The sequence below is a fragment of the Peromyscus maniculatus genome, chromosome 22 (genome assembly GCF_049852395.1).
Source record: "Peromyscus maniculatus bairdii isolate BWxNUB_F1_BW_parent chromosome 22, HU_Pman_BW_mat_3.1, whole genome shotgun sequence".
Lineage (NCBI taxonomy): Eukaryota > Metazoa > Chordata > Mammalia > Rodentia > Cricetidae > Peromyscus > Peromyscus maniculatus.
Genome location: NC_134873.1, coordinates 35,180,584 through 35,252,339, shown reverse-complemented (window position 1 = coordinate 35,252,339; position 71,756 = coordinate 35,180,584). Strand labels below are relative to the sequence as shown.

General features: G+C 46.9%; 1 protein-coding gene and 2 long non-coding RNA genes across 3 annotated transcripts in view; 1 reads left to right on the top strand and 2 right to left on the bottom strand.

Annotated features, from left to right (window-relative positions):
• LOC143270073 (uncharacterized) overlaps window positions 1-7,757 on the bottom strand; it is a 15,382-nt gene extending 7,625 nt beyond the window's left edge. The window contains exon 1 of the long non-coding RNA XR_013046969.1: window positions 7,561-7,757. This is a non-coding gene — a long non-coding RNA (uncharacterized LOC143270073). The remainder of the gene's footprint in view (window positions 1-7,560) is intronic.
• Window positions 7,758-31,720: 23,963 nt separating this feature from the next.
• On the bottom strand, window positions 31,721-34,474 carry LOC143270097 (uncharacterized). The gene is made up of 3 exons (XR_013047024.1): window positions 34,093-34,474; window positions 33,505-33,685; window positions 31,721-33,273 (listed from the first exon to the last, which is right to left on the bottom strand). It is a non-coding gene; the product is annotated as an uncharacterized LOC143270097 (long non-coding RNA).
• A 548-nt stretch (window positions 34,475-35,022) lies between these two features.
• Window positions 35,023-42,824, top strand: Sox11 (SRY-box transcription factor 11). The gene has a single exon (XM_006980935.4). It carries the CDS (start codon window positions 35,067-35,069, stop codon window positions 36,252-36,254), a length of 1,188 nt encoding a protein of 395 aa, XP_006980997.1. The 5' UTR covers window positions 35,023-35,066; the 3' UTR covers window positions 36,255-42,824.
• Window positions 42,825-71,756: the final 28,932 nt, after the last annotated feature.

Here is a 71,756-nt window from a genome sequence, read left to right as displayed (position 1 = left end):
CTATACCAAAGTGGCCTTCTCCTAGGATCCTGTATGTCTGAATCTGTGTTCCTCACTGACTGGAGAAAGGTGCAGGGCAGTAAGCCAGCCAAGCATGGCTCCCCAAGGATTGGCTGAGGCTCTCTTTGGGGTACACTTCCTAAGTACAGAGCCAACAAGCCTTATCCTAAGGTCACGGGCATTGGCGCTCAGGTCTGAGCTCAGCTAAAATAAAATCTATTTGGTGTAGGAATGTCTACCTAACATGAAAGAACTTTTGGAAAACAAGGAGTCAATGCTGACATCAGAGGCCCAGCAACAAGAAAATAAATGATCTCATTGAGTGCCAGAGCTACAGGAAACAGCTACCTTTGGACGATTCTAACAAATTTAGCCAGAGTCCTCTCTCAGTGCCCTCAGCACCATCCTCCCAAAGCTCTATTTTCCTGGGATACTAGAAGAGTCAAAACTTTGGAAGAGATTTGAGTCCACACAGTTCAGTAGGTGAGGGCATTGTCACCAAGCCTGATGACCTCACTTGGTGAGAGGAGAGAACCGAAACTTACAAATTTATTTAAAAAAAACAAAAGTGATGCCTCAATCCTGCAAAAGTAAGCTGAATGCAGAGTTCCCTCTGACCTCGGGGAATGGACAAGGGCAGCGAATTCAGGTTTACATTTTAAGGCCTTATAGGGCGATTTGAAAAATTTAGAAACTGAAGTCTGAATCAACATGAGCACATTAAAGATGACTTTCCCTCTGTAAAGCAAGACCCCAGAGGAGCCATAACATCGCAGCCAGGATAGACCAAAAATAAACCCACCACCCCCTCCACCTCCGTTTCTCAGCAGGAAGTTCTCAGTTGGAGCTGAGAGCTGGAGTGTGGGGAGACAGCAGCAGCTGTGGGAATTTACAATCTGAAAAGCTCCAGTTGTAAAATTCACTTGAAGCTGGGCTGCGGTACCCGGGGGGAAACACGTGTGTAATCCTGACCATCCTAAAGAAAGTAAGAGCCCATGGTAATAAAAGGATGGTGATGATAGCCTGAAAGGCCATGTACCAATGCATGAAATCAAATCAGCGAAGGAACGCGAAGTCGGCAAAGTCGAGGTCTCAGATATAGATAATCGGAGAAACATCCTCCAAAACAACCATACTCATTACACACGAAGCCGTAACAAGCTTGAGATGGTCTCAGAAAGTAAAATCTCTCCAAAGAAAAAGATCAACGTGAGTGGAAAGAAAGCAAGGAAATCTCCTAAGATTGGAAACTGCAGTGCAAACAGTTCCCAACTCTGAATACTGCTCTGTTTTGAAACAGCTGAAGTAAAGATCGGTGAATGAGACAGAAGAAGTTATACAGAATGCCCTACAGAGAATAAGAGTTCATAAATACACATGGAGCTTAAGACAAAAATAAAGACTATGGGAAACTTTAGTATGCAGTTGTCTTGCTTTACACACACACACAGAGAGAGAGAGAGAGAGAGAGAGAGAGAGAGAGAGAGAGAGAGAGAGAGAGAGAGAGAGAGAGAGAGAGAAAAAGAAAAGAAGGAAGGAAGGAAGAAAATGGAGAGAGAAGAGGCCCCAAAGGCAGCACTTTTCAGTCATTTCTTACATAGCAGCTGACAGTTTCCTGAATCAGTGGAAAGAGCAGGAATTTCTCACCTCCATAGACAAAGTAAAAGCTTCTTAGCCTAACAACAGGGATTCATCCTAGAAAACACATAGTCCAAATTTGGGCAATATCCCTGTACCTACTGAACATCCTTGTTTAGCTCAGTCCATCTCAAACATGCACAGGACACTTAGCCCATAGTCAAGCAAAGTCACAATGCAGACTGGAATAGATGGCCATTTTACATGAATTAAGATTGTCCTTGTCACACACAGGACACAGAGATGAGCATTCAGTAGGCATGATGGGAGAGACAATGTGGTCCTATTCTGGGATCATGGTCCACGATAGAGCATCCACTGTACAGCTAGCGGGGAGCCTCTGTCCACTGCTGATACTAAAGATCTCAGTGGTGACTAAGCATATGAGCTGATGGTGGCCATTCTTATTCAAACCTCTGCATTGGGAGACGGAGGTCTGCAAATGAGCCAACCGGCCCCTAGGGTGAACACAGAGGAAGTAGCCTCCTGTCTATGTGGTATGAAGAATATTTGGGTAAATAGGTATGTATTTTCAAGTCAAGGCTGGGCCATAGCTGTGCACAATGCCTCCTGAAGCTGGCAGCTGTGTTTAAGGTCTATTTTTCACTCAAAGAAATACGCAAATCTTTAATGGCAGCCAATCATTTCTGGGGAACTTGGGTTCTCAGAGTGAAATGATGAACAATATGGGAAACCTTCCATTTTTGTAAGGCACAGCATGGAAATCCATCCCCATAGTTCAGTTGTAGAAGGGAAGCCAAGTCTCACACTCAGCCAACACTGGCTTGTGTTTGCCCACACCAGCACATGGGTAATTAGTTGAAATCACCCAGTTGTGACCCTTGGGAGAGGAATGGAGGGCCGGGCTACATTCAAGACGTGTACCAAATACTTGAGGGCATTTTTAGCAAGTGGGCAAAATGACTCTTTGAAGTCATCAGGCTTCTGTTACTAACCTTGAAGTTTCTTCACGGAAAGCAGAAATGGATATCTGAAACTGGAAAAAGTCATCCCTCCAGAGTAGACAAGAGTGTGGCCTGGATGTGACTCACAGACGGGACAAGTGGCCTGGCTTCCACTCCCAAAGAGAGAGGAAGCCACAGTGAGAAACCCCAAGTGGGCAGGAGCACGTGGCAGGGTGCTGCTCTCTGGACGGGGGATGCAAGGGGCTGTTTCTCTCCAATCAGGAAAGGAACCATTACAGACTGGCAGCCCCGGAAGAAAGCTGCAGCCCGTGGATCCTCAGGGGATAGCGTCTGCCACAACCCCGTCCCCTGTGCCAGCCTCAGGCTCCTTCCTCCAAGTTGTCTTTCAGTCACAGCTTCAAGACGGTTCAGAAGACACGGTCGAAGCAGAAAAGTCCAGTCTCCTGCGCTAAGCTTCAACCTTGTATCTCTTATTCATGAAACTCTGAGAATTCCGTTCCCTCCCATGACCACATCGGCCTTTGGACACGCGCAGACAAAGGGAGGGATCAACTCAGAACGTAGTCGGCCTCCCGAGTGGACTCGAAATCTAGAAGGTCATAGAATTAGGTAGGCACCCAGAGCCATGCGAGCCTGAACCCACCTACATTTGGGGCCCTTTCCGCTCTACTTCAAACGGGGTAGGGTCCTTGAGTCTATCTAACCTCTCCTCTTCCCAACATGGCCCTACTGTCCATCACATTTGTCTGTCACGTTTAGTGTCCACAGTGCCTTGGGATCCTTCCCCTTGGAGCCCTCACACCTCTGATCCTGTAAGGGGTGCCACCCTTGCCTGGACACCCACCAGCAGGGCTTTCTCCCCAAACCATCCCCAGTTGTTGCTGCCCACTCCTAGCCATGTCCTGCCTCCTTTCCAGACTGAATTCCTGTGTGTGTGTGTTTTACTTCATCATTTCTGCAGCTGCAAGACATCTGGCACCTTCCCTCTCCACCCTTCTGAGATACCCTCATCACTCTAGGCATCCGAGAGTGGATTTACTTCCTAGGAAGGGCTTCCTTCCTATCCATAGGCTTGGGTTTCTGGAGCTCCACCTGAACCTGCTGCCGGGGACAACTTTCAACATTGAAAACTGGGTCCAGAGTTTTCTGTGTCTATTGTAAAGATTATTCAGATTTTCAAAGTCTTAATTTTTGCATCTTATGAGAATAGTGATAGAATAGCAACTTATGAACAACACACTACAACCCATCTATGAAATCGGTGAAGGCTGGACATATTCTGTGTACTGGAACTTGAACACTTACAAGAGAAGCACAGTCCAGAAACTGCAGAGAGCACTCTGACCAAATAAATCTAGACAGGCATATCGAATGCCACCTTTCCTTTTTCTTATGTCTTATTTATTTTCATGCATGTGTATGTGTGTTTGGCTGGGTGAGTTTATGTGCACCACATGAGAGCAGGAGCCCACAGAGGCCAGAAGGGGGACTCAGATTCTCTGAAGCTGAAGTCCCAGGCATTTATGAACTGCCGTGTGGATGCTGGAAACTGAACCTGGGTCCTGTGCAAGAGTCCTCAGTGTTCTTAACCATGGAGTCACCTCTCTAGCCCCGAAACCCTGTTTATATCCTTTTATTTAACACTCAACTGCTAAAAATCTATGCATAGAAAATTATCATATATAAAACACAAGCAGTTAGCCAAAAAATCTGCTTATAGAATTGTCACTTTAAGAAACCGAAGACAATCTTAAGTTTCTATCACTAAGAGATTAAAAATTAATATGCTCTATGTTCAAGCGATGGAATCCATCTAGACATTAAAAATAATTTTGTAGTTAAAGAATAAGAGATAATTACTTTTAATACATTAAATGGGGAAAACTGATACTCAGTCCAGGTACCTGTCTAGCAAGGTTGATTTATGTTTTGGGTTACCTGGAAGATAGAGAAAAAATATAAAAACAAAAGCTTATGAAACTAAACTGTTGACAGTGATTATCATTAGGTCATGGGATTTGGGGCTGCTTAAAATTGTATTGGCTAATGAGAAAATAAATAAAATAAATAATAGGAAATGATTGCCATAATCATAGCAGGAGAAAATGGAGTGTCAATTGAGGAGTATTGACCATAGACAGTTCTCACAACTGCTGTTTCTAAATATTGGGAAGGAATGCAGAGCCTGCAGCTATTTCTGGCTGGGGCCATGCTGTGCTATATCTTACTCTGTGTGGGAGGATGGGTGTGTGAACTCCCAGGAATTTAGGAACCCAGATTTCCTCCATCTGTAACCTCCTCATCAGCACAGCAGCTCAAGTCTACACTGCAACAGGAATTTCAAATATGAATTATTTCTTACTGTTTGTGAATCCAGTTTTCAAAACAGACAGGGACTGAGTCATAAGTAAATGACCTCTTCCACATTATCTCATCCTTAAGAGGCACCCGAAGCTCTCATGCACCGAGAGAAAGTATCACTGTCCACATTTGAGGCACGTGGTTTAAAATACCTTCCAGACAAATTGGGAAACACAGAATCAACGGCCTTTCAAGTGGAAACATAGCTTTATCCACAAGAGAACCTTGTGAAGGTTCAGAGATGTGTCCTCTGGGGTTCCCACAGCTCCCAGAACTACAATCATCTCTGTGCACATCCTATGAACCCCATTCCAACTCCAGCAGCTCACAGACCATTTTACTCTGGGGAAAGCAAACTCCTGAATGAATCCAAGGTCACTGAAACAAGGGTCAGAATTGTATCTGCCCATCTCAAGCTAGATAAAAATTAAGTGAGAGGGCTGGGGAGAGAGCCGGGTAAGTAAAGAGCCCACTGTATAAGAACAAGTTGGATCCCCAAGACCCACATTTCTTTAAAGACCAGCCACGGTGGTGTGAGTTTTTAATCCCAGTCCTAGGGAGGTGGAGACAGGATGATTCCTGGGATGCCAGACAGTCTAATTGTTATGTTCCAGACCAGTGAGAGATCCTGTCTCCAAAGAACAAGGTGGATGGTGTCCCGAGGAATGGCAACCAAAGTTGAGTTATAATCTTCAAGCAAGCCGGGCGGTGGTGGCGCACGCCTTTAATCCCAGCACTCGGGAGGCAGAGCCAGGTGGATCTCTGTGAGTTTGAGGCCAGCCTGGACTACCAAGTGAGTCCCAGGAAAGGCGCAAAGCTACACAGAGAAACCCTGTCTCGAAAAACCAAAAAAAAAAAAAAATTAAAATAATCTTCAAGCACATGTATACTTAAATGCAAACACACACACACACACACACACACACACACACACACACACACACGCGCGCGCACACACACACACACACACGTTAGAGAAGCCATAAGTAAAATGTATAGAGGAATACTAGCCATAATATCAGGCCCCTTCTATCACTGCCCTCTGCACTTGTCTGTCCACAAAACTGATGCAAAAAAAAAAAAAAAAAAGTGATTCCCAAAGGTTACCACAGACACACAGGAATATCACAGCTTCAGAAGATAGACCTGAGGACAAGGCATCCCACTGTGGCCCATGTCACCCTGTAGAACCCATCCTTGGCAGTCACCCAGATCTCTGGTCTCTGCCCCATCCTGCTCCTGTAGACCTTTTCTTACCGTTACATCTACAGGTGTTGTATCCCTTCAAAAACACAGGTGTTCAGCACAAGCAGTCTGCAGAAGCAGAGCCACTGGAGAGGGTGCCTTTGAAAGACATATCCTCCTGGCCCCATCTACTTCCTGGCTGCCTGGAGTTCGGCAGTATTCCTGTACCACGCCCTCAGCCCAGGAACATGGCCAGAACCTCCGAGTTCTTCCTCCTTTGGGTTGTCTCTCTTGGGTATTTGTCTCAGGCTAGAAAGTCTGATTCACTTTCCCTCTCAACTCCTGACCCCATATCCTAACCGACTCCCAACCTGCAACCCTATCCTATCCCTCCCCTACTCCCGGTCCTGACCCCCCACACACATCACACTGTTTCTGTCCTGGGTGCACTGCCAGAGCCTCCTGATTTTGGAGTCCTTCCCAAGCCCTTGTTCATCAGGCAAGCTTGTTCACTCTGTCTCCTTTGCTACATCTCCATAAGGTCCTTGTCACAATGTCAGGTATTTATAGCTTTGATTCAGAAAGGTCACTTAGGTGCCAAACTTAAGTACATAAATTGAGAAATTAAATTCCAGGAACGGAAGGTCCTGTATACATCTCCATTTTTAAAATGCCGTGTGTGCTGAACTCCTATTTGCTTTTTGGAAAATGCCCCAAGCTCCTTTTTCAAAACCACCACGTATGTTCCAGGTCCTCAGCCTTTCTTCATGTTGAAAGGCACAGTGTTGAGTTCTAAATGTCTCTCTACTGCCTGTGGAAGGCCACTGTCTCAAGGCACTGCACAGATCCACAGACATAGTAGGGCAGGATGCATTTCCTGCTCTAATAAAAATAACAGGAATATGAAGTTCGGGGTATGGAGAAGGGCCCACTGGGTAGAATAGTAGAATAGCACAACATGAGGATCTAATTTCCATGCCCAGAACACACATGAAACCTGGGTGTAGTAGCACCCTCCAGTAATCTTATCACTTCGAGCAGTGCCAGGCAGATCCCTGGAGCCTGCTGGCCAATCAGTTTAGCTAAACCAATGAGCATCAGGTTTAGTGTGAGATCTTGTCTCAAAAACTAAGATGGAGACAGAAGAGGACATTCAGCATTGACCTCTGGCTTGCATGCATGCAGGAAAAAGCACACACACCCCTGCATAAACGCACACACACATACACCCCACCACTGCCACCACCACCACCACCACCACCATCTTCCTTAGTTATTGTTTGTATTTGCCATAACCTGGAATAGCTGAGGTGTCACAGCTGTTCACCATATACCCATTTCCGTATCTCCACAGTTTCCTGGCTGTGGAACAGGCAGGGTCCTTTTTGCACATTGTGGGACAGGGATTATATCTTTTTCCCTAGGAGCTAGATGCATGCAAAGCACATACCATCCCCAGCTCTTTTCTGGACTAAGAGAGGAACGAGGAACAGAGCAAAGCCACCTTGGTGGCAGGGCCAGGGTGACAAATTGTCCCCATAGAGGTCCCAGTGAATGATCACCCTCCACCTATAGTCACCCACAGCCAACACACCACAAACGGTCTTCAACAGTCGGTGCTCAAAAGTCTAAGTGAATGAGCTTTCTTCTCCCTCCTACAGCCGGCCCTCTAAATTCTGCAATTATGCCATCATAAATGCTGAAATTCCACTCTGGCTCATAACCACAGCAGCAGACTGCCGTTGTGGAAACTGCCCAGAGCAGGTTCGAATGGCCGATAGAAAAATCTTCTGTTGTGCACCTCCCTGGAAACACAGAGCTGCTCAGTCACAAAGCCGAAGTCTGCAGTTCTGTACAGACGCAGCCCTACACTTGGTAAACCTTGCTGTGAGTGGTGTTTTCTGCCATTTGGGTTTTAGTTTCTTATTGTGATCCAAAGTTTATGCCAGTAAGGAAGGTTTCCTGGGCTTTGTTGTTGTTTTTCTCCCCTGTTCCTGCTCACCCAGATTCTGGACACTGAGCCTAGGGCTCTGAACACACCAGGCAAGTACTCTGCCAGTGAGTGACATTCCACCACCCACCCTGCCAGTGACATCTTACCAAGTCCCTCCCAATGGGAAGAAAGTTCACATGAACACATTCTGACCCAAGTCCTCCTGATTCCAGGATGCCACACCTCCATTTCTCAGATGTCTGTCGTTCTGAAACCTGGAATGCCAACTTGTCAAGGTGTGCCCTTTCATTCCCTGTGAGGGAAATCGCCTGCTTTGGTGAACTTTGACTGTCAATCAACTGAAAGACCACCCCAGTGCCCTCCTATACACCTCTCTCTAACCTCTTTATAGAGCTTGAATTCAACTACTCAATACATGGTTTCAACCAAAGCACATTTCTTCAAAACTCTGTACATTTGACAACTCTAATGTCCTCCAAATATGAAATTTAACTGCCTCAGGGTTTCTATTGCTGCAATGAAACACCATGACCAAAGCAACTTGTAGAAGAAAGAGTTTATTTGGCTTAAATTTTCAAATCATTGTTCATCATTCAAGGAAGTTAGTATAGGAATTCAAGCAGGGTAGGGACCTGGAGGCAGGAACTGATGCAGAGGCCATGGAGGGGTGCTGCTCACTGGCTTGCTCCCCATGGCTTGCTCAGCCTGCTTTCTTTTAGAACCCAGGACCACCCACAATGGGCTGGGCCCTCCACCATCAATTACTAATTAAGAAAATGCCCTAACAGGCTTGCCTACAGCTTGATCTTATAGAGAGTTTTTTCTTAATTGAGGTTTCCTCCCCTCAGATGAATCTATCCTGTGTCAAGTTGAAATAAAACTAGCCAGCACAATTGACCCCTTGTAAACTTGACAGGCAAACATTCCACCATTAAGTCACAACTTTTCCTTTCTCATTCATCTCTAACATCTCACATTAAAAACACAGATAACACTAGGGGGCTGGAGAGGTGGCTCAGTGGATCGATAAGAGCGCTGGCTGACCTTACAGAGGACCCAGGTTCAATTCCCAGCACCCACATGGAAGATCACAACTGTCTGCAACCCCAGTTCCAAGGGATTTGACACCCTCACACAGACATACAGGCGAAACACCAATACACGTGAAATAAAAATAAATACATTAAAGAACATAAATAACTTTAAAAATCCCACAGTCTTTACATTAAAAGTGCAATCCCTTTAAAATATCCCATCTCTTTAAAACTCCAAAATCTCTTTTAAAAGTTCAAAATCTCTCAACTATGGCTCCTATAAAAATCAAAATTAAACTAAACACTTTTTTACCTCAAGAGGGAAGAACCAGGGCATGGTCACAATCTGAACAAAGCAAAACCAAACTCAAAACACTTAAATAATTCAATGTTCAGTTACCTGGGATTCACTCACCATCTTCTGGGCTCCTCCAAGATGCTTGGGTCACTTCTCCGGCTCCGCCCTCTGCAGCACACACGGCTTGTCATCCAGGCTGCAGTTGGCTCCACTCCACTGCTGCTGCTGTTCTTGGTGGTCATCCCATGGCACTAGGATCTCCAAAACTGCTGGGGTCCCTTGCTGCAAGCAGGCTGCACTTTACCAATAGCCTCTCCTGAACTCTCTTCAGGAAATCCCACCTAGACACACAGTGCCAAGCCTTAGGTGTTCTCCATGACCCCTTCATGTCTTTAAAACTGGAACTACCTGGGTGACTCTTACAGTACAAAGTTTGGCTGCCAGTGCAAGGTATAACCTCCGCCTCCTCTGGAACACAGCTTCTGTGCTCAGACCTTGAAGAAATTCAGGCAGCCAGGAAGCAGACGGGGCCTGGAGGATATGTCTTTCAAAGCACTTTCCAGAAGATTTAAGTTCAGCAATGCTGGCTTCTTCTTAATCACCCCTAGTTTCTAAGCTTCAGCTCACCAGCATCAATTATCACAGCAAAGCAAAGGTTTTACTTCAGTGATTCTGGTCTCTTTAGTTTGTTTGGTTTTTCAAGACAGGGTTTCTCTGTGTAGCCCTGGCTGTCCTGGAACCCAATCTGTAGACCAGGCTGGCCTGGAACTCTGATCTGCCTGCCTCTGCCTCCTGAGTGCTGGGATTAAAGGTGTGCACCACCACTGCCCTGCTGAGTGGTTCTGTTCTCTAATTAATTGCAGCTGATTCTTCAGCACCAGCTGATCAGACACCACAGCTTTGCCGCACAAAAGGCTCTGTAGAGTCTTTGCTTCCCTTTGAAACTTCACAAACCAGGCCTCCACCATCTACACTGCTCTCAACATTTTTATCTTCCAGTCTTCTAAATTGCTTTTATAGCCCAAAGTTCCAAAGTCCTTCCACAACCCTCCCCCAAAATGACATGTTCAAGTCTGTCACAGCAACACCTCACTCTCTTGGCACTAACTTGTCTTAGTCAGGGTTCCTATTCTTGTGATGAAACACCATGACCAAAGTAAGCTGGGGAGGAAAGGGTTTATGTGGCTAACACTTCCAAATCACTGTTCATCACTGAAGGAAGTCAGGGCAAGAACTCAAGCAGGGCAGGAACCTGGAGGCAGGAGCTGATGCAGAGGCCATGGAGGGGCGCTGCGTACTAGTTTGTTCCCCATGGCTTGCTCAGACTGCTTTCTTATAGAACCCAGGACCACCAGCGCAGGGATGGCTCCACCTACAATGGGCTGGGCTCTCCACCATCAATCACTAATTTAAAAAAAAAAAAAATGTTCTACAGGCTTGCCTACAGCCCCATCTTATGAAGGCATTTTCTTTCTTTTCTTTTCTTTTTTTCTTTTTCTTTTTTTTTTTTTTTTTGTTCCGTTTTTTTAGACAGGGTTTCTCTGTGTAGCTTTGTGCCTTTCCTGGAACTCGCTTTGGAGACCAGGCTGGCCTCGAACTCACAGAGATCCTCCTGCCTCTGCCTCACAAGTGCTGGGATTAAAGGCGTGCGCCACCACCGCCCGGCTGAAGGCATTTTCTTAATTGATGTCTCCTCTCCTTAGATGATTCTATCCTGTCAAGTTGACCTAAAACTATCCAGCACATTAACAAAAACTTAAAAGATGTATATTATTTCCGGATATTAAAATTCTTCATGGGAATACATACGATTTCATAGACTGTCAGATCTAAATATTTTGGGGAGGTATTACCTAAAGTTCTGTGAAGAATTTTCCTTTAGGATTCTCATCCTCACAGATGGTGAATTTGCCAAGTATCATTTATTTAGTAGCATTACTATAAACATATGAAGCATTATATGTAAATATATATGACATGCAAATTCCCCTAGCATTTCATTCATAGGTGATTGTAGCTATAGTTTCTCTGGTCTCACCCAGTCCCTCCTGGTCCTAGAGCTGCTAATAAAATAATCATTCAGAGGCTTAATATTAATTGCAGATTATATTTGGCTCAGGCTTCTTGCTAGCTAGCTGTTATAACTTAACTCAACCTGTAACTATTAATCTATGCATCACCATGTGTTCCCTGGCTTTACCTGTGTCCCATTACATGTTGATCCTTGAATGGCAATTCAGTGTCTCTCTTGATTCAGCTCCTCTCTCGATTCAACCCTTGTTCTCTCTATATCTCTGCTTGGATTTCCTGCCTGGCCATAAGCTTTCTTGCCATAGGCCAAAACAGCTTTATTTATTATCCAATGGGAACCACACATATTGACAGCATACAGAAAGACATCCCACAGCAGGTGATATATATCAGAATATATATTTTTATTTTGCCTTTTTTCTTTGTGTTTAATCTTTCATTTTTTGTTATATTCTGGCATTGTATCATCTCTTAGATACTCTTATGTTAATAGTCTGACTGCTTTAGCTTCTAAATTGAGTAATACATGTGATTAATTCTGCCTTCTTTATGTTTTATTACATTTTAGTATGTGTGAGTGTGTATGCATGCTAATGAGCCCATGCCACGGTGTGCAAGTGGTTAGCCAGAGAATGACTGGTAGAAGTGAGTTTTCTCACTCCATGTGGGTTCTTGGGTTGAACTTGGGTAGTCAGGCTAGCAGTTAGGTTCCTTCACCTGCTGAGCCCTCTGGTCAACCTGATTCTACCTTATTTCCATGATATTGTATTAGTTTATAGCACTTTAATGTCTTCTCTTTCTCACTTTATGTATGTATTTATTGAACTGTATTATGTACTGTATGCATGTACTGTGGATATTTCAAGAAGCTAGGAGATGAGAATAGCCTCATAGGCTCATATGTTTAAATCCTGGTCCCCAGTCCTTTAGACTGTATAGGAAGAATTAGGAGGTATGGTCCTGTTGGAGAAGGTGCTTCACTGGAGAGGTAGGCTCTGAGGCTTCAAAGGCTTTCCATCAGTTGCAGTATGTTCTCTGCCTCCTGCTGGCAGATCAAGATGTGTGTGTTCCAGCTGCCTGTCACTAAGCCTCCCCTCCTCCATCATGGATTCTAACCCTCTAGAATCACAATCCCCAATAAGCCCTTCATCCATAGTGTTTCATTACAGGAACAGAGAAGTAACTGAAGTAGAGCCAGGTGGATCTCTGTGAGTTCGAGGCCAGCCAGGTTTACAGAATGAGATCCAGGACAGGCACCAAAACTACACAGAGAAACCGTGTCTCAAAAAGCAAAACAAAAAACAAAACAAAACAAAACAAAACACACTGATGATTGCTCCTCATCATCAAAAATTCTCAGATCACACATAGCCCAGACAAAAATTCTAGGCTCCAGGGAAATGATGTCAACTGTGTGGGGTTCCCTGTCCTTTAGATGCCCTTGATTTCTAAAACCACAGTGACTTTGACCGTGTCCCTTCTGACTCCGTGGTTCAAGCATGAGTAACAGTTTTAACGGGCAGTCATGAAATCTTCCAACAGCAAAATAACCCCAACTTACGCCTAGGACTGGGTTTTGCCTTCACAGATAATCTTCACATCACAGAACAACTCCCTCTTGTAGACCTCATTCAGAGATCAGGGAACATTCCCAGAGGGATGTCACCATCCCAGGGAAGCCTCAGAAGAGAAACCATTCTGACCACAAGCCTGTCCTCTGCCCGATGTCTTGGCCAGCAGCCACAGGTCCAGATGTCTCCCAAAGTGATCCCAAGGTACTTCAGTCTATGACCAGGTGGGAAGCCTATGACCAAATGAACCAGTGAGAAAGATCATAAAGCATAAAGCCAACATCCCTTGCCCATAAAGTCTCTCAGTTCACAGTTCCGAGAGCCCAGAAGCATCACCTCCGTGGACCATCCCAACAGGGGCCAGGCTGGAGGCAGAGCTGTAGCCCAGCTTCCCCATTCCAGTGTACTATTTGCCCAAATGGTGACCATCAGGGTGCTCCCTGTCCTTGCAGTCTTTGTTTAGATTTCCAATGGGCTTTCCAGTCAGTCTGGCACATTCCTTTCATCGGATAGTTTGCAAGAATATTTCTCATCCCTCCACAGCAGCCACCTCTCCTGAAGTAAAAGAAAAATAAAAAAGGAATTGGAGACTACTCTTCGGAATATTCCCATTGAAGTATTAACACAATCTATTAGGTCACATTATAGTCAATTGTTCAGAGGAAGAAAGCTTATTCAACAACATTATTTAATGGCAGTTTGGATGTGCGATCGGCTCGACATGATGATGAATGCAAGGGCTGAGCAGTAAAGCAGTATGGAACGCAAACAACTCTCCCCCGATGTTTATTTCCCAGGCTTAAATGAGCTCAGAGCTCACGAGTGATTTGCCGTGACACCGGAATCCAATTGGAGTCCGGGATTACTGTAACTGTTTTCGGCTTGGGTGATTTAATCAGCAAATCTTCAATAGTGTAATATGCGTGTACTGAACTGACTCCAGGCTCTACAGCCTGATTTATACCCAGCGCTTGCAGACGACCATTTGTGCGGGGCGCACTAGCATCTGTCTGCCTGCATCTTTAGAGAGCAGATGCCCGCGGAATTGTGAGGACAGTCGAGGTTCATGCTGTATATCACACACCCAAACAAAGAGACAAACACGCTGGGAACCCCAAGTGGGGAGGGCTTGGGGGTGTCATTTGGGGATTGTTTTTAAATATTCAGAAAATCACCCATTTATTTAGCCAATGTGCATATAAATATATACTTTCAATGTGACAAGCGTTTATCCTAGACCTATAAGATCTATGGAAAAAGGGGCAGAAGGAGAGGGAGAGAGAAAGAAGTGGCATTTGTGGGGAGAGGCACATGGCCCCCATTGACATGAGATTGAAATCATGGGGCTGCAGAGTTAGAGAGGTAGTTGTGACGTAGGTTTGCTGCCACAGAGCACACGCTCTGTGGGCCTCGGAGCACATTTGTAACCTCAGCCCCAAGGAATGGAGAGCAAGTGGCAGCTGGTCCAGCCACTCAGTGAGCTCTGGTTTCCATGAGAGAGCCTGTCTCAAAAAATAAAGTGGAGAGTGATTGAAGAAGAGACCCAAAGTTGACCTCTGGCTTTCATAGATGAGTATACATGCACACACACACACACACACACACACACACACACACACACACACACACACGATCGATATCTTCCCAATGAACACAGTGGGAAGAAAAATCCCAGTCTTCTTGGCATGTGAACTCTCACAGCGTTTTGGTTGCATACAGCCCTCAAGATACCACTGATAATCACTATTCCTGCTCCTGCCTCTACTTCTCAAGTCGTCTGCAAGTGGAGCGCCCTGCACTCCCAGTCTCAGAGGGCAAGTGTCAGGGTGCGAGAAAGAAAACAGTTGGTCAGCCTCCTGGTCTCAAGTTCTAGGAGCCCAGGGCAGCTGCGATGTTGGAGATGAGAGGTCTAGGAGACTGTGCTGAATGAGAAGGGCTTTCTTGCTTCTGATCACCTCCAGCACAGTGTTGAGAAGATTCTCTGACCTCTTAGAAAGCAGAGAGACCTGGTGGGAGTTAAAGATGGAGACGGGGCCTGTCCACTGAGTCTGAGAAGCAAAAGACCAGACAGGTGACAGCTCTGGCATAGATCAGGGAGATGGGCTTTGAGCGTTGGCCAACATGTTCGGTCCCAATATTAATCAGGGTTCCCTAGAGGAACAGAACATGTATCAGAGTGGCCCACAGGCTATGGTCCCGCTAGTCTGACAATGACTGTCTACCAATGGAAGGTCCAAGAATCCAATAATTGTTCAGTCCATAAGGCTGGTGTCTCAGTGGGTCTTCAGCACACACCAGGATCCTGAAGAAGTAGGCTCTACCACCATGACGCAATGCACTTGTCAGTGAAAGTGAAGGCAGGCAAGCAAAGAGAGAAAGCTTCCTTCCTCCGGGTTCTTTATACAGGCTGCCAGCAGAAGGTGTGGACAGCAGATTAAAGGTGGATCTTCCCACCTCAAAAGATCCAGATTAAAAGTGAATCTTCCTACATCAAGTGATTTAATTTAAAAAAAAAAAAAATCCCTCACAGGTGAACCCAGCCACTTGGGTTTTAGTTAATTTCAGATATAGCCAAGTTGACGACCAAGACTAGCCATCCCAGGCCCCATGATGATACATGAGGTGGGAAGTCCAACCCTGCATGGGTTTATACCAGTGGAGTCTCAGGAGACATCACTTAGGAACACCCAAAGTCATATAACATCTGTTATTATACTTTTTGTTTAACTTGAAGGAAAGTGATAACCTTACCCAACCAAAATTAATCTTCTAGCTTAGTTAAGTGAAGAGGCAAAACAAAGCAAAAATTATATTGAATTATAGATAAACAAAAAAAATATTCTTACAAAATCTCTCTCCCTCCCTCCCTCTCTCCCTCCCTCCCTCTCTCCCTCCCTCTCTCCCTCTCTCTCCCTCTCCCTCCCTCCCTCTCTTCCTCCCTCTCTCCCTCCCTCCCTCCCTCACCCCTCTCCCTCTCCCTCCCCCCTCTCTTTCTCCCTCTTCCTCTCTCCCTCCCTCCCCCCTCTCTTTCTCCCTCTTCCTCTCTCCCTCCCTCTCTCCCTCTCTCTCCCTCCCTCTCCCTCCCTCCCTCTCTCCCTCTCTCCCTCTCTCCCTCTCTCCCTCTCTCTGCATTTGGCTAGTCAGAGTCTCCATTCTCCAGCAGCTGTTCACTCCTTTCCACGCTGTTGGGTAGTGGCCCCCTAGATTCTCAAGTTTCCTGTTCTCTGACATGAGACCTGTTTTTGCCCCTCCCCCCCTGCCCCCATTAGACCGAGAGATTCCTGAGTCTCCTCCAGGACTCCCCACCTGCTGGAGGAAATATTTCATGTTGGTGGGGGACGTGGCGATTCAGAGGAACATGGCATCGGTATAGGTTCTCCTGCCTCCTTCGGGCAGGCTGATTTATGTGTCTACCTTGTCTCAAGGGCACCTTCACAGAAACGGCAAACTGGCTCCTGGCTAGGGGCCTGGGCCCCACCACCTAGCCTGGCCAAGATAATGACCCAGGGCAAGAGATAAGTTGAATCCCTACTTCTGCTCTGGGTCGAGAGCCACATGGCACAGCTTACCAGCTCACCACCAGCACCAAATGGCCATCTCTCATAACTCGGATCTGAGGGCTCAGGCACCAGCCAGTGTCCCTGTCTCAGGCAGTCAGGGCTCCAGTTGGTTAAAGAGCCTCAAGACTGTGCCCAGGTGGATCCCTCAGACTGAGTCTGTAAGCACTCTTACCTACCCAGCACTGTGCCCAGGTGGATCCCTCAGTCAGGCTGAGTCTGTAAGCACTCTTACCTACCCAGCACTGTGCCCAGGTGGATCCCTCAGTCAGGCTGAGTCTGTAAGCACTCTTACCTACCCAGCACTGTGCCCAGGTGGATCCCTCAGACTGAGTCTGTAAGCACTCTTACCTACCCAGCACTGGAGGGTTTGCAAAGCCCTGCCCATGCCAGTGTCAGTTTTCAGTGTTAAGCTAGGGCTCGCTGCTCTCGGGCTCCGTGGGCCAGCATCCCTCCTCCGAAAGTTTCATTTTAAACATCGGTCTCCATGATGGACATAAGGAGGAGGAAGCTGAGGATGATGAGAGAAGAGCATGAGAATAAAAAAAGATTCAGCTACCACGACTCTCAGAATTCAAAGGTTAGCTAGAGAGCTGAAGGGTTTGTACAGTGTGTAACGGCGTATACTGCTTATGCAGAGGACTGGAGTTCGAGCCTCACCTCCTACATTTAATGAGTCAACACCACCTGTCACTCCAGTGCCCCACCCCACCCCAGGGGATCTGACCTCTGGTCTTCACCTGCACTCACGTGCACATCCCCACACATGTGCACATAATTAAAAATAAGAATACTAGAGTGCCAAGTGTGGTGGCACAAACATGAAACCGCAGCTCTTGGAGTGGGGCTGGGTTGGAGGCAGAAGAAGCCGCTGCTCAAAGTCATCCTGGGCCTCATAATTTGTTTTCTTTTTTCTGTTAATTTTTTTGGGGGGAAGCCTTACTATGCAACCCTGGCTAGCCTAAAAACATGTATAGACCAGGCTGGCTTAGAACTCACAGAGATCTGCCTACCTCTGCCTCCCAAATGCCAGGAATACAAATGTGTGTCCCTACACCTGGCAATAATTTTTGTTTTGAACAAAGTTTTTGGGGAAAAAAAATTAGTTTGAAGCCTGCCTGGGCTCCATAAGACCCAATGTGAAGAAACAAAGCAAAAACCAAAACCGCAAAAGGATAAAATTCAAAGAGAATAAAGAGAGTGGGGTCTGGACACAGACCAGGATCCTTCATTTGCAGGAAGGAAAACACAGTCCCCATTCTTCACCTCAGCCTATGGGACAGCCCACGGTGCGCACACACTCCTTGGCTTCAGTTTACAACTGCAACTAAATGCAATAGAAAAAAAAAAAACAAATGCTAAAATAACACAGCCTCTTCCTACAAGATATTATGTCAACTTGTAGGTTTTTTATTAGATTTATTATTTACTTATTTAGTGTGTGTGTGTGTGTGTGTGTGTGTGTGTGTGTGTGTGTGTGTGTAATAAGTATGTGGGTGTGCACATGCCACAGTCGCCTCTGTGGAGCTCAGAGGACGGCTTGTAAGGTTGGTTCCATGTGTGTCCTGAGCACTTAATTCAGGTTTTCAGGCTTGGTAGCAAGTGCCCTTACTTACAGGGCCACCCTGATGGCCCTGCTTATGGAGAATTTTATACAACATCTTGAACATTCCTTAAACCCAGCTGTGTCTTTACACAGTTTCCCGACATGGGTGTGGCTTCTTCACAGTGGAGATGGCAACCCAAAACTGAGCTCTGTAAGTCCCTGTCATACATAGTGCTGGGAAAAATTCCCCAGGTCTCCTTTCACTGTCCTCAGCATTAAAACTTTTTCTGGGTTGGCAAGTAGTCCTGGTGTAGATTTGATTTCAAATGCATGGCTGAAACAACAGATCAAAACTGATTGTTCACGAATGGGTTCATGTGTAAAGAACTTTAGCCCCTCCTACCAATGGAGAAAGTAGAAGACGTGGAGGGCAGCCCCTGGCCTCGTACAGAGCATAGAATCCATGGTTCTCGGCCTCAGAAATAGTATGGAATCCATGACCCTTGGTCTTGGACTGGATATAAAAGCTGTGGCTTTTGACTTTGGATAGAACATCTAATCTTTCCATTCTCCTTATAAACATGAATCTTGCTTTTGGAATTCATGTTGAAGCCACAGTGACTTACAACGGTCCCCAGGTGATTCAGCTTTGGACCCTTGACAGTGGCTGGGGAATCCCATCCCTGCTCAAGTCCTGGGACAGGGAGATTCAAACAAGAGGGAAATGACTGGGTTCACTTCAATGCATTTAGCCTATCCAGCTTCCTCCCGGGTGCAGGCAGGTTCACTTCTGGAAAACCTCCTGTGAGCATCAGCTATGAGATTCCTGCTGACTGAACGACTATGGAGCCTCACCTTGCGCTGAAGGAGAGAAGAGGTACGGGCACCCTGTGCAGGCAGATGGCTCACTTCTAAGCTGCAGGGGACATTGCTTTTCTATGGTGGTATTTTATTTGTACTGAAATGTGATTTTGATTGTATGTTAATAAATAAAGTTTCCCCAGGGGTCAGAGCTATTAGAGCCATAGCAAGAGCGTGGCGGCGGTGGCACACACCTTTAATCCCAGCACTTGGTAGACAGAGCTAGGCAGATCTCTGTGTGTTCAGGGATACAGTCAGCATTGGAGACACATGCCTTTAATCTCAATACCAACCATAGAAGACCTGGAGGTCTGTAAAGACAGGCAGTGACGAGGCAGTCATGTGTTTGGGTTTACAATAATGAGAATGCAGAACAGAAAGTCTATATAAAGACAAACACACAGGAAGTAGGTCCTTTTCAGAGCGGTCTCCTGGCTGAAGAGGCTAGCTGCAGCAGGCGGTAAGGCTCTTAGCTCTGATCTCTTGGCTTTCTTCTTTGCATTGGTTCTGTGTTTCCTATTTAATAAGATGGTTGGTTACATCTACATTTTTCTCCACTATGAACTCTGATGGGATTCTCAGTCTTTTTGCTTTGGGCACTGGAAATCTGAGCCAAATAAATGTTCAATCTTCTGCTAAGGGGACCTCCTGGGAAGTGCTCTGTGAAGAGCCTGCTCCATCCCTGTTCCTGTTTTTTCACATGGAGTTGGCCTTGAACTCACAACACTCCTGCTCAGTCTCCTGACGGTCACTCCATGCTTTCCATTGGCTTTATCTAGCCCCTTTCCCTCTGTTGAGAACTTCAGGGTTTTTTATTTTTTTATTTTTTGTTTTTCATATGTGGTACATACATTGTATCAGCTGCCTGAATTCTATTTTGAAAAGTGAGCCTCCCTGTTAAGATAAAATTTGTTCTTAGGCTGCTACCTCACCACTGACTTAGAAGGGGGGATTGATTTCTCTTGACCTTCTTCAGAACTCTGGGAAGCATGGACACGATTGTCTCTAATCCTGAGCACAACCAGAATGGAGGGAGAGCTTTTAGGTAAGAAAAGGTGAGGCTGGGATCATGAGGTTCTAGAAAGGGAGCCTAATGACCCAGGCCTGGTTAGGCACGTGACCGACCCGTGTGGCCATGTTGTCATTGTTCTGCCATGATTCTGCATTTGTAAGCAGCAACCAGATGGTGTCCATGTTGCTTATGGACAGCTACATTTCAACTTCGAGGGCTTAAGTCGGGGAGGAAAGAGCTGCACAAAAGGTCAGGGGACTCCCAGCCTCGGGGATGGGGGGGGGTTTAGGACCCCTACAAGGTGAATCCATTTACTGCTTGATCGATGGCCCTGGGCAACCGGGCATCCTGCCTGCTGCTCTGGAAGGAGCCTGGCTTTGTCAGAGGGTTGACATGCCAGGAGAGGCCTGGCTGGCCGCCAGCTCTGCCATTCATGGCCTCTTCCCGCTGGCTCCTTCTGCATCCAGAGGTACCAAGGTCCGCGGAGCACCTGGCCCCACACACCTGCAGCCACAGCGCCTGCCGCCTGCCGAGGAGCACCTGCCTGCCCTGGCCAGCGAGAGTAGGGTGGCACTGCAGGTGGCCGAGCCAAGGCTTGGGATGGCAGAGTGGGCCAGGGCGGAGGCAGCTGCAGAACATAATGCGGTGGCAGAAGTCTAATCCCGGGGGGACTCTGGAGAGCCTCAGAGCAGGCAGGTGGCTCTGGATCTCAGAGAGTCCTTTCCCAGTGGCTGCCTGAGCCAGCAGCTGGCTGGTGCCGGGCCACCCCTGCTGGTAGGGGTGGAGGCTGGGGGGAGGGGCTCTGATGCAGACAGAGGCTGCTGGAAGCTCCCAGTGGAGGCCTGTCTTTGCAAGTTACATCCAGCCTGCCCCTTAAGCAACATCACCCCACCAGCTCAGCGGAGGTGAAACCTGCTTCCCTGACTCTAAAATGAGGGCAGTGTGGGGTTGCCTGCTAAAGGTACGGATAAAACCATTTTTCCTCATTAACATGAGAGTTCTCTTCCTCTCTCCGTCACGTTGTAGGGCCAGCAATCCCTGAGACACAAAGGCAGTGATATGTGGATGTTGGCATGAAGATCTGCCCTTGAGCAGTAACTCGGGGCTGTGGTGGAAACAGGCATTGCACTTTATTCTAATGAGGTACTCTGTTTTCCTGCACTGTGTGCTGTGCACTCAGAGAGTGTGTATCTCTGCAATACGTGTGTATTTCTTGATCCTGTGGCACACTCTCCTGAGGATTAATCACCTCAGCTCCTCACTCTCATTGTCCACAAACACTCAGGTCACCCCACCCCTAGGTAAGTGACTTGGAGTGTGTGAGATTTAATATCCATGGTTAAGTGTTGATTCTTTAAGCAACGTCCATTTTTAAGAGAGCCATGTATTGGGGCTGGAGAGATGGCTCAGTGAGCGAAAACCCTTGCTTCACCGGAATTGAGGCCTGAGTTCAAATCTCCGGAATCAAGATAAAGGGGACACCTTGTGGTATCAGTGGAAGGCAGAATCAAAAGAATCTCAGAAGGCCCCCTGGACCAGCTACCTGGGTGTGCGCATCTGTGAGCAACACAAAGAAACTGTCTCAGACAAGACAGAGCTGAGGACCAACAGCCAAGGTTGTCCTCTGACATACACATTCACGTGCCTATACTTACACACACACACACACACACACACTCACACTCACACTCACACACACTCACAAACCATACACAGGAGCACCTTTCACCTCTCTCTTTGCCACAGCTTTGGCTGTGTTCTCCCGTGTGTGTGTGTGTGTGTGTGTGTGTGTGTGTGTGTGTGTGTGTGTGTGTGTGTAAAGTACAGATTAAAGAGAAGCATACAAACACACACAGGCTTGTCACAGAGCCTAATTGGGGGTCTTTTGAGGTGCATCTCCATGCCAGGTCAGACATCACAACTCTGTTTCAAGCAGCTCTCAGCTTGGTCTCCAGATCAGCAAAGAAAAAGAAAGTTAAGACTTTTCTCTTTCTCCCCTTGTGGGCGGGGAAGAGACGCAAAAGCCGTCACGTGACCTTCCCATGGTCAGCCTCAGCAATAGCTGGTGATGTAATTACTTGGCTTTGGCTGTGTTCTCGTCCTGAGTTAGGATTCGGGTTATGAGGAAGATGCTAAGATGAATGGTGTCCGCAGAGATCGACCCTGTGTGAGGATGATTTCAAGACAGGAAAAGGATGACCAGGCACATTCTTGTCTGTGAGTGTGTCACGGCCTGACCACAGTGTGTAATGCTCTGAACTCACCGGGGAATGTGCAAGCTTTTGGCTCCCCTGGGCCACATTGTCATCTACAATAATCATACTTAAAAAAAAAAAAGTGCAAGAAATGCATTTAATAAGGAGAAGACTGCATTCAGATGTCCAGGCCTTGTATCTGACTGGGAAATGTATGCCTAAGGAACACAAGGGTGCAGACATGGCTGGATGTGGTGGCGCACGCCTTTAATCCCAACACTCAGGAGGCAGAGGCGGTGGATCTCTGTGAGTTTGAGGCCAGCCTGGTCTATGGAGTGAGTTCCAGGACAGCCAGGGCTACACAGAAAAACCCTGTCTCAGTGCCCCACCCCCCAAAAAAATCCCCCACAAGGATGACACAATGTTGAATTAGGGACTTTTCCTTTCTTCTTTTTCCTCTTTCTTTCCTTCCTTTTTTCTTTCTTTCCTTCTTTCCCTCCCTCCCTTCCTCTCTCTCTTCCTTCCTCTCTTCCCTTCCCCTTCCTTCCTTCCTTCTTTCCTTCCTTTCTCTCTCTCCTTCCTTCCTTCCTTCCTTCCTTCCTTCTCTCTCTCTCTCTCTCTCTCTCTCTCTCTCTCTCTCTCTCTCTCTCTCTCTCTTTCTAACCAGGTCTTGATTATGTAGCCCTAGCTGGCCTAAAACTCTTCATGTAGACCAGGCTGACCTCAAATTCACAGAGATCCACCTGCCTCTTGAATGCTGGGATTTGGGGTATGAACCACCACACCTAACTTTTGGGGAAATTTTCTTGAACTATAGAGCCAAGGGCAGCCTTGAACTTGTGGATAGGCTGCTTCTGTCTTCCAAACCCTGGGATGACAGGCTTTCGAGAAAGTATGACTTTGCCGTAAGAGGTGCAGTCCTTGCCAGTTTTTAAAAAAATATCATGTGTATGTGTGTCTGCATGCGAGTGTGTAGACACCAGTGCAGGCATCTGTGGAAGCCGGAGAGGGCGCTGAAGCTGGAGTTGTTAGAGGGGGTTGTGAGTCACCTGACATCAGTGCTGGGAACTGTTCCTGGGTCTGTAAGGGCAGTAGCTTGTACCTGCTGAGTCACCCCATTCGTTTCCTTATCAATATTTATAATTCCATTAAGAGTCAATCTTGCTCCCAATGACTCTGTTCATATTAAAGTCATTGTAATGAAATTTGTTCAAGAATCTAGATGACTTAATGACCGAGGACATTTTCTCTATTTAAAAGGAAAATCACTGAGCAGTTTCAGGTGTTACAAACCCATGTTTAGCTCATGGAGTGCTCCATGTTTTCCATGTGGGTGTATCAATATTTTTTAATCTTTCATTCAGTCAATATAAGCTAGTTAAACATCTGTACTGCCCTAGTCACCTTGTCTAGGTTTTTAACAATGAGATGGCTCCCACTTTAGCTCAATGGCTGTTTAGCATGTGTATTTGTCAGGGTTCTTGAGAGGACCAAACCTGACAGGATGAATTGCACATATCAAGAGTGGGCTTATTAGAGTGCCTTACAGGCCGTCTGCTGACTGAAAGGCCAAGAGTCTGAGCGCTGTTCAATCCACAGGGCTGGAAGCTGCTCTTCATTCTAGGTCTTCAGACAGAGAACAAACATTAGGAGCCATCGGGATGAGTCGATTGGTAAAATCATTTGCCATATAAGCCTGAAGACCTGAATTCAATCTTCAGCATCCGTGCTAAGATGGAAAGAGAGAATTGACTTCACACGTGTGTCCTCTGACCTCCACACGTGTGCCGTGGCTCACTGGCACCCATGCACATCAGACACGCTAAGTGATAATAATAACAATTGTCATTGTTTGTTGCTGTTGCTATTATTGATATTATTATAGAATTCAGTTAAATCAGATATCCCTGTGGGCATCCCACCCACTTCCTCACAACTCTCTCAGCTTCTGTGGGAGTGAAGATCAGAAATTCAGACTTGGGGGAGAGTGACAGTCTGCAAAGCTTACTTAGCCTTGTCTTGTGTTTCAGGCCCCTAAGTGTCGTTGAAGATGAAAGTTACCACAAGCACAGAGAGAGACAAAGTCTCCGCGGACAAGGCCTCCCTTCATTTCTTCTCTCCTTTACGTATGGTCTCCTGCTGACTGCCAACCTGTGCTGTGGCTGGTGGTGCAGGACTCTACCATCAGCATAAACAACGTGAATGAAAAACTGGGGTCCCAGCCAAGTGACTGCTCAGCTTGCTGTGCGTCTGCAGATGGCTCCTGATGGGACACAGACCCCACAGGCCCCACTGACCCTGGAGCCACCGCTCACACCTGGACGCCCATGCCACTGGAAGTCTGTGGTTGACTCTCAGCTGGGCCCCCTAACCAGTCATGGACATGTTCCCCAAGTGAGACTGCAGAGCCAACATCGGTGTTGCTTTCTACTTCCAGAAGTGTTGGAAAATGGCTTCCCTCGGCAGCACAAATAATGTCCAGAGGAAGCGCCCCAGACCCCCACCATGCCTAAATTCTATCCCGGTTATCCAGTGCTATAGTACATATTTGTGATGATACTTTATAGTCACGCTGTTCATAAAGAATGCTGTGGATGATTTTTGAGTCTCACAGAACCCTTAGACATAGGTAGAAGGGACTCAGCCATTTGGCCAACAGAGAAACAAAGACAGCTTCTAGGGACTGAGTGCCTGGTCTTCAGTCCTGAGACTTAACAAATGGAGATTCTGAATCACCATGTTGAAGCATGTGGCTGGATCTGGGCTAAGGGCCCTACAGTAGACCTTATGCTTCAGAATACAGAATGTGTCAAAGAGAACCAGTTATTTGGTTGGTGGCGCACCCTGGAAAGCAGAGCCTACCTCCGTAAGTGTTTCTGAACAGTTACTAAAGACTATTATAAAGAGAATGAGATGTGAGCTCCACTGCACAGGGCAGCGGGCAGCTCGTACAACACAGCCTCCAGGCTTCAGACTGATCGTTTCTTGGCATGGGGGTTTGTCGTGGATCCTGTTTGCACTTCTGGAAGATACAGCTAGATACAGATTCTGTCTGTGTCAGTGGAGAAGGGGAGATATGTACCTATACATAACTATGATTGCACATATGTTTCGACTTTAGTGTGTCATGCAGGCAGTTCTCAGACCACTCTGCTATGTATGGGACATAGTATTATTCTATAGAGTTGCTGTAATTAGCATTGACACAATAAACAAGCTTCCGCTGAGGTGGCTGAGCGAGTAAATACATGCCCAGGAAATACTGCAAATGCCTTTCCTTTTATACCCCAGATCTTATTCTTCACAGTTAGATCCAAAAATAGACACTCAACATCATACTTGTGCAGTCATTCATTCACCCAGAATGCTATTAAATACCCCCTCGCCCTCTGCCTACAGGAGATTAAATATAAGCATACCATATGCATTTATGGATATCAAAATTAAATCCCAAGGAAATTAAATCAAGTACACAAGGTTAAAAGATATCTTTTCTCCGCAAGACAGAACTAGAGAACTTAAAAGAAAAAACTAGGAAAAAAACAAACAAACAAACAAGTCTTGAGCATTAGGCTTGGGAGGGGTGTAAAAGAGACTTTCAATCTGAGGAGATCTGGGACTTCTGTATTAACTCAGTGGCCTGCTTGTTGCCCAGTCCAGGAAACACACTGGGTAGAGCATGCATGAGTACCAGCCTCCCTGGCTTCACACTCTATCCTGTTTATAGATGCATCCTAGATGCATCCACCCACTCCAGAGCACGACACTTCTTTGAGTTGTCTTCAAACACCCTCACATCTTACAGTTACGTGTACAAATACACGAACTTGTGCAGATTTTCATGGCCTCGGGGGCTCCCAGAGCCTTGTCTCATGAGGAGAAATCTCTGTGTTAAACTCATCCTTCAGAGAAAGAAAATCAAGGTGCTGAAGTTGGGAAAAGACGTCAGTGGTGGCATGTGAAACATCTTGTGTTACTCTCAACTCTCCATGCCGGCATGAAAGGAAAGAAGGAAGGAGGGAAGGAGGGAGGGAGGGAGAGAAGGAAGGAAAGAAGGAAGGAAGGAAGGAAGGAAGGAAGGAAGGAAGGAAGGAAGGAAGGAAGGAAGGAAGAAGAAACCACCACCAACAATAACAAAAACCAGCTGGGATCAATTCACAATAATACTGGCAAGATATTGAGCACCCTAAACTTAGTCCCGTGGGAAAATAAAGTTTCAGCCAAGTTCACGGTAAAGGACAAAAAGGGGTGGGGCTAAGCACAGTGCCCATGAGAAAAGAAGAAACAGAAACTCCTCCAGGAGGGCAGCACTCATCTCCCTTCTTCTCCTTAATCCTTTGTTTCTCTTCCCCTGACTCTGAGTAGTTTGTGTTTCATTAATAGATGGAAGCATGCATACACTACTAAAAGGTTTTGAGGAGAGGGACCCAGAACTCAGTTACCTCCACGGTAGAGCAGATGAGAAATGACCCCCTCCTTCAAGGGAGCCCCATGGAAACGAGGACTTTTCCACTGAGCACCACATTCCTGTGAGTCCACCCACAACGCCGGCCATCACGGTGCCTGTAAACTGAAATTTACACTAAATGTCTTGCATTTTGTCTGCTCTTCCTGCCTCCAAAATCCACCCGGGAGCTGGGTGAGAGGAACATCACTGTATGCAAGTATCTCAGACCTGAAACAGATCTTTATAAATAACCGAGAGGAACTTCCTGCATATCCCTTGGGCTCCAGGCACATTTCTGGCATCTATGATCCAGGCCTGGAGGGGGCCAACTGTGTAGATTTGGTCTCTGGGGGTCATTAGGGTGTCAGTATGATGAATGCTGGAATAAGGGCACACATGGGGTGACAAGGATTGTCATGGTAAAGGGACAATGCCTCCTGCGACGAGGAAGCTAGATTGAGGGAAATGATTGGATGGGTCACGCAATATTATGGCCTATATTTAGATCCCCAGGACCCACATAACACTGGACACAGTAGCATTCATCTGTAATCCCAGCACTCCTACTGTGAGATGGGAGGTGGAGACAGGGGGATCCTGGACCAGCTAGCCTGGCATCTTCAGTGGTGAGCAACCAAGGAGTCCTGTCTCAAACAAGGTAGAAAGTGAGGACTCACACTTGAAATCCTCCTCTGACTTCTGTGTGTGCAATGGCATGCGCACACACACACACACACACACACACACACACACACACTTGTGTACCCACACTCACACATGTAACCATGCACGCAGAGATAAAAACATTAAAATAAAAATGCTGAGTCCTTGCCCCAGGGTCCTCAGAGGAGAGGGTAAAGAGAGGCCATGTTTCAAGGGCGCATGGCCCTTGCCTGTGTCCATATAGAACTTTGGCCTGAGTAACATGGAAATTCTCCCTCTTCAGTTCTCATAGAAGTTTTACCTGAGACTCCAAACCCCAAAAAGGACACTTACAGTGCCTGTGCTCTTGAAGTTGTGACCACCGGGACACAGCCCACAATGCTGTCTTCCACTGTGGTGACAGGAATTCACACATCAACGTTCACCATCGATGTGGCGTTCACAAACATGGCCACAGTGCTTAAACAGAAAATTGCTGCAAAACATTTAGTTTGAAGACAGCACAGCACTCCAGGGCTCCAGGGCTTGCTACCGCCTCTCGGGATGAGTTTCCTTGGCGGGGATGGGGTGGGGTGGGAAGGTGGGGGGCGTGATAGGAATTCTAGCCACGCCCCCATGATGGTGCCTGCCCTGGTGAGACATGTAGTCATTTCCGGGCCCTACGTCCTACGTAATCTGTGCGCTGCGTGGTTGCATAATTTGCACACAGCGTGATCACGCATTCTATGTGCATGCGTGGTGGTGTAGCGCCATAAGCCCATATGCACATGTGCAGGGGGATGTATAAGAAACGGGCCACAGACTCCTCCCCCTACTTCTGCCCCCCCCCCCCCCCCCCCCCCCGCCACCCGCCCCTTCTGTGCATGTCTTCCACAGGCCTGGTCACGTTCTTTTCTGTCCCTCCCTTCTCCTAATAAAACTCTTACAGTGGGTTTTGTTGTGCCTCATGGCTTTTCTGGAATGGTAACAGAACTTCAGCCTGGGCTCTGAGGAGCACTGGTGCCTCTTGCTTGTCCATCAACCCAAACTCATTGGCCCAGCAGCCGGAGGTAGCATTAGGAGCCAGGAGTGGGGGTGTGGTGCAGCCTCGGTGGGTGTCACAGGGAGACCAGGGAAAGGAATGCTTGCTACATTTAAATGGGACAGGAATGGAGGCAGTAAACAGCGTCCACACACCAAAGTCACCATTAAGTGGCCATGTCCTGAAACATACGATATCCAGGATGCAGGGAACGTGACCAAAATAATGTTCCCCGGCTTACGATTTGATTGGAATGATGTTTTTCCTAGTGTAAAAAGTATAAGGGAAGGACAGGAAATTGGGGCCGTCAAGATGGTTCAAGAGATAAAGGCACTTGCAGCTAAGCCTGAGAACCCGAGTTCAAACCCCTGATCCCACATGGCAGGAGAGAACAGATTTCCAAAAGCTACCCCCTGATCTCCACACACAGACAGGGGGCATGTCCACCCACATGCAGATAAATAAATACAGGTTAAAAAAAAAAAAAGAAAAGAAAAAAGTCTTAGTAGAGCCATAGACATTTTTAAATCAACGAAGACAGGAGTGAGCTTGGAAGCATCTCATGAAGGTCTCCTTCCCCACTCTGTACCTGTCCCTCCATTTGCACACAACAGCCTAAGGTGACAAGAGATGGATCCCCTTGCTGGCTTCCCTTCCCCCGCCTCTCAGCCAGCAGATGTCTTGTGTCTTACTGCTGAACAGCAATGCAAAACTTCCTACCCATAGGAAGAAGTGCCTACTCTCTGCAAGTGAGAGGATGAATCCAGGCCCAGTACAAGGTCACTGCTTTCGGCTGTCCTTTTCCCATCTCGCTCTTCTTCATCCAGTAGGACACATTCACTGCTAAGAACACGTTTCATTGTTTTGTTTTGTTTTTTTCCTGGATGATAAGTGACTGGTGAACACACTTGGACAGGATTCGGGTTTGAAGAAATCTAGTCTGTGCCTTCGAAGCTGTTTCTGCATAAGTTATGCTTCTGCACACACAGGCCATGTTCAGGCACACAACCACCAATCCTGACAATCACGTACTCGAACTCACAACCACACACTCACAATCATGAACACAATCCCACATATCTTCTTTCGTACACAAGGCAAAGACGCTGCTGCATAAGGGGACCAGTACTCAAGGACCAACCAGTTTTCCTCAGTCCCGGAAGGGGCTCAGCCCTCTCTGTCTCCTCATAGGTTCTGGCTCTAAAGTTTGCTTAGCCTGCCTCTCACATCCCCATGGTGGGATTAGCATAATATGTAGGGACCCTCTGCCCTCCCCACCACTTCAGCCCAGAGGCCCTCCTTTGGGAGCATACAGGGCTGTGAGAAAACTTCAGCAACTTCGAGAGGGTTCTCACTGTGGAGTAAGTACGTCGGCGTCACCAATACAAAACACAAATGTTTAGGAGCCAGTGATCTGACTCGGCTGTCTAACGTCTTACATGTTAAACAAACCCCTTGAGGTGGTCGGTAAAAGTTTCTCCCCAGTCTGTGGTATTCATGCAGAGGTATTCTACCCCTCCCACGCGCAGGTGCGAGCAAGAGCGCGCGCGCGCGCGCGCACACACACACACACACACACCTGCACAAGGTGCTTATAGTAGATCCACTCATATCTGCCAACTTTGGGAGCAGCCAGGATGTCCTTCCTGAGGATGTGCCGCACCCAGACAGCACAGCCCCGCTGGGTCTGCAGGTGCTCCAATGCCTCAAAACATGGAGGGCCTTGTGTGCTGCTTGCTGTGTGGAAGGAGCTGGTCTGAAAATGCTGTGTGCTGTGCAGTTCCCATACATGACATCCCCTGGTTGGGCTTGGGGGCGGGGGTTAAGATCAGGGTATGCTAAGAGGCTAGAGAGAAAGAGATGGAGCAGAAAATCTTCACCTGAGCTCTCTGGGTGACAAGATAATGATGATGGGACACATGCTGAGTCCCTAAAATTGCCAGCACCAGCAGCAGAACGTATATCAACCGTGGATGCACAGCTGTAATGGTTGAATACTGATTCACAGACTACTGCACACACCGCTCAGGTGTGGGATGTTGTGCTGGGGGAGGCTGTGGCCGCACGAGGACAGAAGTTAAGTGGTCACCTTTAGCCATTCCCGTTCGGTTTTGTTGCAAACCCCATGCCGCTTTCTGAAAGTGAAATCTCTTTTTAAAAGAAACAAGAATGCCTCGTTGATATGAATAATAGAAGAGGATAACTCAGATTATTCAGAAGCAGCAAATATGTGGAATGCTTTGGTCATTATTATCTAAAAGTTGAGGGATACACGGTAAGATCTAGGGAAAAATAGAAGACTTGGGAGCCAGATCTTTCAATGCAAGGCAAGCAGTGGTTTCTCACTCTTTGCTGGTACATTAGTGTTGCAGTGTTCTGAAGCCAAATATAATAGAATCAGCTTGAATCGCAGACAATGAGGCAAGCTAAGACTTTTGGCTCTTTGGTTTCTGTGTGGATATGTCCCTGGCCTGGTCATGAGGAGAATATATACATACATCATTTTCTTTTTGTTTCTGGTTTTTCAAGACATGTTTTCCCTGTGTAGCCCTGGCTGTCCTGGAACTTGATCTGTAGACTAGGCTGGCCTCAGACTAGGAGATCTTCCTGCCTCTCTGTCCCAAGTACTGGGATTAAAGGCGTGTGCCACCACTTCTCCTGGTTCCTACGTCACCTTCTAAGCTTTGGGTTTGTGCGGCACCACCTCACTGCTCATACTTTAGTGGGTCATGGTGCCCGGTGGGATATGTGGAGAATAATAGAATGGAAGTTCAATGTGAAGGTTCTCCTAGCAATTTAAGTGTGTCCTGATGAAACAATGATTGTATCCCAGGTCATCAGTGTGTGTGTGTGTTTAAGTGCCTGCCTGTGTATATGCATGTTTGAGTATGTGTGTGCATGTATGTGTGTGTGCATACATATGTGAGTGTGTACATGCCTGTGTATGTAGACAGCACAGAGCAGAGAGATTTGTATTTAAAGTTGTCCGGCCTTCAGATCCTACACTCACAGCATGGTCCTGTCAGAAGCCTCAGCATTTCGGCATTTGTGGACACGGGTACTTGGTGAAGAGTCCACAGTGGCTCCTTATCCTTACTTTGTCCACACGTGTGCACACACTTAGCTCAGCGCTTGTGTGAGTGTGTGTTGTACCCAAGGTAGGGTGACTTCAGTCGGTGCCCACGGACACCTGAGGAGCATTTGTGAGGACCTGGCATGCTGAGGAACAGACACAGTTGAACGACTTGTTTTGGGAGGTGAAGGGAAGGGAGGGTCAATGCACTGGATTTTTTTGTTTGTTTTAAGAGGCAAAGGGAGGCTAGTGGCTAACGCTTCCAGCTGTTAAATGAGACAGCTGTTTGACCAGGAATCATTGTTAAAGACTTATCTGTACCGTCAGTGATTCTTTGGATGAAAATTGAGCATTTCATGTTTATTCTGTCATAATTTTGAGTGACTTTGTGAAATATCTTTTTATACAATGGCATTTTATGAAAATATGTTGAAAGAAAAAGATGTTATAATTTAAAAAAAAAAAAGACACAGTCACGAGAGGTGGGGTGGGGGCAAACTCCAAGGGATGATTATATATTCAGCTGTGTTTATTCCTAATAGGAAAACCACCTACCTCAGCCATGGGCAGAGAAAAGAAGTGTGTACTGGATGTGAAGTGGTACCTAGTAGTCCTGATTTACATTCTGGAGTTCAGAAACTAACAGAAATATTTTCATTTTATAAAATTAAACTGGAAAGACAGATACTACTGAAGATAAAGATAAAGCAGCCCTTAGACAATTATTGCCCTTTACAAAGTTGATTCCTGCTGATGTTATGAAATCTGATTTTTTTTTTCCTTTTAGAAGTGTGCGCTGCTCTTGTAAGCATGTAGGGCTTTTACCTCGTTCCCCTCTCCTTTTCTTTCTTTTTAAAGGAAATTTCTTAAATTTTTTCTCTTAGTAAACAAACGACTTACACAGTGTTCACTGGAAAAAGGAAAGATGTTTACAGATTTTTCTCTTCTGCTTTTCCTTTCATCCCCAGTCCATGAATAACGACGGGGACCGCATCAACAATGTGGGTGGATCCTGGTTACAAAATATCAAGCTAGTTAATCTTTTGTGAAAGCGCTGCTCCTAAGCTGGACCACAGGCAGACCCGCTCTCAGCCCTGCACCTGCAGCCGACTTTTCCCACCCCCCAGTCTCTGCCACTGTTTACTCAAGGATCCAGCAAGCCGCTTCTCACTGGGCCTCTGGGCTCCCACAGTAAAAATCAGCCTTCTTAGTTGGGATCCATCTTCCCCAGCAAATGACCCACTGTCTTGGAACACAAGTTCTGTTTCTCGCTTGAAAGAGTGTGTCTTTCTCCTGGCACTGCCCCCAGAGCACTACAGCCTCTGAGAACACACACACACACACACACACACACACACACACAGGCTTTGTCCTCCTCTCCTGGAGTGGATCTTCTTCTGAAGCTGTGCATAATTTCATTCCAGGAAACCGCCAAAAATTTTCAAATATGTATGGCAGGCGGTCACAAGTGATGGCTCTCGAGGCTGAGGCAGGTCGAGTGTCAGGAGTTCGAGACCAGCCTGGGGTGTACAAACTAATATCCTGTCTCAAAACAACAAAACAGGCCAGGGAGGGGTGGGGAGCAGAAGGCCGAGAGATAATAACACAAAATAAATAGTAATGATGGTAGATGCCCCCATACTTCACATGTGGAGAGCAAGCCGAGATGAAATACCTCCCCTGTATCTAGAGTGTAGATTTCTCCTATGATGGGACTCGCTGGCCCCACCCCATCCTCCTCCCGACGTCCCCCATCGCTGGGAAATGCAGGCAGTTCAGAAGAAAACAAGAGGACGTCTCCTTGTCCAGAAAGATGGATTTCCACACACCACATGGCTTTTCCACAACTGCAGGCTTCGGGTCACCCAGTACGACTGTAAATTCTTAAGGTTCCAGGGACCTTAAACAATAAAATAAAATGCCAGCGTTACCAAGACTGGGGTTAGCTTCAACATTACATGTACTTGGGACGGTGCTTTTCTTTAGCGTGATTTTTTTTTAAAAAGGGTGAAATACAGGGTCTTTTTTAATATTATTATTAAAATGATCTGTGAAGACCTGGCACCACTGTATGTCCAGGGTGGGGGTGGGTGGGAGACAAGAAGCCTACTGACCTGAGCAGTACACCAACCTGAAAGGAAGTGTGTTTAGATAATTCCACTAGTCCCGGGCGGCCGATTTCTCGGGTGAGCGACTCCGGGTGGGGTGAGGGGCTGTAGATCTTAAGAACCAGCCCCCAGCGCTGGGGGTGGGTGGGTGCGAGGAAGACAGGGTGAGCAGCGACGTTACACAAAAAGCTTCTTTTCATTGTCCTCAGAAGAGCCATAGGTGGGTAAGAGACAACACAAAGAAAATCGAGTTTCCAAGGAGCCCAGCAAAGCAACCAGGCTGAGGCCGCTGCTTTAGTGGCAGTCTTTGCAGGAAAATAAGAAATATCTTTACTTTAAACACGAGTCACCTCATTTTTAGCTTCGGTTTGTACCGTTGGGTTAAAATAGCAAATGACCCAGAAGGTGCGTGCTGGGAAGCAGAGCCAGGGTTTCAGGACCGAGCTGCAGGGGAGGAGGGCGTGGGTGATGGAAGGAGGAGGCGGGACGCAGGGGGTGGGGGAGGTCTGTGGAGTAGAGGGTGGGGGAGGGGCGGCGCGCTGCGATGCTGAGTCCCGGGCCCCCCAATGGACCCGTCCCGCCTGACACCCAGGACTCCTTTCCGAACCTACTTCGGAGCCGCCGAGCCGGATGGTCTCCGCAGACCGTTACTCCGGCCGAATCAGGGGCGGTGCGCGATCTAGGAGGGAAAACGGGAGGGGGAGGGACGGGACAAAACCCTGCGGGTGCACGGGGATTGCGGGGGGAAGGGAGGGCACGGCCGCCCGGCTGCAGAAAGGGGGAGAAAGGGGACCAGAGGATGAGCCCACGTGCACGGCGCCGCGCGGTGTCGAAGCGCCACCTTCCGCCTGGCAGCGGCGCAGAGCGATCGCGCGCGGGTGCAGGGCGCGACCCGCCCGGGACGAGCAGGGCGAGCAGCGGCACCCACTCGCGGCGCCCTTGTGGGCGCGCGTCTGCACCGGGACTAGGTCCATCGTCCGCGCCCTTGTGTCCGCGCTGGCCTCTCCCGCTCCGTCCTGCGTCCGCCCTGGAGACACGCGCAGCTGTACGCACTCGCGGACTTCTTTTGAAAAAAATAACATATTTCCAGACCCACCAACCCCCCCCCCCATCTTTGCAAACTGGCCCGGGGGTGGGGACGGGGGCGGGGCCTGTGGATAATAACGGGAGATGGGCGGGGTCGGGCCCAGCCATTGGCTGGCGGGAGGAGTGATGTCACCCATATGACACCCTGATAACGAGTTGAGAGAGAGCCCTCAACTTTTTGCAGAAGAAGCGCGCGCGCCTGGGAGTGCTCGGGGTCCGGAGCTTGCGGCGGCTGCCAGGAGCGGGAGAGCGAGAAAGCGAGCGAGCGAGCAAGCCAGAGAGAGAGAGAGAGAGAGCGAGCGCGGGTCCCCGGCCGCCGCCGCCTCCTCTCCGGTCGCCGCCGCAGCCGCCGCCGCAGCAGGGGAACGGGGCCGGGGGGGAGGGGGGCAGCCGCGGACGCGCGCGGCCGAGGACTTTGCAACTTGCCGGGGAAGGTGGAGGGGCGGGAGGGGGAGGGGCGCCCGCGCAGGAGACCAAGCGCCCAGCCCCGCCGCGGACCATGGTGCAGCAGGCCGAGAGCTCGGAAGCCGAGAGCAACCTGCCCCGGGACGCGCTGGACACCGAGGAGGGAGAGTTCATGGCGTGCAGCCCGGTGGCCCTGGACGAGAGCGACCCGGACTGGTGCAAGACGGCGTCGGGCCACATCAAGCGGCCCATGAACGCCTTCATGGTGTGGTCCAAGATCGAGCGCAGGAAGATCATGGAGCAGTCGCCCGACATGCACAACGCCGAGATCTCCAAGAGGCTGGGCAAGCGCTGGAAGATGCTGAAGGACAGCGAGAAGATCCCGTTCATCCGGGAGGCGGAGCGCCTGCGCCTCAAGCACATGGCTGACTATCCCGACTACAAGTACCGGCCGCGCAAAAAGCCCAAGACGGACCCGGCGGCCAAGCCCAGCGCGGGCCAGAGCCCCGACAAGAGCGCGGCGGGCGCCAAGGCGGCCAAGGGCCCCGGCAAGAAGTGCGCCAAGCTGAAGGCGCCGGCGGGCAAGGCGGGCGCGGGCAAGGCGGTGCAGCCCGGCGACTGCGGCGCGGGCAAGGCGGCCAAGTGCGTCTTCCTGGACGACGACGACGACGAAGACGATGAGGACGACGAGCTGCAGCTGCGGCCCAAGCCGGACGCGGACGACGACGACGACGAGCCCGCGCATTCGCACCTGCTGCCGCCGCCGGCGCAGCAACAGCCCCCGCAGCTGCTCCGGCGCTACAGCGTGGCCAAGGTCCCCGCCAGCCCCACGCTCAGCAGCGCGGCCGAGTCCCCCGAGGGTGCGAGCCTGTATGACGAGGTGCGCGCGGGCGGCCGGCTCTACTACAGCTTCAAGAACATCACCAAGCAGCAGCCTCCGCCCGCGCCCCCCGCGCTGTCGCCCGCGTCCTCACGCTGCGTGTCCACCTCCTCCTCCAGCGGCAGCAGCAGCGGCAGCGGCGCCGAGGACGCCGACGACCTCATGTTCGACCTGAGCTTGAATTTCTCCCAGGGCGCGCACAGCGCCTGCGAGCAGCCACTGGGCGCGGGCGCGGCGGGGAACCTGTCCCTGTCGCTGGTGGATAAGGACCTGGATTCCTTCAGCGAGGGCAGCCTGGGCTCCCACTTCGAGTTCCCCGACTACTGCACGCCGGAGCTGAGCGAGATGATCGCGGGGGACTGGCTGGAGGCGAACTTCTCCGACCTGGTGTTCACGTATTGAGGGGCACAGGGCTCCTCGGGAGGCATTCGTGGCGGTCAGGATAAAGAGGATGGCGGGGGTGGGGGGAGGGGAGAAGATGCTCATGGTCAGAGATGTGGCGCAGAGAAATTGGAAACGGTGATGAAATGTTGGTGGAGTTAAAGTGAAATGAGTAGTTTAAACAGATTTTCCTTTTTTTTTTTTTTAATTTAAAAAAATTTTTTGGGTCTCCCCACCCTTCCCTTTATGGTGTCTCAAGGTAGTTGCATACCTAGTCTGGAGTTGTGATTTCCCCCACCCCTAAGAAAACGTGTTTTGTAATTTCTATATCTTTTTTTCCCCCTGAAATTCGTGATTGCAACAAAGGAGGAGGGGACCGGGCGGGGGAGGGGAGGAGGCCCGCTGCTCCGGAAGGCGCTGTTTGAAGCTTGTGGCTTTTTGAAGTCTGAAAGACGTCGGCAGAGGACCCTTTTGGCGGCACAACTGTTACTCTAGGGAGTTGATTTTTTTTTTCTTAAGAGATCTAAAAAAGAACTGGTGATTAAAAAACAACAACACAAAAAGGGACCATTGCAACCTTTTTATTTTATTTTTACTTTTTTGGAGGGAGAAAGCTGATGTCTTCTATGCATCCAATTTCTCAAACTGCAGGGAGCTTGAAAAAATGCAGTCTGTACAAACGCTTACAAAAATCATAACTGTGAACTGACTTAAGAGCAGAGTTTACTTTTTCAGATCAAATTGTTTATGGTTTTACAAATGTGATTTCTACTTGGCAACCTTTTTTTGGTAACTCGTTCCCTTATACCTCCTTGATTGAATACCTTACAGCCTAGACCTCAGTACAAAAAGGTATTGAAACATTTTTGATACATAACAGACCTCAATCTTTTTTAAAAATTAATATATTTTCAGGCGTATTTTTGTACAGTGAAAAGGGAACAATCTTGCTGTGTTTTTTCAGTAAGACTTTCAGGCACTTCTTCCCTTTTGATTTTTTTTCTTTTTCTTTCTTTTATTTTTTTTTTCCTTTTTTGTTTGTTTTTTTTTTTTAGCATGCAAATATGTTGGTACGTTATGTCCTGGTTTAAAGGATTAAAATTTTAAAAGTAATCCTTGCATCTAAAGGCCTTGTGGTTTAAAAAAAAAAAAGCAAACTTTTTTTGTACAGCTATAGTAGAGATTTGTTCAATATTTGTAGGTAAAGATTTATTGAAAATGGTGACATAGACCTCAGAGCTGTTCTTAGTTTAAGACTGTATGTACTGTACCATAGTAGGACCTATGTATCTCATCGCTGTGATGTGTGGACGGGGCCCCAGACGGAAGGTTTGAAACTGGATTCTCGATTTTTAGCAAAAAGAAAAAAGGAAAGGCACATAGTTTTAAATTTTCTCATTTTGTGCAATATAATCTAAATAAACAGACCATTGCATATTTAGTAGCAAATGGTGGCGAAACAGACTCAACGCACTGTCGACATCACCGCCCGAGTTTTTTGTTTTTTTTGTGTGTGTGTGTGTGCTGAAGTCTGTGTCTTGATTTTAATAAATCAGCAGGAACTGATAGAAGCTCGCATGACCCATAGTCTCTCTAAGTCTACCCGGGGACCTCGTGGTCGCGGTGCGGCGGCTGCGGGTGGCGGAGGGCAGATTCCGCTTTTGGAGCCCCTTAGGTTGCGGTTTAGGGGGCAGGCGGGTGTCCTCTCTTCTCACCCCGCCCTGCATCTCCAACCCCGCCACCGCCTGCGCGCGCGTTCGTGCGTGGTGAGGCCGGGGGCTGGTGTCCACAGGGCTAGGCCCCCGCTTCTGGCTTTGGCTTTTTTTAAATTTTTTTAATATTTTCTCCCCGCCCCCCCCCCCGCCGCATCGCTGCGTGTGCGCTCAGGCGAATGCGGGTGGAGAGGGCCGCGCCCTTTAGGGGTGTCCACGCGGGTGGGGCACAAGGAGAGCAAACGCGCCTAATGCCGCCTCCACGCTGGGCGGCTCGTGACTTTGGAGTCCTGATGGAGCATCTGCCTCCCGGGCCCGGGCCAGTCCTCCCTCCATTCCAACCACCCCCACCCCCGCCGCCGCCAGCCCTGTCCCTAGTGGGGTCTCGCGCGCAAGTCCAAGTCCCCGGGGCCACGGCGCCCGCGACCGAGAAGCCGTTCAGCGGCGAATTGAAACTTGCTGCCCAACAGCCGGACTCTGTATCTACAGAAACCGTTACTGCTCGGGCGCTGGCCACGGGGACTTGGCCGGCCGGGATCCACGTTGGGGCCCCCACGCGAGTCGCACGCTGCAGGGTGGAGAGCTCGTCGCCACCAAGCGGCGCGATGGCACAGCGCACGTGGGTGGGGGGGCAGCGTGGCTTTTCCGCGCTTTCCTCGCCCACCCCTCCTCCACAGCGCACTGGTGTGGGCCACGCGGAGACCTTTAAACCGCGAATAATCCCACCAGCGGTTTACCGGGGGTTTGCAGTTTCCGAAGCTTAGGGGGAAAGGCATTCTGAGTGTCTTGAGATCTTTTAACATTTGCATGTGTTTCCTGTTTTCCATCGGGTGTTTTCTGTGGTGAGGGAATTAGGAAGGTGTGAGGATTTGGTCTCAGAATGAAAACATAGCTGTGATTTGTATTTTAAAACTATGTGGCCGAGTTTCTTGGCAGGAAAATAAGAGACAAGTCCTTGGTTGGCGATGTGGGGCGGTGGGGGGAGAAAGATTTTTTTTTTTTAAACCCTGTTAGAACTCAGGACAGGCGCTTGAATGCGCTTTTAACAATATTTAAAGCAGTTTAGACGAATGCATTGTGAAGACCATTCCCAATGAACTCTTTATTGAATGTCTAATACACAAGGTATTCCTGCCACTGGCTAGACTTCAATAAAAGTTTAGCTGCTTTTTCCCCCCTCCTAAGTAAGTCTTATTTTTAACTGAGCATTGACAGTATCTTAAAATGGTAACGTGGGCGTGGGCGTTGTGTGCAGAGCAGTCTAGCCAGTTGGGTACCCTGCTCCTTAACTAGTTCACAGACTCGAGTGCATTTTTGGCGTGATTTCCATCTTTGAAGAAAAAACAAAAATAACCGAACCAGCGTTCTCTTATTAATTCTTTAAGCTGTGGAAATAATTTCCAGTTTCTACATTCTCGATATGCATCCTTCTTATTAAAAAGAAACAATATGAATGAAAGGCAGTGTGCTTAAAGTGTGCTTTGCAAATACGTGTTATGAATGACTACGGTCACTGGGCAAATTATTTGTAGAATGATTAGCCTTTAGCTAGAAAAAAAAATCATTGCAGCTCTTTTGGGCCTGGATGGTTCTTTTTAATGTTAATGGAGGGGAAGTGATTTAAATATGCATGCTCGTAGCAGTCAGGATCTGACTTAGTTGTTTTTGAGAGAAGAAAAAAATCAAAAGGCAAGGTCTACTTCTTTCTTCTCTGGGAATTGAAACCACAATCATCTAGGATACTAGGATGGTGTAAGAAATGGACATTTGTTCTTCACTTCAGAATTCAAATGAGTTTTGCCCAAGGAATATGGGAAACGAGGCAAATAAGTTGCTCAATTTTCAAGTAGTCATTCAATAGAAATATATTCCATCACTCAGCTTTTTTAGTCTCTGATGGGGTATTATGTATAGTCTCACTGTTTTCTCCTAATGGGCATATGTATCTTTGTGGACACTTGGAAGAGAGGTTTTTCTTGTCCTCTCTCATTTCTAGAATCTTTATACTCTTTCTCCTGCGAGGTTCTCTGCTTTTAACAGATTTCTGAGGCAACTTATATTTGTGCTTTTTTCTTACTTAGGAAGACCAGCGAAAATAGCTTACTGAGTTGTCGATTTTATCAGTAGATAAGAAACTTTGTTTATTACAGTTTCAGGGAAGGTTTTTCAGGATATTTCTCAGTTATTCTAAGGGCCAAATTTTATAAAAATTTCCATTAGGAATGTCAGTTTCAAATACCCTTTGTATAGCCTATGGCCTGTGAGGATAACTACCAAGACTGAGCCTTACATGTGTCCGAACAGGAATTCATAAGTCCCCAAAGTAAACGTCTCCATGTAACGACTCTTGACACGTTTCCTGAGAGTTGGCTTATTTTAATTATCGATTCTTTCTCACTGTCCATTCTGGTTGATTTATTCTGCCATATCTCTTGGTTTGATGATCTCCCCATTTTTTGCTCTTTGGTAACAACTCAGGTTTTGTTTATGGGTTTTAAAGCCCCCTTTGTGTGACGCTTACATTTTCAACCACAGTAAAACGTACTGAAGCCAAGCTCACCTCCATTTCCTTACTGCTGACCCCCTTTACCCTCCCCCAACTCCTAAAATACCTTCATTTTTTTCCATCATCTTATTTTTTTTTAACACTACCTAGATGCGTTAGCTGCCTGATTAGTTTATCTATTCCATGTGGATGCAGTGAGTTTATAAGAGAATTTCACAAACAAGTAGTTTTTTAGTGAACTTAAACAGAATTTTAAAGGAGACCTATTTTTATACTCAATAAAAGCACAAAAGTGCATAAAGTATAGCATGGCGTACAAAGGGAAATCCGCTCATAACGTTCCATGTATAAAAGTAATAATTTTCTTGGATAGCGATATTCTTTGCAGACCCAGTGCCTCCCTGCCTGTGCATAGACAGGATGGTTTCCACGCACTGGGAGCTTCCGGTTGCCGGCACTTGACAAACACTTCACAAGAGCCACCAAGAGCAACAGGCAGGAGCTGAGGTGTGCCCCCTGACAGATCGCAGCTGGCCACTAGGCAACCTGGATGTGCACACGCGGGAGGCTCCAGTCTTGCTGTTTGATCAAACTTCTTTTATGTAGTCGTGTAGACTCCATTTTTCTCTTCTGTGAAAAATGACAAAATAAAGCAATATGACAAGTTTGAAAACACATTTGAAAGAATAGAATTTCCTCCAGGGTCCTCAAAGAGATTTTTCTTTCTTCTTTTTTTTTTCTTTAAAAATGTGATGCTTATTTTAGGAGGCACATTACATTCCCCCTTCAAAATCAGAATGACTGGAAATAATCAAAACCTAGCGTAAAAAAAAAAAAAAAAGAATTTTGATCAAATGGATATTGACAAAGGGCCCTCGATCCCATTTTTTTTTCACCCAGCTTGTGTTCAAAAATCCGTATGCCTCGTCCCCTGGATCACACAGGGAGAAGCGTCCTAGGCCATTGTCACAGACACCCCCCCCACTTTGTCTATTTTTGCTCCTGTACATATGTTGTGGGTATCAGTCTTTCCCATTTGTTCTGTGACACCTTTGTTTGAATGGACTGTTTTTGAAACAGAGGCCTGTGTCTCAGGGGTGGGACACCTAGTGGTCGCGGCGGCGTCCCCATCCCATACATAGCGCTGTGGGCCAGCTGGGACAGAGCCACCTGAAGTCTGAGAGCAGTTATTAGCATGACACCGTTAACAAAGTGTTTTTGTTTTGTTTTCCAAGGCCGAGAGAAACAACTTTCACAGCCACTCCAGGTTTTGGGGGAGGAATAGCTGGAAAGCCCTTTTGTTTAGAAGTCCGAGTGGGTTGTGGGGGGACCTTTTATAGAGTTTGCATGCCAGCGCAGGGTCTGTGGCTGTCAGACAGAGAGAGGGGGGAGCTACCTGAGGCAGTGCGCTGGGGGGCCGTAAGTGTCCCATAGCACTAGGGAAGCAAATGCATGGTGAAGTCATGTCTTCTGGTAGAGGTTATCTAGCATGCAGAGTGTAGTGTGTTGAAACTGTATGACGTTGCTGTATCAAAGTTGTAAAATTAAGCATTATTTATTGAAAACTATGTATTTTTTTGTAAAAACCCGATCACACAAGAGTATCCGTGGCTTCTGCTTTCAATCAAACCAGCTCCGTGACCGCCGTCCTTGGAACGCAGTGTTGATGCTCAGGGTTGAACTCATACACTCCAATGTCTCTTTTTGCAGGAGTTTTTCACAGAGGAATACATTTGTTCAAAAGACCAATAAAAACCGTGTGATCAATCTCCACATGTGGCTTTTATGTGACTTTTGTTTTTGTTGTTTTTTTTTTTTTTTGCTTTTCCCATTTTTGCATTGGGTAACTACTGTGTGACTCCTAAACTTGTTGTCTCGAAGCTGAGAGATTTGAAAAGTCCTGGTGTCTCTCTGTCCAACCAGGACCCATAGCCTGGGCAGGACTGGGGCCCTCAGGAAGCGATGCTTTGGGCAGGCTGCCGAGCTGCCCACAGTTGATTAAGCATGGTGATCGTGTCTTGGTATTTTTAACTGGCCAATAGAATGAGTAAAAAGCATAGGCAAAGTATAGAGGGGTAGGCTAGCCTGTTTGTCAGCAGTAGAAGATGAAGGGACTATTCAGGGGCAGTTGCTGATGTTGGATTCAATGCCAGCCAACTCCATTCCTCAGTGTCTTTTTTTCCCCCCTCTATAAACAATTTACAGTGTAAATGTATTTTGACATAGAAACCATTCTGTATTGAGATTCTTGCTATAAGATGTTTTTATGAAAGCCTGTAAGTGGTCCTTGCAATTATTATCAGATTTTTTTAAAGATGTGTTTACATGGTGAGTGTTTGTTGCATATTAATTAAATTTGGTTTTGTAGAAACATCTGTGTCGTATCATGACGGATCTCCACGGGCACGGCTTACACACTCACATGCTTGGCTCACACACTCACTCCTAGGCCCCTGGTTTGACCAATGTCACCTTTAAACCAAAGAGCACATACCAGGTTCCACTTGTGGGACAGCTCTCTGGATTTTATGAGAGATATTTTTACTTCATGGTTGACTCTCCCACAGCATCTCCATTTGGTAGGATTTGACTTTTATTTTGAGGCAGAAAGGTAGACTCTGCAGCCTTTCATCTTAAAGTAGATTTTTTAAAATTTTTATTTATTTATTTATTTATTTATTTATTTAGGTTTTTCAAAACAGGGTTTCTCTGTGTAGCTTTGCGCCTTTCCTGGAACTCACTTGGTAGCCCAGGCTGGCCTCGAACTCACAGAGATCCACCTGGCAAAGTAGATAAGTAGATTTAAAAAAAAAAAAAAAGAATTCACTATATAAATTCATTGATATTTCTGGCTAAATTGCCATTGATGAGATTTTTTTTCCCTACTTGTGAACATGGTAACCTCACCCACCAGATCTAGAATGTACTGTAGGGCAGGGGTCACCTGTCACACCAAAAGTGTCTTCTTTCACACAACCACTGTCCCATCTTTGAACTTGAATGGTAACTACTGTTGGGAAGATTCCCCAGTCTACCAGAAAGTAAAAAATTTCACAAATTGGGGAGCTTGGTGAACTTGATGTAGCCAATCCCAATTCTGACATTGGTCAGAGCACATAAAATTTCACTAGAATTGGTCCTTAAGACACTCCAGTGGGAATAGAAGGAAGTCCCAGGGAACCCTTCTGTCATAGTGTTTGTAGATTATCTGCTAGGACCCAGTGCAAAGTGTATGGTGACCTGTGAACACACAGCTGGACTGAATCTAACGGGAAGCATGTAGTCAACAAACAAGGCCCCTTTGGGGATGGGGATGTAGCTCATTTGCTATGGCGCTTGCACAGCGTTCTGGGTTTGGTCCCCAACGTCGCATAAACTGGACTTGGTTAGCACCTGCCTACAATCCCAGCACTGGGGAGGTGGTGGCAGGAGAATCCCCTGGTTGAGGCCATCTGTAGCTACGGGAGTCAGCTTCAGAACAAAAGTGACCCTTTGGGTACCTCTTTCTAGGAAGCTAAGCCAGCTGTCTGACCGGCTTAGTCCTTCTTTTGACTTCACACCCCCCCGCCCCCACTGAAAGATGTCCCATCCTCATGCTCCTCCTGAACAAATGGCCTCGTCCCATGCCTCCTGGGACCCCAGAGGGCAGGCGTGCCGGCTGTTCCCCGCTCTGGACTGCCTGGGGGAGTTGCTAAGCTGTTCTGTTGTCAGACTTCTGAACCCCAGAGTCGAGGCTGCGGTCACACCCCAAACTTGGTGCCCAGGGTTGAATTGGGAAATTGAGGAAGTCCAAGCAGCACTGTAATCTGATATTTCAGAGGTCAGACATAGAGGAACCTAGAGGGCAGAGAAATCACCTAAGAAGAATACTGAGCCTACGGGAAGACAGCAAAGTCCCAAACAGGGCAAGTCCCCTTGGCACCACCCTTAAGTTGGACTGAGGCCACTGGTGGTTCTTACAGCTCATTACGAATCTCTTGAATTACACACACACACACACACACACACACACACACACACACACACACACACACACTTAATTTTGGTTTGAAAGACACTATAATCAAGCAAAAAAAAATCAGTCTCATAATTTTTTTGGGGGGCGGGAGCAACTTGCACTACAGTGGTCACTGAGATGTCAGTAGAAGCCCCTAAGGCAGGGTGATTAATGTGATCAGCTTCCTTTGTCCTTAGCCCGGCAGACATGCACATAAGGCCTGCAGTCATGGGGAGAGGCAAAGAGAATTCCTGTGACCTTACTGGGCACCACAGCCAACTCCAGCTCCAGGTTTGGGAGAACCTGAGTTATTCATCTGTCCCCTTAAATATGGCCAGGCAGAAGCCATGGCCTCCTTTTCCTTGGTATTATTGGTGTGGGTCTTTTATGTCTCTCCACCTTGAGTAGATGGACATATTGTGGACTACCTGGAGGGAGTTCCCAAAACTCTTTGGAAGCCTTTACAAGAAGAAAACAGAAGTGTTAAGAATTTCTGCAGTCACAAACTGGACATCAGGTTGCCCTGCTTACATTCTATGTTTATTTATGAGAAAAATTTCTCATTGACACATTTCTGGGGCCCGGGAGGTGGCTCACAATGTAAAGGTGTGCCTAACTGGAGTTCAGTCCCCAGAATCCACAGAAAGGTTGAAGGAGAGAGAACCAGCATCACATCGTTGTCCTCTGACTTTCACACATGCTCCATGCCAGACACACACACACACACACACACACACACACACACACACACAACCATAATACATTTTAAAACATGGAAAGATTACTTTATATTGGCTGAGCTTTTCAGCCTGGGCTAATACATGATCTGTCTTCTTAGAACATTTATTGATTCCTATGCTAGATATTTCTACCACCTAGGTGGTCAGTCCCAATCACCTGGTCTTGCCACGTACCTCTGACTTCAGTGAGTGACATCTACAAAACAAAAGTCCTCAGATATTGTTTGTTCCTAATTCCCTCCTGAGAGTTCAGCTTTTAGTTTTCCAAACACTCAGACTATAAGAAAAAAATATAGAGGGATGAATTGAGAAAATGAAGCCAGAGTCAAGGTGGATTTGAAGAAATAAAGAATGAAGAAGAGGAGGAGGAAGAGAAAAGAAAAAGGTAAGGAAAGAAAGGCTAATTTGGCAAGGACGCTATAGAAAGCACACAAAAAGCTCACAGCCAGAGATCGGCTTGGGTTAAGTATTGAGATAAGCATCTGGATTCAAATGGTCCCCTGCTCATTCCTGTGTTGTGTCATATTTTGAAACTCAGGGTTCACGCTAGAGATGCTAAGTCATCAGCAAAAGCCCCAGTCAGGCTCATCCTGTCCTACGTAGGAAGGCAGGGAAGTGAGAAATCCTGCACTTAGTCATGCCCCGCCCTATTCTAGATGGAACTGGGAGGTTCTGTAAAGATCTCTTTGCCAGACCCCTCTTCTCCTGGGAATGTCTTCCTAATACAAGTCCAAGCTCATTGAGAGCCTCTTTATTTGGAATCAGCTGAGCTAAATAGGCTGAGCATCTTCTTGTGCCTCATCCCTGGGGCCTTCTCCTGAACAGGCAGTCTTCTCATAGACCAGAACCACCACAGCTCAATTCAAAGGGTTCACAAAGACAGCTAGGCTGGTCCAAATAATTTATTGAGAGTTTGAGCTCAGTGCCCCAGAAGCTATGGGACATGGGTATAGAGAGGGTAGAGGGTCTTGGGAAGAAGGTGAATCCCAAAGCAATGGAAACTCCAAGATCTGGCCTGGAAAGGTAGGTCTACCCTCACTCAGCATACAGTGAGTATGAGCCAGTATTCCATAGCTAGAATAAAGAGAAGACGAATTAAGAGAGCTACTTGAAGAAAAGAGATGAGCTCAAGATGCAAGGAGAATGCATTTTGGTTGTGTTGTGGTTAAGAAAAAGAGAGTCAGGAAGGTGAGAGGTATAGTCAGTACAGCCCAAATCCACAAGGATGGAGGAAGAGGTGGCAGAGGACTGCTCAAAAGGTGGGGTACGAGGACCCAACTTCAGTGTCTGAGTCTTTCCGATTAGAACAGGCAGATTTGAGCCAAGGCTTGAGCCTACCCTGTTCCCATCCATTACTTCCCCTTACATAACTGTGAAATTACCCATAACCTTGGGGTCTCAGGACAGCTGCAAGTGAAGATCTAAGGTGACCGGTAGCCTCAGCAACCTACACCATACAGTCTAAAGAACATGGTCTTAGCTCTGCCACTTTCCAATCAGAAAGATCATTCAGGAATCTGTATTCCTCAAGTAGTGGTTTATCCTGGAACTACCACAGAAGTTAGTCCTTGGGGACAATGTCCTGGTTAGGGTTTCTATTATTATGAAGAGACACTATAACAGCAACTCTTATAAAGGAAAGCATTTAATTGGGGCTGGCTTACAGTTTAGAGGTTTAGTCCATTGTCATCATGGCGGGAAGTACGATTCATGCAGGCAGACATGGTGCTGGAGAGGTAGGTGAGAGTTCTACAGGAAGTGAATGTCACACTGGGCGTGGTTTGAGCTTCTGAGACCTCAAAGCCCATCCCCCAGTGACACACCTCCTCCAACAAAGCCACACCTCCTAATAGTGCCACTTCCTATGGCCAAGCATTTGATCACAAGAGTCTATGGGGGCCATGCTTTATTCAAACCACCACAGATAGTGAGGGTCCTGCTCTCAGAATCTATCCAGAAGCCAGGACTTTAGTGTGCAAGGAGGCTGTCCAGACTGACCCGCACTCCAAACCAATGCACTGAACCAAGTGAACAGACAGACTAAAGGAATCCCTACAGGCTCCTCAGCACCAGGGTGCTGGCAAGACACAGAGGTGTGGAAGATATAAAGCCAAAACCAAGCAAGAAGATGTGGGTGGGAGACCTGGCTGTGCCCAACATCTACCCAGAAAGCTGCTGGTTTGGGCTGAGAACATGCCAGCAGGGAAGAGCTGGGCATCTCTGACTTCTCTGTATTCTTTTTCCTCATAGGGGACAAAGGGCAACCTGTATGCAGTTAAATGGTGGGTCAGGAGTCTGCTCCCTAGGTTTTCAGCCATGGTTTTGTGCTTCGGTAGCACCTGATGGATGCATAAAAATAACTAAGATCTGTGAAACCACACTGGAAAGAGTGGGGCGTCAACACCTAGGGACCCATAAGGTAACTCATCACAGAAAGTGCACAGTGGTCTCTAGTTGCTCTGTGGAGAGACAGGCAAAGGATCAGGGATCTTTGCAGCTTTGTATCCATCAGTAAAGCATGGAGAAGTAGAGAAGCTTAAAAAAAATAAAGTCAGAAATCACTTTTGAACATCTCTGATTCTTATAATAATTCTATCATGACAAAACTGCAGGACATTAGCCTTTGTTATCTGTGAGGGACTTCATGAGAAGACCATGCGCCACGATGCCTTGGAAGTTCCCTTCCCCTGCAGTGGTCTCCAGAGAAGTGGCCAGCATCTTTGGCAGCCTAGTCTGGGGATGTTTGCTGTAGGAGAGCACTGTGATGATTCACATCGTTTCCTGTTAATCTATAACTCTGGCTAAAGACAAGGGAGACATGACCCTTTCCTAACACTTCATGCTTGGATCAAACATTTTACCTGTGCATACTTTAAATAAAAATAACATCTTTGTTAGAAATGTCTGCTCACCAACTTTGAAGGAGAGATCCGAGGCAAGGTAATTAGTGAGGTGAGATGAAAGGCCTCCACTCTGAGGGAGAAGAAATCCCAAGTTCTGTGTTCTGTAAGGGGTACCAGGTGATATTTGGAAGAATGGCCTCCAATTCTCCTGAGCTACCAGTAGGGCTGTGCAAAGTCAAATAGTTCATTTTGTCATGAATTAATTGATGACTGTGTTAGTTAGGGTTTCTATTGCTGTAACAAAACACCAAGACCAAACAGCAACTTGGGGAGAAAAGGGTTTCTTTGGTTTATACTTCCATATTACTGGCCGTTCATCACAGAAGGAAGTCAGGACAGGAACTCAAGCAGGCAGGAACCTGGAAGCAGCAGCTGATGCAAAGGTCATGGAGGGGTGCTGCTTACTGGCTTGCTTTCCTCATGGTTTGCTCAACCTGCTTTCTTATAGAACCGAGGACCACCAGGGATGACACCACCCACCATGGGCTGGCGCCTCCCCATTGATCACTAATTGAGAAAATGTCTTATAGCTGGATCTCATGGAGGCATTTCCTCAACTGAGACTCCTTCCTCTCCGATGACTCTAGCTTGTGTCAAGTTGATACACAAAAAAAGCCAGTACCATGACCAAAGTGGGCTACCCTGAGATTCTTTTCAGTCCAATAATTTGAATGGCCACTACGTATTCGCAGTGAGTGCTGGCTTACAGGTGTTAACGGCCCTCAGATCTCAGATACAGGAAATGAACAGAATGGAGACAACAATGTCCTCTGGATGGAGGAAGCTAGCCCTCACTGAAGAAGGATCCATCATTTAACACTTTGACTCATCCAGTGGAGGTCACAAACAGTGGCCATGGGCTCTCCGGTTTTGTTGCTTTGGGGTGAATCTATGGGTTTGACACCCCACCCCACCCCCCCACCCCTCCCCCCGTTGCTCTGCCCTAACCGAGCTATGAGTCTCAGAAGGCAAGACAGCAGAAGAGTGACTTCCCAGGCTGGCAATTCTCAAGCTCAAGTGTGATATAATTATTTGACTTTGGTTTTTGAGACAAGGTCTTATGTGTTGTAGCTCAGGCTGGTTTTAAATCGCTGTTTGACTGAGGACATCTTTGGGCTGCCTCCTCCTCCACTTTCTGACTTAGGTGACTGCCACCGCTCCTGGCTTATTAGGATGGAATTCAGGGCCCCGAGCATGTTAGGTGAGCACTATATCAAGGTAGAAGCTTGAAGCTGAAACCACAAGGAATGTTGCTTACTGCTTTGCTCCCCCTCGCTTGCTTAGTAATTTTTCTTATACAGCTCAGGATGTCTGCTCAGGAGTGGCACCACCCGCAGTGGGCTGTACCCTTCCACATCAATCATGAAACAAGAAAATGTCTCACTCACATGCCCACCGGCCACTCTGATTGAGGCACTCTGCTCAGGTGTGTCTGGACTTGTGTGAAGTTGACAGAAGTTAACCAGCACACCAACCCTAGTCCACTTGGACACGGTTCCTCTGGTGCATTGCTATTTCAATTGCCAGACTTCCCTAGTTGAGGAGACACAAGCATGCCCCATCATTTACGGGGGCACCAACACTTCCTGAAAGAGGACTCTGGCTCCCAGACAAAACAAACAAGCAGGCAGACCTGCTTTCTCCACAGCCACCCAGAGTGTTTGGAGACAGGCCTCACATGGGTGCCTTCTCTCAGTGGGTCCAGCTGACGACTCTCATGCTGCCGAGTCACAGACATCATCCACAAACCAGAGAACTGATTTAGGGAGGAATCATACAGACCTACATTGTATCAAAATACAGTTTCTCTGAGTCACCGAGTGAGATTTCTATTAATATACACACATGCACATGCACACGCACACGCACACACACATAAATGCATGCATGCACTCACTGGCTCTGCTTCTGCCCACATGCACATGCACACGCACACACACATAAACGCATGCATGCACTCACTGGCTCTGCTTCTGCCCACATGCACATGCACACGCACACGCACATAAATGCATGCATGCACTCACTGGCTCTGCTTCTGCCATTGTTTGCAGAATGCATACTCTACCTTTAAAGCTCTGGTCAGATAAGGGAGTTTGGGAAACATATCTGCAGTGGCCACATAGCACAAAGAGCTGGTATGAGGAGACACAGACAACCTTGATTGGGGAGAGGAACACTGCTAGCTAGGACCCTGCAGGGGTCAAAGGCCCAAGACTACAATTAGTTTGCTTCCTGGCCCACAGGATGGGCACTGAAAGATGTGGCATTGAGGGGAGGGGGGTGGACAGGAAATGCTTGCAGTTGGATCCTTGCTTTTGCTGCGACCCAGAACACTTGTGCTTTGTAAAGGATTCCTTCTTTTTAAGCCTCTTTTTTGCCGGCCCCATCCTCAGACTGGGCATGTAGATGGTGGGGATACAGTGGGAGAGTCGGAAATCAAACAAAATTATTCCACACCTGGATCATCCTGTTGCAGGTTGGCTACACGACACTGTTGGCAATGGGACAGGAAACTGGATAGGCCTAGGGGATGGGCAGTCCTTGAATATTCAGAGATACTAAACTGGGCTCCATCCATTTCTCATTTGCAAGTGGGCATGCGCACCGTGTGCTGCCCGATCCTGATGTTGTAAGACGGGATCACAGTGTCCCAGTGTTAGCACCACAACAGATTTTTGTGTTTGAGTCCTTAACCACCTGTAAAACACAGATCATAATCCTTGCTTCCTGTGAGTGTTGGCTGTTCAATGAGCTTTCGTGGAGCTTTTTGACACTTACTGACTTTGGCGACATCAGAACTGACAAAGCTTGATAGGAAGCCCTACTATCTGGGTCGCCAAAGAAGAGATGAAAGGCGGGAATCCAGTTTAGGATAGAGAATGGAGTCTATGCCTTCTCATACAGAGAAAAGCAAAGGCACACATTCCACTAGAGACAACAAAGCAAATAAACAAACAGATAAATAAATAAACACCACAGAGCTGAAGCAATGACTTTGCTGTTAAGAGCACTGGCTGCTCTTCCTGAGGACCCAGTTCAATTCCCAGCCCCACAGGGTGGCTCACAAACATCGGTAACTCCAGTTCCAGGAGATCCAACACCCTTTTCTGGTCCCTGTGGGCATCAGGTACATGGTGTGCATACAGATATGCAGGCAAAACATCCATACACATAAAGTAAAACTTAAAAACAACATTTCCTACTTGATTCCAGGGGGCAGATTTTAAAATTAAAATCATATGGAAAGCTAGTCTGTACGCAATGTAAAGGGAATTGGGTTTTCCTAAGTAGAAATGACTAATACAGGTGGACATCTTAGAATCACCATGTCAGTCAATACAGACATAGGCAGGAGACGGCAGGAACCACGGAGGAATGCTGCACTCCAGAATGCTTAGATGCTCATGACTGCGTGCGAGTGACACAGAAACGAACAAGCCAGTAGAGCTGCCCTCTGGTAGCATCTACCTTCTTACTTAAACTAGACTCCATCAGGAACCAACCTGGCTTCAGAGAACCAAGGGGCAGACTGTGCACCGCCAAGGTCAAGACAGATACCACATGACCTAAGCCGGATCTCTGCACACGAAACACACATAATCAAAGATTATTACTAACAAAGACGGGAAGGTTGTAGGCCTTCTGCCTGTGTTCTCCGCACTTAGCTCTAGTGCAGAGGAGTGTGGCGCAGCGGGTGTGCCCTCCCCCTCCCATGAGTCCTGCCTCAGTGCTCCCCCCATCTCCTGTGTAGACTCTGAGGGGAATGCCCTCAGTGTCAGGCAGGCATTCCCTCTCATCTTCCTGTTCACCAAACCTGGTTCCCAGTTGCTCACCTTTGAAGATTCCTACCCTCGATGTCATCTTTTTCAGTCATTTATCTGATGACACGACCTTTTTCAAGTCCACAACTTTAGTAGTATGCTGTGATTACCTCTTGGTCTCAGGTGTATGTATACGAGCTGAGTATTTTACTCCCTCGTCACTGCCCAGAATATATTTTATACAGTTCAAGGGGAGAAATTCAATAACAAACATTGCATTTATTTACTTTTTTTTTTTTGAGACATGACATTGCTTTGTAGCCCGTGATGCCCTCTGACATAGCCCAAGCTGTCCTCCAACTCATAACAATTCTCCTGCCTCAGCTTTCCAAGCCCTGAGATCACAGGCATGGGCCTTGTTGTACTGCCTTTGCACCCATAAATTTTGAGCTCCTGACCAGCTGTTGAGGGTTAAACAGATGTGCTGTGGTATGCAGGGAACTCCTCTCACTACCACAGGAGTCAGTCTCAAGAGAACAGGCAATATTATTTCCTCCTCTGAGAGGGTTGCTAATGATTGACTCCCTGGCAAGACAGAATGTGGTTCTATAATGCTGGCACCATGGACCTCAGTTTGCTGTGCTGCAGGAAGGAATAGCCTTTAGAGATAACAAGGGGTGGGGGAGTCTGGGCTAGATCCGCACTCTTGCTAGCATGCTCTCTAGCATGCCTTACTTTTCTCCCAGCTTGTCCTGCTCCTGTCTCTGTAAAGGCAGCCCTTGAAAGATGATTGGCCAGTCTTAGCAGTCTGAAGGAAAAATAGGGAATTTACCTTTTTTTAAAAAAAGTAATTTAAGCTTGAACCCCGCCCCCCCCCAAGGTAAATTCTACAAATAGATATTGCTCAATTTCCATGATCGATTAGGCTTCTGAGAATGATGTATCTTGGTCGCTATTACGGTTGGTTATTTTTCTTTTGGTTTGTAAAGGGTTTAATAATCTTCAGGATGAAAGACATTGTGTAATGAGTCTTATTATTATATTTAATGCATTTTAGTACTTAATTCTTTAAAACACCCGGGTGAAAGTCATTCATTTAGTTTCCGACACGGAGAAATATTAACATATTAGTATAGTCATAAATGTGCTGTGCCATAGTGAGAGGGTTAGCCCTGGGAGCATGATGGAGGCCAGACAGGAGGTAGGAACATATGATAGATAACAGCAGACAGTGAACATCCTGGGTGCCCACATAATTCTCCTTGAGCATCTCTGAGTGTTCCTCCAGATCCTGGGAAACAGCAGGCACCCTATGCTGAGGAATGGCCTCATGCTGAATAGGACTCTCTGAAGTATTTGGCTTTCCCATTAGTAAGATTCAAACGATGCTAATAAAATATTTAATGGCTATTACTCTTCTTGACCCACTAGCAGAGTTCACTAATGGACTCAGGCTTCCTAAGCGGAAAGCTATTTCTTCAGCGTCTAGACCAGCAGCTTCCGCACATGCCTGTCCGCAGTGCTGGAGCTCCCGAGTCCCGGGGTCACGTCTGGAGCTGATCTAAATGCTCTGTCTTCCAGCACCACAGGCTCCACCTCCATGTCCTCACCAGCAGTGGAAATTATCTCCAGTTCGAGACTAGGTGACACATGTGTCGTGTAGCTGATGTCGGTCAGCAAAGCCGCAGAACCTGGCTTGCAGAAAGCGAGGAAGGCGGAAGTTGAGGCAAAGCCAGCACCAATGTGCCAATGGCACTTGAGCAAACAGCCCTCAGAGCCACCCAGGCAGCCGCACTGGGGACTCTCCTGCAGCTGTGAACGTGGAAATGGGCCACCACTGCCTCCCTTCACCGCCACAAGCCTCCCTCCTCACTTCCGAACTCAGGTGCAGAACAGAGTCTCCTGGACGACAATCTTTGAATTTTAGTTTCCATAGGGTGAGGCAGGTGTAACCCCTCTTCTGGGACTCAGCACTCCCAATGTAAGGAGTTTCTTGAGGACAGGGAGCGGAGGAGATCAAGATGGGAAGAATAAAACCACAAACAGATGAGTTCCACTTGTCATCTGTATCTGTATGCATGAACTGTGCAGACCCACACAGACACGGGGTTATACATGCGTGGTGTGCTCTTGTGCCAGCTTCCTAACATCTATGAAAAGGGTTTTTAAGCTCTTCTCCCAAACCCTTCTGGAAAATCTACTTAAAGACAGTAATCTTTCAGGAAACCCTTTTTATTATATGAGGCATCTTTGATTGAGGGAAACAGATGAAAGCACATGTATGTACATGGATGGTTTTTATCGTTTTTTACATTATAGAGAATTTTAGACGATGGGAAATGGTGAGGTTGAAACCAAAAAAAGCACACACAATCAGAGGCTCAGAATCGGGCACTATGAAAGGCGGATGCAGGAGCTGGAGAGGTGACTCAGGAATGAAGAAGGACTTGAGTTTGGTTCCCAGCACCCATGCCTGGAAGCTCACAAAGACCTGTAACTCCATCTCCAGGGGGATCTAATGCCCTCTTTTGGCCTCCATAGACACTTGCACTCTCATGCCCATACCCACGCAGACCATCTCCTTTTCCTCCCTTCCTCCTAGTTCCCCAGAAATGATCGTGTGCCTGGGAACACAGCAGTAACCATGGTAATAGCATGGGAGAAGAAGGCTCCTCCGAGGGCTGGAGAGCCCACCACTCTCTTTACAACTAAACAGCAGCTAGTTGTAAGACACTAAGAGCTTGGACAGAGTGCTTGCTCTGTGGCACTTGGGACCCCACCCACCATGAAGCTACTGCACAATGCTCCCTGTTAACCAGGGACACGCACTCTCCAGGGATCAGATTCTGGACTTGGGGAAGTTGAGGAAATCTAAGCTGAGCTGAGTCAGCCAGGCTGCCCATGTCCAGTCACTCACTTCAGAGAGCATGAATGTGGAACTAAAGCCACATCAGAATTAACATATGATCAACAAGAAGTCCATCGGCAGAGAAAGACCAGAAGCCCGTTCTCTATCCGGGCTACTGTCAGCAAACTGCGCATACCTGTGAGCCTTACGGCCCAGTCCTTCTGAGCGAATGCCTTTCCCTGCTCGGTCACCCACTCCCAGTCTCAGACATGTTTTCTCTGTGTTCATAAACCGTCGCTATTTTTGCTGTCTTAACCGTGTGTCCTTGATACAATCCTTTGTCCTGGGGCAGAAGAAGCTGGAATTGACTGTCACCTCCAATGCATTTCTCTCAAGAGTTAACGTACCTAGGTACATCCGCAGCCATGACTGACGAGTCATGGGAATGACCTCTGCAGATGAGCCACAGCTGCAGCCAGGTTGAGGGGACTGGGCTGGGGTTCCCGTGTCTGTCCTCACCTCCGCATCTCCAAAGGTCATCTATGAAAAATTTCACAGCACCCGGAGAAGCAGATCCGTGAGTAAATAAACCTTGCCACAGAGAGAATGAGTACAGCCGGAGCCACACTTCTGATGATGGAGCATTAACTTTATTACTTTCTTCAACACGACCTGCTTCCTCTTTTGTGAAAATGACAGTCATTTTTTTTTGTTTTTGTTTCAAGACAGGGTTTCTCTGTGCAGCCCTGGCTGTCCTTAGAATTTGTCTGTAGCCCAGGCTGGCCTCAAACTCAGAGATCTGATTTCCTCTGCCTCCTAAGTGCTGGGACTAAAGGCGTGCCTGGCATGACAACCATTTTTAATGTGTACAATTCTTAAATTTTAATTCAACAGGCAGAAGGGAAAAAAATGTTAAGTGGAATGAAATGAAAGAAGTCCCCCCCCCCACACACACACTTTTTTTTGGGGGGGGGGGGCGGTTGTAACTTGTGTACAAGAGTTTTCAGGACACACCCACGAAGTAAATTCTTACTACATCTTTTCCAACTAGGAAAGCTAATACCAGGATGTGCTGGGCTCTTCTCTGAGGATGGCGTGTTTTACTTCACGTCTCTGTAGCTGTGACAAACTGCTCTGACCTGCAGCAATTTCTGCAGGAAAGGGCTTATTTGGTGCGCACTTCCTGGTCACTATCCCTCTTCTGGGGATGTGGAAACTGAAGCAGAGGCCGTGGAAGAATGCTGTTTCCTAGCTGGCTCCCTATGGTTCAATCTCCTCCACCAACTTTCTTATTGTGGCAATGCCCATAGTGATGTGGGCCCTCCCACCTCAATTAGCAATCCAGAAGAAGCCCCATGGATGTGCCAATCTGACAGAGGCCATTCCTCAGCTGAAGTTCTTCTTCCCAGGTGACTTTGGTTCGTGTCAAGTTGACAAGGAAAATTAACCAGTACACAGGGAAAACAGTCACACCTTTGAGTTCTCAGTGGTACCCAACAGAACGGTACTGATTGCTTGTTCTTGTCCCTCATCTATCACTTCAGAGACTAAGCCGTTACCAGGGCACTACTGTTTACTGAGTTAATTGTCAAATAGTCCAGAGCCCAGGATTGATGTGCTGGCCCAGACATTCCATGTGCCACGCCTCCTTACAAGTCATTGGCTGAGAGTAAAGTCATGTGATCAGCTCCAGGGCTGCTGAGAGCAATCACCTTGAATGCAGAATGCAGGAGTGGGCTAGGGATCTACTTTCTAAAAACAAAGGTATGGACAGAACCAAGCCTTCAGGGAATAGGGTCCTGTAGGCTGCTTGTGTTAATGTGACTATTAAGATTTTTTTTTAAATCATTGGTAACAGAATACAATGTCTACTTAGTAGTTCACATCGCTGGGTGTCAGACTTGCGACTAGACGAGAGGGATCAGTTAGTCAAGTCCATGCCTAATTGTTCAGGACTTGGTATGAGTCACACCGAAGGACTAGATCTGAAGGGGAGAAACAAGGACACCTCGGTCACCGGCATCTGAAATGGCGATTAACCTGTCCCCAGCCTGTATCCTGCCAGGCTGTGTCATTGAGCACCCTGGAGACCTGGGGCCTTGTCTCTAGGTTACCAGACCACACACATTGTTCTCAGGGAGAGGAAAGGGATGACAGTGGGCTTCTCACTATGGAAACCTCCAAGAGCTTCCACTGCTGGAGGTGAGATGGCGTGGGCCCCCTGTTAGCCATAGTCCCCTAGTCGTCTATAACCCTCCCCATCGTCTTCATGTGGGGTGGGGGAAACTCCCAGGAGAAGTGAGGGAAATGGAGGCACCTGTGAGCTCCAAGGCAGTAAGCCCTCCTCACTGAGAAACAAGGGCGTCCATCAGACAATGGCTGCACTGGAAAGAGATCCATGCCCTGTGGGTCAGCCACTCTCCCCCTTATAGAGAGAGAGGAAGTTGTAGAGGTAACCGTCTTATTAAATAAGAAACACAGAGCCAATGTAAAGATAAAAGCCCAAGAGGTCAGAGCTAAGAGCCTTACCCTTCCTGCTTCAGCTAGCCTCTTCAGCCAAGAGAGACCTACTTCCTGTGTGTTTGTCTTTATATAGACTTTCTGTTCTGCCTTCTCATTGGTTGTAAACCCAACCACATGACCGCCTCGTCACTGCATATCTGTACAGACATTTAAAGGCGTGTGTCTCCAATGCTGGCTGTATCCTTGACCACACAGAGATCTGCCTAGCTCTGCCTACCAAGTGCTGGGATTAAAGGCGTGCACCACAAACACCCAGCTCCGCTATGACTTACTATTAGCTCTGACCCCAGGCAACTTTATTTATTAACATACAAATAAAATCACATTTTAGTACAAATAAAATATCACCATAGGAAGTCCTACAAAATAAAAATGCTATTGTTGTTATTTTTGCTCTTTTGGGGGCCTGCCACCTACCTCCCAAATAAATTACACACAGAGGCTTATTCTTAATTATAAATGCCCAGCCTTAGCTTGGCTTGTTTCTAGCCAACTTTTCTTAAATTATCCCATCTACCTTTTGTCTCTGAGCTTTTCTTTCTCTGTTTCTGTATACCTTACTTTGACTCTTACTCTGTGGCTGGCTGTATGGCTGGCCCCTAGAGTCCTCCTCTCCTTGTCCTCTCGTTCCTTTTTGTCTCTTGCTTCCAGATTTCTCCTTCTATTTATTCTCTCTGTCTGCCAGTCTCACCTATCCTTTCTTCTGCCTTGCTATTGGCCATTCAGCTCTTCATTAGACCATCAGGTGTTTTAGGCAGGCACAGTTACACAGCTTCACAGAGTTAACAAATGCAGCACAAAAGAATGTAACACAGCTTTGCATCATTAAACAGATGTTTGAAGAGCATAAATAAATGTACCACATCTTTAAAGTAATATTCTACAACATGCTATCAAGGAAAGGACCTTAGGAAAGAGAAGGGACTGGGGAAGCAGCCGAGACTAAGATGTTTGCCTGGGATTGGGCTCCACCTCTAGCATCAGAAAAAAAAATAATAAGTAAAATTTATAGGACACAAAGTGTCTTCACCAAATCCCATCCTTGGGAGCTAGTAGAAGGCTCTAAGCTGAAAGTCTTTGCCCTGTGTTGCCTGGGGTACTCTCCCTACCCTTGAAGGTGTTCTAAAACGGAAAGTTGGGTTAGAGGCATTTGAATGGGTGCAGAGGAGCCCTGCAAGGCCTGAGCCCCTCTGGCTTTGTCATGTTTTCTAGACATAACTGCATGCATAAGAAGGCTGATGGTGTGCTAGATACTGCCTCACCCTGTAGATGCTTTGGGAATCCTATGAGCCTAGCGCCTATTTCTACCATGGCCTTTTGTACAGCACTAAGGTTTGTACTCAGCTTCTGAATCTTGAGTCACACCTAAGAGCAGAGAAAAGATATGCCCTCTCAGACAAATTCTAGTGCCTTTGAGGTCCTGGAAATGCAATGGAACCCTTCCCATCCTTCACTCACACCCTTGCCATCCTCCTGGAAATAATGCAGGGTACTCTGCAGCTCAGAGAAAGGAAGATATACCAATTGTTTATAAACTTTTAAATGCTGTAAAAGCAAAAAGTAGACTATTCTTCAGGGTTTGTATGGTTTGTATTGCTCTACTGTTCCATCTGATGCTGCACATTAATAAAATATAAATAGACACGGAGGAAGACAAGACAGGACTGTGAGAGGCCAGTCAGTGGCAGGCCAGCATTGGATCCCTAGCATTGAGATACATAGTTAGACAGACAAATGGATAGAGAGACAGATGAGTGGATGGAGGGTAAATAGATGGACAGATGAATAGATATATAAATGAGTGAATGGGTAGAGGGATAGAAGAATGATAGATGTTAGATGGTTAAATGGATAGATAGTCAGGAGATATACAATAGATATATAGGTAGATAGGTTAGATAGATGATAATCCGGTAGACAGAAGATAGATGGATGGATAGAAGGGGGCTATGGGTGGATGGATGAATGAACAGATGGATAAGTAAATGGATAAGCAGATAGATAGACAGATAGGCAAAGAGTAGATAATGTGGTCATGATGTACTTACAGAATGTAAATAATTCTCTGTTTCTGAACAGCATTTAAATGGGTCTGATATTAAATAGTACTTTAGATGCAGTCTTCATCTACAAATGCCATAGAGTTTACTAGATCCAGGTGCTAAGGATGGTGTGTGCACAATAGATTTGATAGTCAATGTAGCCCTCTTGTCACCTTGGCAGAAGTCCACCCAGGTCCTGAACAACAGAGTAACGCCTGAGGCCAGCAAGTGGCAGAGGAAGAATCTAAACCAGCTCACTACGATCAGAATCTGTGCAGCCAGTGGACAGGAAGTCTGTCCTTGATTCTTCACAGAGGACATGTTCGTTTCCTCATTGGAGAAAAGACTTTAATCATTTTTTATTTGTTTGTTTTCTTTTCTTAAGACATGTCAATCTTAAATTTTTTCTTTTTTTTGATTTTTAAATTTATGTGTATGAGTCTTTGCCTGCCTGTGCGTGCGTGCGTGCGTGCGTGCGTGTGTGTGTGTGTGTGTGTGTGTGTGTGTGTGTGTGTGTACCTGTGGTGATCAGAAGAGAGAGTCAGATTCTCTGAATCTGGAGTCTCAGCTTGTTATAAGCCACCACATGGGTGCTGAGAGCAGAATCCAATTCTCTGCAAGATCAGCTTGTACTCTTAACCACTGAACCATCGCCCCAGTCCAGCTCATAAGTGCTAACACCTGTGACTGACTGAATGTGACTATCATTGTGAGTAACTAGTTACTTCTACAAACTTGTCTAGGGTCAAGTTATACTATGGCTGTGATTGTCCTCTTTGTAACCCACTGTGCCCAGAACACAAGCAACCTGTACTCCTCTGTCTTTTCTCTGGCATTGTGGTTAATCAACAAATGTCTTCAGAGAATGTCCCAAAGTTTGGACTCTTTCTATGCCTTGTACCACTGCAGTAGAATGGAGCAGACATCCACTTTCAACTCATTTGAAGTGGCTTTTTAAGAATTAGTGTTTAGAGAAGATCTAGAGCCCATTCATCAACTTACATGCTACCTTCAAAACTGCCCCCTATCTGGGCCCCCCTACAGGTAAGTTTTCATGGACCTTTTCGAGAACCCTTCTTGCCTCAAGAGCTCTCCATATGTGAACAGCTCTGTGATAGGCACAGGCCTCAAGTTCTCAGCCAGGAAAACTAGCAGAAGTGAGTCCCTTATGGGAAGGCCACCTTTGTGCCAAGCACTAATGTCCTTGCATCTCTGGTGTGGGTCTTTGAAATGGTATTACCATTACAGATATGAAAAATAACACACGGTGAGGCTAGTTACCTCTCCTGTAGACACAGGCCTTCTGGGTGCAGTGGTGCTCTGAACTGACCTCCCGTAAGAACATTGCATTGGCTGGAGGTGATTTGGTGCTGCCTCATGAGGCTGGCCCTGATCCTAATGCTAGGATTCACTAAATTTCCTTTTTTTTTCTTCAGATACAGCTGTGACTTTTGTAGCTAGTAGGCTTTCTCTTTTTGAAGACGTTCCTCATCTTCCCTCCAGCTTACTCTCTTCAAGGATGCGGGCACATCCTGGATCTTCAAAAGGGTTCTCTGAATCTTTGGTCAGTTCCTCCATTCTTTGTCTCTATGGTAGCTGGATGTGGAGAGGTGCTAGACACACAGGCCTGGGGAAGTATTCATTAGGCAAGAAGGTTGACTGGTGTGCCAGGTGTATGCCACAGAGGGCCACGGACTATGTCATCTGCCAGGGGTAGGCTTCACTCTGGCAGCCTTGCATTTCCTCCAGCCCTCTAAGCCCTCCAGGGGAAGCACACACACTTTCTCCCACTTGAGGTAGTCTTAGTGAGTTAAGTTCCTTGACTCCTGTGATCTCTGTTCTGATGTATTGTCTGTCCCAGAACATGTTCCCTCCTTTCTTCCATCCCAGACTCCATCCCCTCTGTCCCCTACCCATGTCAATACCTTCCTTTTGTTCTTGTAGCCAACAAGGGACTCTGCTTCCAAAGCGAGAATACTCAGGAGCCTGCTGGAGAAGGCAGACACCCAAAACCAGGCATAGCTGGATCCACATCACCTCAAGGTGCTTTACCTGTCCCAACTTCTCAATTGTATGTGTGTATGTGGGGTGGGGGGGCATGATGATATGCCTCTGCCTGATTTTAGAAAGCATGTGCTCAGTTGAACACTCAGCAGCAGCAAGTGCTTAGTAACCAGAGGGTATTTTGTGAGCTGTATGCGTGTGTATGTACAAGTGTCTCTCTGTGTGTGTGCACACTCTCTCAGGTGTGTGTGTGTGTGTGTGTGTGTGTGTGTGTGTGTGTGTGTGTGTGTATGTGTGTGTGAATCTGGTGAGGGTTAGATGCACCTGTATCTAGAGTATCTAGAAGAAAATCACTTCTTCTCCCTCTCAATTTACAGCTCCTTCCAGGTCTCAGTTTCCCTCCAGTCTCCCTTACCCCATGCCCTGTGCTGTTGAGACATGCAGCTTTTTCCTCGGACCTCTGCATTGACCCCAAAATGACTGTGACACTGTGACCTCCTTAAGGAAAGGGTCCCTATCATGTGTTTGCACGTTCATCCCCAGACAGCTAAGGCTGGCATGATTTTCCCGAAAATCAACAATGCATATGGGGAGACAGAATGGCTATGTGTGTTTGACGGGAGGAGGTCTGCCCTCAATTGTAGGCCAGCCAAGGCCACCACAGGGAAACACATATCCAGGTCCTAATCTAAATCAGCGGGGTGCAGGGCAGTGAGAACTCAAAGGAAATAGAACTTCAGGTCATACCCCAGGCTGGCTCACCTTTTCAGCAGCCCGCCCCCCAAGTCCCATCTCCCACTCCTCTATGCCCCCAAACTTTGTTGTTGTTGTTGTGAAGCTTATCAACCAAACTGTGTTAACAGGCTCGGTGCTCCCAGGAAGGCTGCTGCTGGAGCAGCTGAGCCCCGGGAGCCTAGCCCTCCTGGTAGGACCTGTTTGTTTCTTCCAGAGCACTCAGTTGCTGGAGGCATGGGGAGAGCCTCAGAGTGGGCTTCAAATCTTCATTCCCTCGTTTTCTCTGTCAGGAACTAGACTTCAGCAGGACCAAATAAAAACCACTAAATTTCCTCCAATGCCAAGTGAGTTCCCTAAGGCACCACAGAGTTGGTGTTGGGTCTCTATACTCTGTTTCTGCTCACTGAGCAGAGCTCAAACAAGTCTGCCTCTTTATCCCCCAAAACAGTTGCCAGGGACTCGATGGGGGAGTGCTTGCCATTGGATGCAGGGTTTCTCTCGAGGTGATGAAGAGCTGTAAATTAGCCAGTGGTGACACTTGCGTGGCATTCTACACTACCTAAGGCCAACTGAGTTAAATATTTAAAAGGTGACTAACCTGTCAGTTACTTGGCTATCAAGCTACTATGGGAGACCAAGAAGGGCAATGATGTCATTCTTCACTCCCTCCCAGGAGCTTGCCTTGTCTTCTCCCAGGGGGGTGTAAAGTGTGAAGAAAGGGCACAGGAGTTAGGGCTGGCAGGTGACTGAGGTAAAGGTCCCCAGTTCACAATCACACGTGCAGTGCTTAGAAGAATCATACCGTGACATCTCCCCAGGCCAGATAAAGAAAGTGTTGGTTTCCTTTGTGTTGGGTCTCTCTGTCAATTAGAGGGGTAGCTGCAGGATAAGAACAGGATGTTTGCCCTTAACTCTCAAGAAACACACCTTGAAACCTGAGAGCGGAGGGTGATGAAGGCAGTTACTCTTTCAAGCCCAGAAACCTCTCTCTCCAAAGAGTCTCCCAGGCTTTATCATGGAAGGCTATCCTGAAGAGAATTAACTCACACTTGCTACTTTTGTTTAAATGCTAAAAGTGTTTACTGAGGGGTCGGTAAGGTCAAGAGATTAGTAACTTGTAGGTGGAACCTTTGGGAGCAGGCCTTTTAGGGGACTGTGGCTCACAGCAGGTCCAGGCAGGCACTTGGTAGTCCCTGGAAGGAGGCAACATGATGCCTGTGTGGGCTGCAAACTCTTTAACCCTAGCTCCAAGAATCCCTCCTCTGTGGGTGAGACAAGCCCTTTACTTTTGGCTTCCTCCAGTGTAGAGGGCACTGAATCCACCTGAAGTCATAGAAGGAAGACAAGACTAAAAGGCTCAAGACCAACATTGTGCTCTCCTCCTCCCCTTCCTCCTCCTCTTCCTCTTCCTCCTCCTTCCTGTCCTATAATCCTCCCCTCCTTTTTCTCATTTAAAAACAAACAAACAAACAAACAAACAAACAACCTACAGTGTCTTACCATGGAGCCCAGAGTGCTGGAACTCAGGATCCCTCACCTTCCACTGATACCATCACACCCAGCTACAACCTCTCAGTAACTTTCTTTTCTGCTTTTATTTCGGAACCCTGAGTATAGAGACCAAGGACATACCATCTTCCATGTCCCCCTTCAAGGAGAACTCCAGAAGTGGGGCAAGAATCACAGAATGAGCTAATTCAACTCAAAATGAACCTAAAAGCTGCACAGGGACAAATAAGAAATGGTCCTATCTGGCAAGGATAAAGCTCTGCCCTCGTGGGATGGGCCAGAGCTCCACATACTACAGGGGTAGATGTCTGTAGCAGAGATGTCTCCTCAAATACATGGTTAGTGCTCCCTTCTTCCCAGGATCTGTGGTTGCAACCATATTTGGAAATGGGGTCTTTAAAAATGATAGAGCTAAGTTGAGGCCATGGGGGCGGGGGACCCTTAAGCCAGTCTTAATGATGTCCTTAGACAAAGGGGGTGGACACCACATGCAGAGGATGCAGGCCACATGAGGATGGAGGCTGAGGGTAGGATGACACTGCTGAGTGGTAGGGACCAGAAGGGATGGCCAGCAAACTTCCAGAAGCTTCTTTTTCCTGGCCTCAGAAGAGACCCACCTGGATTGCACCACCAGCCACTAGGACCCAGGGAAAACAAACTTCTGAGACACCCGTTTGAGTCAGCCTAAGAAAGTGCCAATGGGAATTCCCTGGTCCTCCTTATCCCATGGGATGCATTTTGGGACTTCCCCCTCTCCTCCTTCCCCCTCCCCGCCCCCCTGCCCCCGACATACCTAAAAACAAAGAAGTTTAGTTGATGAATCAGGCATAGTTACAGACTGTCAACTCACTACAACTAACAAAGAATACATTGCTGGAATGGGTTCAGCCCAGAGACGCTGGAGAGCCTATTTGAATCTGTCTTAATCAGGGTTTCTATTGCAGCATTGAAACATCATGACGAAAAAGTAAGGTGAGGAGGAAAGGGTCTGTTTGACTTACACTTCCAGATCATAGTCCATCATTGGAAGAAGTCAGGACAGGAACTCACACAGGGCAGGAGCCTGGAGGCAGGAGCTGATGCAGAGGCCATGGAGGGGGCGTTGCTTCCTGGCTTGCTCATCATGGCTTGCTCAGCCTGCTTTCTTATAGAACCCAGGACCAGCCCAGGGGTGGCCCCACCCACTATGGACGAGCCCTCCCCCATAGATCACTAATTGAGAAAACGCCCTACAGCTGGATATCATAGAGGCATTTCCTCAACTGAGGCTCCTTTCTCTCTGATGATTCTAGTTGACACACAAAATCAGCCAGTACAGTATCTGCAAGCAGGGACTACAGAGAATAAGTGTGGAACGTCCTCTGTAAGTACACAGAAACCCTGGGCCAACAGGGCGTTTTTCTCCAGAGATGCAATGCAGGAATGTGGGTTCCTGGGCTTTGCCATGACAACTGAGTCGTAGCTGGACTGGATGGTAACACCTTTCATCCCAGCACTTGGAGGAAGAGGCAGGTTCCAGGCCAGCTAAGATTGCACAGTGAGACTCTGTTTAAATACATTAATAATGTAAATTTGAGTGGTAGCATGCTATGGGATGGTCTTTCTGTACACTATGAATAGGTGTTGCACCACTGGTTAATAAAGAAGCTGCTTTGGCCTACAGCAAGACAGGTTACAGACAGGCAGGAAATCCAAAGAAATACAGGGGAGAAGACAGGTGGAATCAGGGAAGACTCCGAGAGCTGCCAGGGGAACAAAATGTAATGGGACACAGGAAAAACCATGAGACATGTGGCAATACATAGATTAAGAGAAATGGGTTAATTTAAGATAAAAGAGCCAGTTAGCAATAAGCCTGAGCCATAGATACAACAGTTTGTAATTAAAATAAGCCTCTGTGTATTTATTTGGGACTGAGTGTCTGTGGGACACAGGAAAACTTCTGGCTACAGATTTCTTCAGTTTTTAGGTTTTAGGTTTTTATACTACTTAGTTTAAGTATTTTTTTAGTCTTTTTATTTCTTGGGCATTCACTTGTATGCACAAGCCATGTGGGTGTGCAAGTGCTGTGTGCATATGAATGAGGGACAAAGTGTCTTAGTTAGGGTTTCTACTGCTGTGATAAAATTCCAGAACTGAAAGCACTTTGAAGAGAAAACGGCTTATTTCATCTCACAGCTTGTAGTCCATCATCCAGGGGAGTCAAGGCAGGAACCTGGAGGCAGGAGCTGATGCAAAAGCCATGGAGGAGTGTTGCTTACTGGTTTGCTCCCCATGACTTGATCAGTTTGCTTTCTTACATAAGCCAGGACTACCTGCCCAGAGGAGGACTGCCCACAGTGAGATAGGTCCTCTCACATCAGCCATCCATCAAGAAAATGCCCCAGAGACTTGTCCCCAGGCCAGTCTAGAGGAGGAATATTCTCAGTTGAGGTTCCCTCTGCCCAAATGAATCTTGTTTGTGTAAAGTTGATAAAAAACAAACAAAAAAACAAACTAAGCAGGGACACAAGGTGACAAAAGGTAACATTTGCAGCCTGTATTAGTCTCTTGTCTCTGGTCAGTGTAAGAAATATGAAGCAAATTCACTTCCTCTTCTCTTCCTTGTGTGTCAAGATTATTACTTTTCTAAAACAAGTGAGATATCTGGGTTTTATGGGCACTGTAAAACATGGAGAAATGTGAGTGGGGGTGGGTGGGAGGAGAGAACCTTCACTGACAGTCTTTTTAAGAGGTAATAGGTTGGAATGGCTGGAGATAACCACTCATTTGAAGACATGAATGCCTGATGCTTGACATTTTAACTGTAGAGTTCCCTGAAAGGTACATTTATTTTCAGAGCAGTAATACAATGGCAATTTTTCTGATCCCTCTGGCATTATGGGGTAAATGCCATAGATGAATAAAAGGAAATGTTCACATTCACCTTGTGCAGGAGAACTCAGAGCCATGTATTTTCTTGTTTGTTTGTTTGCTTTGAGGAAGGGTCTCATTGTATAACTGGATGGAAATTTACATGGCCCAGGATGGTTTTGAATCTGGAGAGCTGGGATTATAGGATGAGTCATTGTGCTGGCTCCATTATTACTAACACTTTTAAAAAGTCTCCTCTAGTGTGATACTGTCATACTCACCAAGCTGGGAGAAACTTAAACATAGGCCAAGTATTTCTTCAGAAACAACTTTATTAACTTCAGTGAAAATTGTGTAGGTTGACCAGATGTACAACTTCTGAGAATGTAACCTAAGGACTCCATGTCAGCAATGTTTACTACTGCACCATTCACAAGAACTGAGCTATGGAACCAACATGGGTGTCCACCAGCAGAGGGATGGATAAAGAAAATGTGTATATATATACACACAATGGAAAGCTTTAGAGTAGAATGGGTGAAACTGGAAATAGTCATGTTAAGCAAATTAAGCTTGTTTTAGGAAGATTAAAATTATCATGTTTTCACTCCTATGTGGATCTTAGAATTTTTTTATAGATACACAAAATCAAGGATGTAGGGAGATGTAGGGAGATGTGCTCAACATCATATATATATATATATATATATATATATATATATATATTATGAAAAAATGTGCTTCTCTAACACAGTATCAATTGTGATGAAAGTTTATTTTAAGAAAGAAAATATCATTAAAACAATAGCTAACATATTTAAAAGCAACTATATGAACACCCATATAGTTTACATATATAGTTTAAATACATATATGCATACAGGATGGCTAATTGTGGCTGTCAGCTTGACACATTTGAAAAGCAGAAATCTTAACTGAAGAATTGCCCTCATCAGATTGTCCCGTGGGCATGTCCATGTCTGTGGGGCATTTTCTTGATTGCAAACTGATGCACAATGGCCAAGCCCATTGTGTGCAGCTCATTCCCTGGGCAGATGGGCATGGGCTGTAGCAGAAGACTAGTCAATGAATGTGAAGGCTAGGAGAAAGCTAGAGAGCAGAGTTCTTCCATTGATTTCTGCTTCAAGCTCCTACCTTGAGTTCCTGCCAAGGCTTCTCTTGATGATGGACTGTGAACTGTAAGGTGAATAAACCCTTTGCCCTACAAGCTGCTTGTGGATGTGGCGTTTGTCACAATAACAGAAAGCAAACTGTGATAGTACATACAGCTGGAGTCTCTGATCCAGTTGGAAATTATCCTACCTGTGTGAGAAATCATTTGATTGTTTACTTCGGTCCAGCTAGCCTCATACATATTGTGAAAAAGGAAAACAAGCCTGGCGGTCTAGCATTTTGTTGTCTGACAGGGAGATATAAAGTTTTCTGAATCTTGTCTTAAAAGTGAGTCTGCACTGTTGGTCTTCTTTCCATGCTTTCAGACCCACTCAAGTTCTTCATCCATCACCGGAGAGCATCTTTCCTCATGAGCTCCAGGAGGGCATCAGAAAGGAAATATTAATACAATTCTTATTTTTACTGCACTTTTAATATTTTATTTATGCCTTCATTCATTTTTGAGGCAAGGTTTCTCTATGCAGCCCATGGTGGCCTCAAACCCAGTATTATTATCCCAACCTCCCAAGTCCTGGGATTTCAGACTTATGCTACTGTACCAAACTATGTATTTTATTGTGACATAAATTCATTTATTCATTCATCACTAGCTCACTAATCCATGCATTCATGCATGCATGCATGTATGCATGCAGCAGTCCTTCTGTGTAGTGGAAATCAGAGCTCTGAGTTTGAAGTAGAGGAGAGAGAGAGGCAGTTACACCATCTATTTCCAAACAATATGGCTACAGAAACAGGGTTAGGGACTCAGCCTAGAGGGTTAAGTGAATTTAGAGACACCAGGCTTCCAGGGGATGCTGTGGCTTAACTAAATACTAAGAATTAAGAAATGTGTTCAGGTCATCTTTGCAAAAATGGGGAGAGTTGTTCTTCACTGGCAAGGACACTTGAAGATCTTAATGAACTTGTAAGGAGGGCCACGCTACTGCAGAGAAACCACAGTTATTGCTGTTAGAAACTCCTCCTGATTTTGTCTGGTGTAGTGGGAGTTGGGCTTCTTGGTTGTCAAACAGAAATTGGGATGGTGAGGGTACAAAAGGGCCCATTTTAGCACTGCGCAATTGTTAGTGAGTAGCTATTAACTGTAGCACAAATTCTAATTGGTCTTAATAATAAAAAAAAAACTGGGTCAGATATCAGGGTAAAGGCTGAAGGATCAGAGAAGCAGAGTCACTAGCTACTAGAAAGACTTCTTACCTCTAGGAATCCTCTGACTGAAAGGGGCCAGAAGAACTCCTGTCTCCACCCTGTCTCATCACTTCCTCTCTCCGCCCAGCCTTATCATTTCCTGTTTTCTCCTCCTAAGTGCTGGGATGTGTGTGTGCCTCCCAAGTACTGGGATGGCTAGATCCATATGCTGATCTCCAGGCGAGCTTTACTTGTTAGAGCACAAAGTATCACCATAATTAATGTAGAGTATTCTATAAGGATCAATAAATATTTCCTTCATCTTCTTTCGATTCTTAGCTGGATTTTCTTATCAGTTCCTAAGCTTCAGAAAGCAGAGGCTGTGTCTGAACCTCATTTGTATTTGCCAGCCTTGAGAATAAAAAGAGTGTGAGCAGGAAGGCAGGAGGGTGAAAGTCATGATTGCCTGGAAGAGTGTGGCCACAGTTCTTTCCCTGTGGCAAGCAAGATTAGTTTACTCACACTCCCCTCACTCCCCAAAGCAAGTTCCACTGGTCCCAGTCACCCTCAAAATGTGTGTAAAACTATTCAGCCCTGGAAGACGTTCTTGAGTCATAGTCCAACACAATCTAGTATTTAGTCTACATGTATACACACACATATATATCAGAGAAAAATCTACGTTTAAGAGCTTATTCATCAAAGCAGAATCATTGGTCAGTGCTGAGACCTGGCCGTAAATGCCATGAATGTCCCACAAACTGAAATGTCAAACACAAAGAATGTTTTACGCTTTCCAACCCCCTCTCCCCCACCCCAGCACAGAAAGTTCTCACATGGGAACTGTCCTTTCTAAGTATGGGGCCATCTTGGCATGACCACAGGCAGTGCTAACTTTCAGCTGGTGGCAAGTGTCAGGACCCAACGCCAGCTCCACTAAGGAAAGCTTGTGGGGGCCTGTGTGGGGTGTGAGTACAAAGAGTAGAAATCAATGTAAGGAAGTTGTGGCTTCCAAGGACTTCTGAATGCTGGGTCCCCAGCTGAGTGGTGGTGTTTCTCATAGAGGGCTTCCAGGTGCCAGGGATGACACCCAGAGAATCCCCTTTAGCTTCTGGTTAACCTGACTGAGGGGTAGAACATTTGAAGATGTCTTATGAAGAGACTACAAAGATGTCACTGGTGCGTGTGTGTATGTTCATGTGTGTGTTCTCTGTAGCTAGATTTTCCTGCCTTGCCCACAGTCAGGACAAATCTTTGTCACCCGCCAGTCCCACAGCCACTCAGACCCAACCAAGTAAACACAGAGACTTATATTGCATACAAACTGTATGGCCGTGGCAGGCTTCTTGCTAACTGTTCTTATAGCTTAAATTAATCCATTTCCATAAATCTATACCTTGCCACGTGGCTGGTGGCTTACCAGCATCTTCACATGCTGCTGGTCATGGCGGCGGCTGGCAGTGACTCTCTGCCTCAGCCTTCCACTTCCCAGAATTCTTCTCTCTCCTTGTCCCACCTACTTCCTGCCTGGCCACTGGCCAATCAGTGTTTTATTTATTGACCAATCAGAGCAATTTGACATACAGACCATCCCACAGCAGTTCTCTACGCGCATGTATATGAATGGAGGCCAGAGGGCAATCTTAAGTTTCCATCTTCAGAAGCCATTTATGCTGTTTTTGAAGCAGGGTCTCTCACCGAGACTTGGAGCTTGCCGAGTAGACTAGGCCAGCTGGTCATAAGCACCTAGGCCTTTTAGCATATCCCTTTCCGTTGGATGTGAAAATAAGAGACAAGACCAGGAAGCAACTCAAAGTTAGACTTTTATGATATTGTGGGAATTTGACTCAGTAGGGGAGAAAATGTCATTACAATTAAAAAGAAAAGTCCATAGAACCTGTGACCCAGTTATGAGCCCAGCTCTTCCTCTCAGGGTTGCCTAGAAGGTTCTGCCAGCTCTCCCTGGTTTCACTGAGTGTTTCTTAACATTTGTGCAAAAATACGGTCCAGTTGTGTTCACCTGTGCAGCTGGCAGCCAGGCTCCAGGCCACCCAGAGGAAGCTTCAGCTTTGTCACAGAACCTGGAACGCATGGGGAAAGTTTCTGCCTACCTGATGGCCCAGAAGCTGCCAACTACTCTTCAATGTCCTTCCAGTCAGCTCTCACCCCATTTTTCCCTCCTGGATTCCTGGCGGACTGACAGCCACTTCCTAAAATCTTACTCTCCTCTGTGTGCTGGGGACTCCTTGCTGTCATGGAGCAAATGCTCTGAATGTCTATAATCAAGAAGGGCCTAAGCACCCTGAAGCCTCATTTACCTGGCTCCCACATTCTCTCGGGTCCTTTCTTCAGGCTTTCGATTTCAGCCATTGAGGTGTCTTTGCATACCTACCTCCTGGGTACTTAGAGAGCCTTGTTTTTTAGGTGCCATTAACATTCCACTGGATGCCCCAAGGTTAGCCTTTATTTCGACCCCTCCCCTGCTTATCTAGAGCTCTCTCCTCAGGGCTCCCGCTTTGTTTTCTGCAGGGTCTTTTAGAAGTAGCTTTTATTAGGACTCTGCCTCAGGCGACCTTCCCTTTTCCTTCACACAGTTTCCTCAGAGGCAGGACATCCTCCTATGTCTCCCTAGTTCTAGAGGCAAACAGCCAATGGTCTACTCCCCCTTTCTCATGGATTTCTCACCGGCATCCCAACCCCACACTCCATTTAGCCCCTCCAAACCCTGAAAACTCTGCCTGCCTCCTTCCCTACCAAATCCTGTCCCACCGGACCATTAAAGCTTACAACTGGCAATTTCCACTACCGGGATCCCAGCTGCCACCAAGTGCCACCTCACCTTCAGATAGGCCTTAGCACACACACTCCTGGCAAGGTCCCCGACCTGCTAGCAGCCCCAGCAAAGGGATCCTGCACAAGTCTCCTAGAGCCCTTGTCTGTTCTGGACCCTTCTCCCTCAGCCCGAAGAGATGTACTTGGAACGGAACCTGGCCAGAACGCCTTGCCCCAGTTTGCCGAGCTTTGGCCTCCCCTCCCCTGCTGTTTCTTTTCTCCCACCTTCTTCA

Excerpts from the sequence above, each read along its gene's own strand:
- Sox11 (XM_006980935.4), top strand. The coding sequence starts at position 35,067 with ATGGTGCAGCAGGCCGAGAGCTCGGAAGCCGAGAGCAACCTGCCCCGG.